We start from the raw sequence: 62,965 nt of genomic DNA on the forward strand, positions 1-62,965 counted from the left end.
TTGCCAGTCACTTGCTTTTAGGTGTTTGATTTACAAGAGGACCCCACACTTCACTACTATATAGTAAAATTGGTTCAATTATAGATTTGAGATATTTTGAGCCAGATTCTTCCTCCCTTGTGTCTTAGATCATTAATGGCCAGATTGAACTTTCCAGCAGAGGTAATTTTTAGTCCTAAATATGTGTAGCTGTGTGTGCGTTCTATATCAGCAGAGCCCAGTAAGAGCCTATTTGAGTTTCCCTGATACCTGGGTTGTTTCTGGAAGACCATAATTCTAGTCTTCTGGTCTATTTGCAGATGACCCAGTTGCTGTTGTAATACCTTCTTAGATGGAGCTAGCAATATTAGATCATCTGCAAATTTTATTGTTTGTATACATTGTTTTAATTATATCATAGATTCCCCTCCATGCACACACCTTTTTCAATTAATTTCAGGAACAGATCATTATGCCAAATTGAGTCAAATACTTTTTTGATATCTACAAAACAAGAGAAAATGTTGTTCTTGTTTTGGTGGACATGTTTTATTATTTAGTTTGATGTAGTGGTGTAAATGCAATCTGACTCTTGCTCAGGAAATTATGTTCACTGAGGGAGTCTGTTTAGGATGCTGCAGAATAATTTCCCGAAGTTGCTGCTGACTCATATGCCTCGGTAATTGTTTGAGACAAATATATTTCCATTTTTAAAGATTGGTGTGATAAATTCTTTGCTCCAGATGTCAGTGAAATGTCCAATGCTCAAAACAAGGTTGAATAGTTTCAATATAGCAACGTTGGACTTATGGTTGCTAAATTTCAGCTTTTCATTTAAAATACCATCAGGACCACTGGCCTCCCTTGGTTGAGGGGCCTGGATTTTAGCCAGTAGCTCCTCTTCAGTAATTTGATAGTCTAAAGGGTTCTGACTTTTGGTAGTTTGTTGAGATCATTTTGGGACAAATTCAGTGTAATAGTACTATACAGGTTTTCAAAGTGTTTTTTCCATATTTCACCATTTTGAATAGCCAATTCTTCCATGTGTGGTTCGCTGAAAGAGTGCCATTTATTCCAGAAATTATTTTTAGTCAATGGACTCTTCAATTACATCAATTTGGTGCTGCACATACTGCTCCCTTTTAGTTCTGTATAATTTCAGTGTTTCCCAATATTGGAGGCAGAGCTCAGGGTTGTCAGGTCATCTGTGTTTTTGATTTGATAAACTTCCCTGTGTTTTTCTCAGGTGTCTGCTGTCTGTATCAAACCACTTTTCATTGGCTGACTTTTTCAATCCGTGATGCTGAGACTTCTCTAGATTAGATAAATCTGCCACATTGTCAAATATGTTGTAAATATTATGTACAGCCTGATTCAGGCCATCATTACTGTGGGGATATAAGGTGGAAAGAAAATGGTCTAATTGAGATTGAATTGTTTGATGTCTTATTGCTTTCTGGTAGTCGTCCTCACTGTTGTTTATCCATCAATAAGGCTGTTTTGTATAGTTCAGTTTACTGGGCTCTGCTGCATGAGGTTCTGTTACTGCCTTTATAATGTACAGTAGAGTGTAATTGTTCTAGGATCAGATAAGGGTGTGAACGCTGTGAACGCTCTCAGACAGAAGGGCTCTAGGTTTGTGATGCTATAATCTACTGTGCTATTGCCAAGAGGAGAGCTGTATGTGTAGTGACCAAAGGAGTACCCTCGAAGCCGACTGTTGATGATGTACAGACTCAGTGTTTGACATAGCTGCAGTAGTTGGTGCCTGCTTTTGTTGACAGTTTTGTGAAGTTGTCCCTGTGGGGAAGTGAAGGGAGGGGGCTGCTGATTTGACCTGTCCTGGCATTTACGTTCCCCACAGATCAATACGCTTCCCTGGGCCTGGTAGTGACTGATCTCATCTTCAAGAATGGATAAATTTTCATTATAATAAGGGGATTCTGATAGGGAGCTATATGCTGCACACATGAATATGTCTTTATCTGTGGTGACAACCTCTCTTTTTTTATTTTGAGCCATTGAGCTATTGACTGTACAAGGTTTATGAATTTGCCATTGGAGTCAATGAGGATGACGATGCCTGGCTTCTCTCTCTGCTGTGCTGGTTTGGAGGGATGAGGGGGTGGTGTTGATCTGTGGGCTAGAGGTGGAGCTGGGGGTACAAGGAGGCTGTAGAGTCAGTGGGTCCTGGTTTCAGTGGGGCTGATGGGGTCCTTTTTGTAGTCTGGATGTGAGTCCAGCTGCTCTTTCAGGGCCTGTGTAGCTCTCTCGCTCTCCTTAAGCTCCTCTGACAGAATCGTCAGTTCTCTCTCTTCTTCTGTAGTTCTCTCTCTCTCCTCTCAGCTCCCTCACCTCCTCTGTCAGAGCTGTCAGCTGTGCCATGTGGCTCTCTCTGTCTTGTTGCAGCTCTCTTACCTCAGTCCTCAGGGTGTTCAGCTCTCTCCTGTAGCTGTCTCTCTCCTGCCTCAGCTTGGTCAGCTGATGGTAGACATGTCTTGCTGCACTGTGGTGTCCTGGGTTGGCTGTTGGCTCATCAGCTCTCTCAATTGTACAAGCTCTCTCTCCAACTCTGTGAATTTCACCTTCATGCCAGTGATGGTGTGGTTCAGCTGGGGGTCCTGGGCCTGTTCTGGGCTGGTGGGCTCATTCTCCTCAGGGGGCTGGTCAGTGCTAGGAAGGCATACCAGCTGGGAGTGGGGTTCGTGTCTGTGTCCGGCAGGGTGTGGGTGTTGTCAGTGGGGGCAGACTTCTCCTGTTGGGCCCTTTCCTTAATAATAAGAAAGTCCAGCTCAAATTGCTTGAGGTTCCCCTGCAACGTGACAGTACTGTTCTTATATATATTGACTGATGGTATGACAGTCGCTGAGTCTTCTACCTCTTTGATTTTGAGTTTCCAGCCATTACAGATGCACTCTTTCCTCACATAGCGGTAGTGGGCACTTGTGGTGGACTGCCATGCTAGTGGCTGGTCTGTGAGGAAGATCAGATTGCTGACATCTTCACTCTTGTATAGGTTAGAAAAGAGTGTTTCTGGTCTTCCCTTCAAGAGTTTCTGTTGGTATGTCTTCCTGGCACAATTTAATGACACAGAGCAAAAATAAATGTCAGTTTAAGCAAGTAAAGAAGCATAACAAAAGCATATGTAAATAAGAATGAGTATAAGCAGTAAGTAGTAAAAGTAATAAAAGTAAGCATAAGTATAAATGGGTAAAGCAGTGGTAAGGCAGCTATGACAAAGTCAGCCACCAGTTAGTCCGACCAGTGGTAAGATGTCGCTGTTGAGTAGATTTGGTTTAGTTAAGCTAACTGTCAGTTTGGCAGTTGGTTAGGTTTTCTGCTGGTATTTTCTGGTGAGTAGTATTTTCCCAAGTTGTTTGCTGTTTTTTTGTTTCCAGGGGGATAGTTCCTCTAAACAATGGCTTCTTCCTCTAATTTTTCTCATTTTAAAACAAAAAGGTGAACATCTTCCGGAGCTCATTTCTGCTGCTGTCTCTCTTTGTGTCTTTCCCGCTCTGTCACTCAGCATAAAATAGCCAGGCGTTTGTAGAAAACATACAAATGCAGCAACTCACATAGACCTTGCAGGTTACTGTTATATTGTTTGAGATTGTGAAAAATATTGGTAGGGACAATTCAGTAACTCTTTAACTTTGATAGGGACATGTCCCTACAGTCCATATCCAAATCTACGCCCACAAGCAGTAGTTTTCATTGTTTTTGCACTGGTCAGCTGGTTACTTTTACACTTGCTGTACCAGTTAATTGTTTCTCTACTAAATCTCATACTTGCTGCCATGCTTCTTCAGTTACTCACTGAACACAGCCAAGTTACTGACAGCCATGAAAAGACTCACTTTTACTACTAACTGCTTTCATCCTGTCCCTCATCTTGTTTTTATTCAGAGAATAAATGTTCATGATCTCTTGATGAAACGTGTTTTCACTTGGTGTTCCAACAGCAAGAGGAACAACAGGTTCCCCTTTCTAAAAAGGTGTACTTTATAATTTCAGAATAACAGTCCTGGATGGTTATTGAGCAATGTGATGCATTATATAACCATCCTGCAGGGCTAAATATACACAGGTGGCATGGGGGCATAGTGATTAGCACACAGCAAGAAGATGTGTGGAGTGCAGGTCAGGTGAACTGGAGAATCTAAATAATCTGCAGAGACAACGCTAACTTACTAACAGGGCAATGGCAAAGGGCCTAAGCTTGGTAGCTCCAGGTTCGCTTTGTAACAATAAAGTACATTAAAGCACATTATAAACTTCAGTGGTAAAGGAAACATTATTATCCCATTTTGTAGAGAGGCTCTGTGAAAAAAAATCTAGTTTTAAGGCTGTTATTATTTTCATATGTAAGGGGCCCACTGTTCATTTTTGCCCAATGGCCCCCTGGGAAGGTTAAACTGGCCCTGAATGGAGCTGACAAATAATTGGAGGTTAACAGGATAAGGTGGGACATCTGAGATGGCAGGAAACTGAACAATAAAAACTAGAGTGTGTACACAAGTGTTTTCAATTGTTGCCTAATCAGGGCTTCTTTTCTGATGCAATTCTTTGCTGATGACTTCAACAAACTGCCAGCATCGCTCCACCCATATGCAACCCAAGAACAGATCTGTCAGTCGGTCGGTTGGTTCACCACATTTTTTTAAACATTTATTTATTATACTTTAAATATACAGTATATGTGAAACATACAGAACTCAATAATAAAAAACTGATGATGAATGAATTGAAAAATCCTCCATGGGGCTCATTTTCAGGAAATGGTGCCCATATATTTAACAAGTCCTTGGATTTTCCCTTTACGCAAATGTCAATTTTTTAATAGATAACAAGCTTGAAAGTCCTTTTAGCCATTTATTCAAAGATGGCTTTAGTGCTGTTTTCTAGCACACACTAATTGTATATTTGGCATGAAGATAACAAAAATATACCATCTTTTTCTTCTCACAACTTAAGTTCTATATGGTAGGGGAAAAAAAGTAAAAATAACTTGGGGCACAAAGGAAGTTCATAATTAACAATGTGGGATACATGATCCACCACGGTTGTCGGGACAAAATGATTAAAATAATAATAATAATGATAATAATAATAACAATAATAATTTGTCCAACAACAAGTTTCAATAACATTCACATTTATGGTTCTGAAATATTGGATGGATTACCATGAACTTTGGTACACACATTCATGTCCCCCTCAGGATGAAGTGTAATAACTTTGGTGATCTCCGGATTTTTCATCTAGCACCATCAACTCAAAATTTCAATGTGTCCAATATTTTGGTTTATGACCAAACACTTCCAAAACTGACAATCCCATTAGCCTCAGCTGCACTTTGTGTTTTGTGATAAGTACTATATGTTAGCATGCTAAACTAAGATGGTGAACATGGTAAATGTTATACCTACTAAACTCAGTATGTCAGCATTGTCACTGCTCAAACCGACACTGTGCTAAAGTACAGCCTCACAGAACTGCTAGCATTTCTGTAGAGTCTTAGTCTAAATTAATGATTGCATTAGATGTGCAGTTAATTCTGTTAATATAATGGGATGAAAGGATCTTTGTGAATTCTCAACCTTGTACATTCCACATTTATCATAGCGAGGGTAAGAGGATTGCTTATTGCATGCTTCTATTGCATTTAGCAGACTGCTTACACAGGAAATTGTGAATGTGTTTGGATAGAATCTGATACTCACTGTAATGATAAAATATAATGATTTTTACAATATAACATAATATGTCAAAATTGCACAACAGTTCATGTAATGCGAGTCAAAGTCATAGGCATAAGTAGCATTATGAGTCAGAGATTCAAAGCAGAATCTAAAGTGCAAAAAGATCAAGGATCTCCTTTACATTGAGATCACAAGGTAGTTGCATGATTCATCCAAGTTAATAATCCGTTTTTATTACCATGTAATATTAAACCATCAATTTCAAATTTAGTTTGCAACTCAGTCTAAGCAGCATAATATTAACATGAGATATTATGAGTGTAATCTGAGGAGAATATTTTCGTATTTATATTTACAGACTGTAGAATTATAAAGCCATATCTCCAGTGAGATTATTGAGTTCAAACCATATTTGAATCACAAGACAGCAACATAGTCACTGAACAAAGGCGGTGACTTCCATTTAATGCAAGATGGAAACAAAAAGAATACACTTTGGAAACAATAAACTCAAGTGTGCCATATTTTATATGGTTAACTAATTGTTTTGTAGGAGGATGTGACTTGTTAATAGGTTTCTCTCTCTGCTCGTTTTCCTTGTTTCCAATTAAGAACATCAGTCAATGCATGCAGTTAAACATCTGTTGTGCCTGATTCTTGATATTGATTCCTACTACTTAAAGCAACATCAGCAGCTATCTGACATACAAGCTGTTTCCCCTTTGTTTCCAGTCTTTGTGCTAAACTAAGCTAACTGACTGCTAACAGTAGCTTCAGAGTGTCTCATCAAATGTTAAACTATTCCTTTAAAGCAGATCCACCAAACTAAAGAATGAAGACACAAATGCTGCAGAAAACAGGACAGTGTTTGTTTTTTACTCTGTCGTCTGGTTTATTGAAACGGATCAAAATGAAATACAGTGCAGGGGAGTATTTATGCCCTCACACATGCAGCTTCACACCAAGACTGACACATTAGCTGAGTTTTATCAGAAAAGGTAATTCTTTAATAAGCCACAAATTGGCATGCACATTTAAATACTCAATTTAAGATTAATTTATTCCTGCATCTGCCCTTGAACATGGCTTAGAATTAGAGCACAATAAGAACTGTAATCTGTGTTGTGGCTCCAAGGTGCGACAGTGTGTGAATCACACACAGTATAATCTTCTTGTCAGTTTACCTTGCGAGGCAGCTGCATTTGCGAGATCACACGAGAATCCATTGTGTCAGGCTTCAAGCCCGAACCACCAGCGGTTCGGACCAATCAGCGTCCTATGAGGATTCTTCTGTGACAGTGATAGACAGATGGTTCATCCAATTACCTGCCAGGTATTTTTTGAGCGTGCCTGTTCTTTTCCAAATGGTTTCCAAGGACGACTTCTCAGATGGTTCTGTGTAACAAACCATCTGGTGCTTCAGGTTACCTGTCAGTACCTTTGGGTTTCAACTCAAACAAACCAATTAGACCAGAGCATGCAAATGCCAGTCAAGTAATAATAATAATAATTTCTTTAAAGGTCATGACATTTCAGGACTTCTCTTGGTGGAAATGGTGGACCAAAGGGAGCTTTCTCCAAAGCTTTCAGGAGACACATCATGTAAGTTACTGAATCAGCTTTGTTGAAACAAACTCTGTGCTTTGACCTCAAAGTGCCTTAATAATTAATTATGACAAAGCTGCAAAAGTCTTGTCCTTCCATTGATTCAAGAAACATTAAGCTTGCCCATTGAGCTCCACTGTTTGTTCTTAATTGGTGGTAATAAGGAAAAGTTGTACATTAAAGAGGAGAGAGATTAGTGTAGGAGGATGACATGGGTGGGGATGACGACTCCCTGGAATTATCGATGCACTCCATTTGTTGCTGCTCACACTCTCAAACACATCAGATTTCAACAACAAAGCTGTGATTTCAATAACAAAGCTGTGCTTCAGTCGTTCATTTGTACAGTTATAAAAACAAATATACAATACTGTACTCCCATGCCAGTTAATGAAGGTGATGAATCAAGATGGAATATTTACATGAATACAATATATCATCAAAATCTTTCTAGTGACATCTATTTATCCTCCTAGTTTCTCACCCTGCCTGTCCCACATGTCCTCTTCATAATACTGGAATAAATCCAAAGTCCCTTCTTGTAAAGCCAATACAACAACAATAAAGCCAATTACAACCAAAGCAAATCCACCTTACTTTGTAATGACTTATTTTTTATTCATTGTGGGTTTTGCTGAAGAAAACAGGAGAGTGGTTGTTTTTTTTACTGTGTCATATGGTTTATTGAAACAGATCAAAATGAAATATAGTGCTGGGGAGTATTAATGCCCTCGCACACACAGCCTCACACAAAGACCGACACATTACCTGAGTTTTATCAGAAAAGGTAATTCTGTAATGAGCTGTAATGAGTCACTATGATAAAGAAATAGATTCAAATTTACGTAATGCTGTCAATGCATGAATATTGTAATGCTGTGCTATCAAAAGTTGAACAAAAGTTGAAAATGAAGACACGCTATTTCATACAATTATAGTCATTATTTTATGCACTTTACTTATGATGTATGATTTTGTTGGATTGGCATTACGGAGCAAACCGCAGTTTCCAAAGCCTTGAGTTGTACACTCTGACACAAAATAATGCTGAAATGAGAACATGAATCCTGTTTAAAAAAAATTGAGCTGAACTGATGTCATATTAAATTTATCATGGCTGATTTCTCCGCAGCTGTAACGTGTGTCACATCAATGACACCATGAAGCCTAATTATTTGGCTTTCAGTTTACAGATTCTTATTCATAAAAACAAATACTGTATGCCGCTGTGGTGGGTGACAGTCTAAGAGAAATCATGTTGAAACCCAGATAGCCTACAGAAGTGAGCCACTTCAGGCGATGATGTGGCACTGTTTGTGTTCTTCTGGCCCAGACAAAATGGACGTGAGCCTGAAATGGCCCACATGTAAAATAGCAAATATGGCCCAAAAATCCCAAATCAAATGTGGGCCTTTTTTGGTAAAGATGTGATGCTCTCAGGTATGTATATTCTGGATGTGGGCCAGTTCTGGTTGATCTGGTTTGTTCTTGGTTGATATACTACTAAATCTGGGAAAAAGGAGCGAACCGCCCATGTGCCATCATTCCACGTAGTATGTGGGCCGGATGAAAATGCCGTAAGTGTCGGGTGTGGGCTGGATCTGGGCCACAACAATTTTGATATCCGGGAATGCTGTGTAAAATATCACATTGCTTTGCCACTGATCATCACAATGTGGGTCAAGCATGATGTCAAGATATTATGCAGGGATGTTTTCCTGATGAAGGAAAAAAAAATTGGAGCCAACTAATTGGCTTTGATAAAAAAAAAAAACACATTTAAAGATGCCCTCCACAGATGTGTTAGGACAAATAAAAACACGCTGCTTGAAATAATCATTTGTGTCCATGGTTTTTCCACAAAAAAGTTCCTCATTAAGATCCTCAGAATGACATGTACTCCTTCACCCTAACTTAAAAAATATAAATACAATTATATATTTTCAAAAGATTATCCACTGGAAATAAAATGTCTCCTTACTGAAAAGTCCATTCTCTGTATTTGTACACTGGAGGCTTCAAGTGTCCCATCACACTTGTATAATCTCAACCACAATTTACTCCAGACTAGTTGCAATGTCACAAATTATGCTTGCAGGTGCACGCCTTAAACTCAGATTTAAAGTGAGCAGAGAGGAACTTCCCCCTTTCAGCAGATGAATGTGAAAACAGGCTTCCAGTGTCAAACATCCAAGTGAGGGAACAAGAGGAAAAACTAATTTTTGACTGGAGGGGGGCTTTATGAGATTTATATAGACAAGAGACACAAAATTAAAGTCCTGAAGTTTGGTTTTGATTGGTGTGTGAACATGCTTTGCCACGTTTTTGCTTCTAACTTTAACAAAAATCACAAAAGTATCATACAGGCTACATCAGGACAACAGGTGAATGTAAGGTAATCTTGATTCTTTGAAGAAGAAGAAGAAGAAGAAGAGGAAGAGAAGTTGGCTGTTAACACCTTGGTGTAAGGTTGCTGCTGTCCTTATATTCACTCACCATTATCACAACAGCATAGACAGAGGACTATAGTGCATTGTTGAGTGATAAAAGCGGTGGTTTTTATGAGGTCCAATAGCAACAGATAAATATAGGATAAATATAGAGGTGAGTGCACGTGCCTGTACCAAACTGGCCTCTCAGAAAACTAAAGCTGACTTCCTGGCATTAAGCTGTTGAAGAATTGGTGCACTGAAAATGAAATCAGGAGGATTTTCTCGGAAGGAATAGCCTAGAAGTATAAACATATGATAATATAATGCAATGCATCACAACAAACTGCACCCTAAAAATAATAATAGACATGAATCAAATATCTCAGACACAGACTGAACAACAACAACACAAAAGCAACATGTGTTGGATTGAATTATACTTTGTGCTCCACTAAAACATGAAAACAGGGTGGAAAAGAATTTTTAATTTTCTGATGGTCAACAGCTGGACTTCAATCTTTAATCTTTACTCACCTTAAATATTTTATCATTTCATCACTGCTCTCCTCGAAGTATCACGTTCAGCCAACCTGTTGATCAATTCTCATAACTTTTCTCTCTTTTCTTTTTTTCCCCTTTCATTTCTTTCTTTCTTTCCTTTTTTTTACGCGCGGAGCTGCTAATGACGCAGTCAAGTGTCAGCGCGCGAGGAGGGTGTGTGACACCAGCCTTCATATTTCTCTGACGTGAGACGGAAACTGTCAGAAGAGCAAGAAGTCAAGCGAACAGAACCAAAAAAGAAAGAAAGAAAGGCCAACGAGAGGGAGATGAGGTCCATCCAGTGCCAAAGCCAGCCTGCGCAGCGCGGAGCCTCCAGCAGCCTGTCCAGCCTCAGCAGCAGCGCTATGAGTCCACTCAGCACGGCCAGCATCACTCTCGCAGCCCTTCTCATCCTAACCATCCCAGTCTGCAAAAGTAAGTTTGGCACCATTTTATTTGATCTTATTTATTGCATTCCTAGCTTTTTTTTTAGCCAGTAAATTATTGCAAATCTTGCACTTGTGACTGCTAATATGACCTTTTAACATCAGAGGGATATAAAACTTTATTCATTTTTTTCTTTCAGTTTTTCCCTCTCTGTGTAATCTATCTATCTATCTATCTATCTATCTATCTATCTATCTATCTATCTATCTATCTATCTATCTACCTAATTTAAGATGGAAAATCTGGAAGAATTTTAATGAAGATTGTTTAGAAGATTAGTGTTTACTTTTTAAAAAAGAAATAAATACAATATCCCAAATAATATTTTCACTCATATCACAATTTCAATAGCAAATAAGTGGCATTTGACTGTGTATGAATGGACAAATAGAAATATTATATTTATTTGACTATTAGTGAAGAATTTTGATAAACCATATCCATCCATCCATCCATCAATTCATGACATGTTAAGTAACTGATGTGATGTTTAATTAGCAGAGACAGTTTGGCAGAAACCTGCAGCCATAAATTCCATTCCGGTCTTGCAACCTCTGACTTTATGTGTCAACTGACATAAAGTCACAAATGATTGAGATGTGCGATTGACAGGCACTCGTGCAGTATTCTCATGATGTCAAAGTGATCTTTGCATAGGCTGTGGGGATTCAACATCAGTGTTGGCACAGTGACGCAGCATGCTGTTGACTCGTTTACTTGTAGATGATGAGTACACAGATAATGAAACGTGGAAAAGTTTATGAAAATCTAGTTTTGATGGTTTAGATTCATTGTAGTTTTGATTCAAGAACATTTTCAAAACCAGATATCTGCCCGGCAGTAATCACACATCAACATGATGCACAACAAATCTATGTTCCACAGTAAAGCTTTTATCCTTGCTAATGGACATTTACTGCAATCATGCTGAAGGAGAGCATCCAGAAAACAGTCATACAGGAGATGCTATTCATCATCACAACACAGAGGCATTACTGACTTGTAGCTTCTCCAATATCATAATTGCATTTTTATTGTTCTGTCAATATAAGTGTACTTTTCGTCAGGATGTTATTAAAATAGAAGCATCTATCTCAAGTTTCCGCTTGAGTATTAACTGTGTATTTCTGTGCTGTATGAAACCAAAGGTGCTCCAGCAGAACTTCAGCAAGCCACAACAGATCAGAGGCAGCTACTCAGCCAGGTACGCAGCGCAGTTTTATTCTCTCCTTTCGACTTCATTGCTCCTGTCTGTGTAACTGTCCATCATCCTCTGTGCTGCTCCACAGATAGACGCTATGTGCTCATCCTACCTCCCTGCAGACCTGAAGTTTTTGGTGAGTGCTGTGTCATACTAAAACAAGAATTGAGAAGAGTCTGAGTAAAGCGTGCTGCTCTTTGTTTCTTTAAATACATGTTACAAGTTTAATTTATTAGTTTAAACAGACACTTTTCTCTCTAATTTCTTTTCCAGGCATCTGATGTCTTAGGAGAACTCTGTGTCTTGATGCTGGTTCAGAAGTTAAAGGTACCTTATACTTTGTACTCTCTTCAAACCCAGAAGTAAAGTTTAATAGCAGAATATGTTACTAATTGCAAAAAAACAACATTTTGTTGTTTTCTCAGGAGATGACAGTGCAAGAAAATAGTAAAAGGGTAAGTACAAGTTTCTTTATTATATGAATTAGTTAAAAAACAACGACAACAATAGACTAGACCTATAGAGACATAACAAAGGATTTAACCTAATGACAAATTTGTGTTGGCTTGTATGTATTATGTGTTTGTATGTGAGTGGTTGTTTTTTTTTTTTTTGTTTTTTTGGTTCATGTCATACACTGTATGCACAGTTTTTATTTCATTACTCTAGACCACAAAGTTCTGCCTTGTCAGAGGGGACGGTAAGTTATGAGGTAAATCTACAGTTTGTTGCTTGACCTAAGAAAGCACCTCACATCGTTCGATAACTATTTTTAACTGGCACTTTTTGCACAAGTGTGCTACTTTTCAATGTGTGCAGTGCAACAGACGACTAAATACAGCCCTCTGTTGGAGCTATTATGTCACATAACAAAACCAGTTGTGTAAAGTATCCACAACTTGATTCCCCAAACCAAAATGCATGCAGGTACACATTTACCATAACAAGTCAACACTAATGCATGCAGACAAATACAGACACAGACACAAACAAAATGAAAAAAATCAAATGAATTCTTCTTCAAGTGCTCCTCTAACATGTTGCGTGCTTTGCATATCAGATGCTTATTCTCAACATTTTGTGCAGGGAGGTGACAGCATGGCTTCACAGCCAGCTTTATTTCTTGGTTGCATGAGAACTTGGATTATGTATGCCTCCTCTGTCAGTCCTTCACACTGCCAGTGGTTGTTCTGGAGTGCATGGTCAAACGACTTGTGTGGTCGTTTTATTTGGAGGACTTGGTGCTTAATATTGCTGAATATAAAACAGGGAATTAGTTGCAATCAGTGATTGCAAAAAAGGTCTACTATATTTTGAAACATAAAGTACATTTTCATAATTAAATATGGTCCAATTTGGACATTTTTATGCATCTGATGAAGCTCTCTGCACTTGTGATTAAATCAGTTATGACCATTTACATGTATTCTGTTTATTTTCCTCCATGTGCATTTATACTCACTGAAACCTGCATACCATACAAAGCACCCCAGGATACACATTCACTTGCAACATGTTATACGTTGTATGTGTAAGAACAAAACATATTTCTTACATGAAATATGAAGCCACTTTGTTTTCCAGTCCTCCATCACTGGTATGTGAATAATGCAAAATGCCAGGTGTTTGTCAAAATACTGACACTAAGGCTGCAATGAATAAATCGCTGCACTGAGGAAGCATTTGTATTATGTTTGCATTTTTGTTTCGCATGCTGTTGTGTGTTAAAGGGAGAGAAGTGATGTTTCTCTCTTTGCCACTGTACACTTCATATTCTCTAATGTTCTCTCTCGCTGGAGCTGTTATTCATGTTTGTTTGTCTGGCTCTACCTGTGTCTTTGTGTGTGTGTGTTGGTCAGACCCCTCTGTCGCACCCCCTCCTGCATCTAGCTTCTCAACTCCATACCAGAAGAGAGAGAGGACTCTCAATGCGCGTATGTACCACCCACATCAGTTCTCCTTTCAATCTCTTTTTCTTTTTCTTTTTTTTTTTTGAGGACTGATTGGTAAAACAAAGATACTGAAAACCAAGATGCTTTGTTTTTCCGAATACAAACTGTATGCAATCAGTGGTGCAAACTGACATGAAATGCCATTTTGTGTGACTTATTTTATTTTCTGATGATAAACATACATAGTTAACGCTTACAGAATGTATTCTGATCTCTCAACTGCGGTAGAAACCTTGGTTGAAAATATAGAAAAGAGCTGATGAAAAGAAAATGTTCTAATTGCAGCTGGCGCAGTGGAAAAAGTGCATTTTTGTGGCAAACACTGAAGCATGTGCGCTACATTCTGTAGTTGATTTCAATGTATGTTTTCCCCTTCCTGAGCTTACATGTCAGTAATGCTGTTTCATATCAGGCAACTACCCTCACTCCCTGTACGAGCTCAGTCTACATTAGCTGTTCTTTCGCAAGCTGAGAGTAATTATGGTCTAAAATTAGCGCAGCTGATAGGTGAACTTATCCCTCAATGCTATCAAGTGCTGACATTCACAAAGTGGACACAGAGGAATTGTGAGCGAGAAGCGTTGGAAAGTGTTTGTTTTGGAAAATCCAGATGTGACTGTTTGAGTGTGTGCTGCTGACGTTGCCGGTGAGTCATGGAAGAAAAGGTGAAACAATGAAGACCACCAGGCAACCTCTGCTTTAAACTGAATAATAAATGTCTCATCAATATATTTGAACACTGAGAAAATGGGAAATAATAACAGAGACAGTGTTTGCTGTGGTTGTTGTGTCTGTACAGGCTGAACTCCAGGGACCTGGGGGAATCCAGAGCAGAGGTTACTTCCTCTATCGAGTATGAACATGTTTATGTCAAGAAATAAAAGAGAAAAATATCCTAGATAATAGGATGATAATTCAATAACACCTTGTTTGCACTTGCAGCCACGAAATGGAAGAAGATCCTTAGAATATGAGTAAATTAAAGGTAATACTCCAGATATTGTTTTGTCTGTTTCCTGCCACCTCAACATCCATGTTTGCAGTCTTATTAGACATTGACATTTACAAGCTTAATTGCAAACCCTCTCATTAATATGGAGTTACAGTGTCAGGCATGTACATGTGTGTGTGTTCTTGTAGTCATCATCTAATCATGTATATCAATGTGTGCTAGTCTCCACCTCTGAAGCTTAGTGTACAGAGACGACACAGACCCCCGAGCCGCTGCACTACGACTGAGTGATCCAGACGTCAACCACAGTCCTCTGCCACTGCTGTATAGTGATGTTTGAATGTACACAAAGAATATAATTAAAATACTGTTCATTTGTCCAGATTTTATTTTGTGTTATATGTGTGTCATTTGCATTAAAACTGCTATAATGTGATTAGGTGTGGCCGTGTACGTTTGATTCTATACGCAATGTGTCTTATGAATATCAATCTTTCATTATATTTGGAAGCATAAGCATTAAAAAAGTACTGTATGTACATGAATGAATGCATACACACAGTCTTAAAAACCTTATATTTAAACAATAAAATCATTTATTTGACATAAAATGTTGTGTTTAGAGGAAATTCTTATATATATTATTAAATATAAACACTTGGAATATGTCCTAAGTGCTTTTTTTAATCTAATTAATCTGAACTATGATAAAGTAAGTGCTGCATCTGTTATCATAATTCATTTTAATGGTTTAAATTAGACAAAGAAAGAATGTTTTGTGTCCTGCCACCATTTTGAATGAAATGAGGAATCCATAACACACTGGAAAAACATACTGGAAACCTGGCAGCAGAGAAAGTCATAGACTCATGAAAGAACAGCATGAATGTTTTGATTAGTTTCACATGAGAGATAATGATGTTGGACTCATGAGTAAACTGCAGTTCCCACTGAGACCACCACTCCAACAAGCAATCAAATTAATAAAACAGAGCACTGACATCTTTTTAATGAAAGAAGTTGCTCTGGAATAATCATAAGCTAGTTTTTTTTCAGAATTTTCTCATTTGTTTTCTTCTTGCAATAAAATTATTTGCAGAAATGCTTTTTTTTGGTCAGAAGTTATTTAACAGACCTGAAAACCTGAATGTGTTTCTACTGTTATTGACAGTAGATGTCGCCATTATCAACCAATTGAATTGGGATCTCTTCCTACCACATAAATAATCACTGATATGTAGCTAAAGATTGTATAACTGAAGGAAGATGCAAATAAGTCATCCTATATATGCATTTTATATTCATAAGTCTGACCTCATGACACCTTAATTAAACTCTGACTTATGCATTTTGCCTTCAAAGACGAGAGATGTAAACACAATTCAAAACAGATACAGAAAGGTTAAAGACAGTTTTTAGTATTCTATGATACTCTCAGTATTAGTAGACAATGACAGTAGTTCATTTAAAGATTAAACTGCACCACAATAAAGAACACACTCCTTTGAATGTGAACATTTCAGACACAATGTTTTTGGCTGTGTTCTCCATGTCCTCATCAAGATGGAGCCCTTGCATTTCCAGCCAATGATGATTTCACCACAAACAACAATAAATATGTGTTTTTCACAGTAATGTTTTAAAACGCTGCTGCAACATCTTATGTTGGACTCCAGCCAATACTGTAAAGCTGTCTTTCAAACTGTGTCCCGTGAGCACTCAATGTAGCTCATATTACCTGGGAACAAAAGTATGATTGTTGATGGAAGAATACTGTGTCACATCTGTAGGGATAGAATAGTAAATATACTATTATAAATTTGCCCATTTGGCATTATTCCAAGTAAACGTGGGTATTAAATCAAATAATAATCACTCTCAAGCCTAAAAGTTTAAGACAGTTTTCATCACTATACCCAAAGGAAATATGTGGGACATTGTGTAATTTTCTCTTTTCTCCCCTCTATAATTTTTTTGTGGACTTGCTACCACTCCAATGCATGACACAAAATCAGCATGTTGAAGTGGACATTCATACACTGGATGCATGCAAATCATTTTACATGATGAGTGAATACAGCGGTGGGTATGCAAAGGAGTTTAGATGATACAATGTGTCATACTCTGTCCCTGCCTCTTCACTATGGGAAAAATAAATGGGCTAATTGTGGAAGATGTGCTATCTAACAGCTAACAATGGCAAAAAAGGAAGGTACATTATACCTATTCATACACTGGCTATGCAAATTCATCCTTTTAATCTCTGTCCCCGTCTAAAGGTCGAAACAGCGCCACTAGCTCATTCACTCCTCCGCTGTGGCTCCAAAATGGTGCTGCAGTTTTTGCTATTTAGGCTGTTGCCATGGTGATCAGCACCACGCCGAAGATGGGGATTCACTAAAATCAATCAGATTAAATTATACCGTATTTCTCTGTTTAAAAGAACAATTTACATTGACTGGTGCGTCTATAGTCTTTGCTAAAAGTTGGTCTTGCTCGTGTTGTTTTTCCTGAAACGAAGTGTGGCATTCACAATATACATATGTTAGAAAATTGATAAAAAATCTTACTCAGGTGATGTTTTTGTGATCAAAACTAACTAAAATAAGGTTTTGAAAAAGAAGTAATGGACTAGTTTTAAATTTGGCTTAAGATTCATTTTTAATATGATACATTTTAGCTACTTTAACAACAAAATAAACAACAAAAAACAACTAGTCAGCACACACGGATACCTGTGGAGAGTGGGTGTCCAATCCAGCTAATCTAACTAAACCTGGGTGTTGATCAGTTCTCTGTAAGCAGGCGTGTGCGTTATCTGGAGTAGTGTGGGGCCTTTTGGCTCCAGCTCCGGTCCGGCTCCAGTCAGCCTGCCTCAGCCCTGCGCAGTCCACCGTCAGCAGCGCCACCGGGTGCAGGGATATCCCGATGAAAGGGCAGTCTGCTCGGGGTAAGTGTGACATCTCTACCGCTCCGCGTTTGTGTGTTTTTACAGTCTGTTTGTCTGACTATTGACACGCGTAAAGCTGCAAACGGAACAGTTTTGCTTCGGCTTGTTTGGTGACAGAGACTGGCCAAAGGCCCGGTGACCCACATTATTATCTAATGCTGCACGTTAGCTAGCTAGCTCCGGCTAAAAGTAGGTTGACATACATACAGTACATTGTTGCAGACGACTTCAGTGCTCGTATTACATTATAAAGTCGCTCGCCACCTGGAAAAATAACGGATATTTAATTGTTCACGGATAAAGGTGCCTTGAGAGTGTGTGTCATATGTCGCAGTAAGTGTGTCAAACTATAAAAAAAGCTGTTGTTTTGTTGCTGTAATTGACGTTAGCACGCAAGCTAGGTGGCGTTAGCAATCACTGCCCGGTTTGCCGGCCGGCATCACCGGCAGCACGGAGACAGGCTGACAGACGAGCTGTACCTTCAAGACTGACTTCAGTTCAGGTGACTTTACATACTTGACAACCGTAAACATCTCACTGACATGTCACTTGCCACATTTCCTGCTTCTTTATTAAGGTTATGTCTGTTTTGTTTTGTTTTGTTTTTTTCCACCCCGGTGTTAATTAGTAGATCTGTGGCAGCTGCGTTTCACTCCAGATTTCCAGTCTTGTTCCGCTGCTCCTCATTCAACAAATATGAAATCGATCACAGAGTCACTTCATGGTCTCATGTGATGTCCCACCTGTCATCCAGAACTGTTTCAACAACACTGTACGGCTTATCTGAAAGGTGCATTTGGATCAGGATCCTATGGGCTACATGTGAATATGACACAGACTATGTAATGATAATGTTGTACTCTGCTTTGGGGATCAAATATGTCTTATTTTCTCACCTGCTACATATATGTCAAGGTTCATGTTGTGACACCTCAGATCTTAGGTACTTTGTCTTTCTCTAAAAAAAAAAAAAACCCCACAAAGGAAGAGTATCTTACCTTCAGACGGCAGTTTGATACACATTTCACTGTCGCCTCACTAAGTCTTTTGATTCCTTGGGATTTTATTCAGACTTAATGCAACAACAGTGTAATGAGATACAGCGCTTAATGCGATGATAAGATGAAGTTTAGTCATGCAAACAGTTCCATTTACTTTCTACTGTAGCTTGCCGCTGGTTGCAAAAATGAATCTTTATGTAGCCTTATTTTTAAAAGAGCATTAAAATGATTTCACATTTTGATGATCGCTCTCGTTTTGAGTGACATTTGATAACTGAGCTGAACAGTACATCAGTGATTAGGATCTAATCATATGTTCCTGTAATTGTTTTGACTATTGTAACACAGTTTTATACTCTAAAAGACTACAAACCCGTTACTAATCCGCTTTCGAAATGATTTTTTTAAATCACTGACAATGCCAGCTGAAAACGGTAGTTTGGTGTTTTAATTCCCCTTAGACTGCAGTCTGATGAGATGTGCAACTTCCAACATATCCAATATGATATTTCCTTACCTAAACATGTCTATAAGAAATTCTTTTACAGTATTTCATGATTTTGTTTACCCATTACCTCCTCCTAGTTGATTGTAAACACGAAAAACAATCAAATCGGAGAGTGATACTCTCAGAGAGGCCATTGTTAATAGGTAATACCTTGCAGCTGTGTTTACATACAATACAGATTCAGTAATCAATTTTGGCTACGCAGAGTTGTTAGAGCTGTTAGTGGAGCGTGGAAAAATACTCTGACACCTCTTTGGTTGCATGCGCTCTGGCTGGCTGCAGGTGAAGAGAGTAAACAGGGACGCTCGCTCTCTGTCTTCCTCTGAGAGTCCACTGCTGTCTCTGCTTTGTGTCTCGTCGTCGCCTGGCATATTTTACATATCACAACACGTTTATCAAGTTTTACAAGTTTCTCCAAGTTTATTACCCCACATTAATTGCAGATACATTTCAGTTGTGTATTATATATTATGTAGTTGTGGCACACTGGGCAGCAGAGCACTGACAAGATTGTTTTCTTTGAACAGACGAGGAGGTGCGGCTAACAACACTGTCAAATTCTCACGCACAGATTACATTATTATTTGCTACGCCTAATAATGTAATTATCATACGCCTGTCATATCAGGCTTTTGTGATACAGAGGAGGCTGTGTTGTGTCAGATGTGACGATTCTCCGGCTTTGGACTAATGCAGGCAGCTTGAATCAGTCAGTGGACTGATAACAAGTCACGATACTTCATCTCCATCTGAGAATTAATCTGCAACTGTTTTGATAATCAATGAATCATTTCTCAAGCAAAAACGCCAAACATCCTGTGGTTCCAGCTTGTGAGAATTTTCTCCTTTTCGCTTTTTTAGATAATTGTAAACTGAATATATTTGGGTTTTAAACTGTTGATAAGACAAAACAAGACATTTAAAGATGTCACCTTGGACTCTGGGAGATGACCATTTTTTACTGTCTTATGACCTTTCATAGGCTGGCGGATCAGCAGATTAATCAATAATGAACATAAATGTTAGTTGTAGCCCTGCTGTATTGCAGATTGCCTGTTTTCTTCTGTGGTTTTAGAGGACTACACAGCTGACTCAGTGACTGTGTAATCGCCAAGGCCCTGGGCTTAGTACGGTTGCTTCATGCGAACTGTACATTCACAGTGTCTCAAGTATAACTTCTATAACGTTGGTACCTCAGGGTAATCTTCCTACTGACATCAGTGAGAAATGTCACATCCTGCAGCAACCAAAGTAGCACACAGTTCAAGCACCAGCACCAACAGTTGAACAGATTAACAAGCAAGAAGTTTTCCTTGGTCACAATCCTTGAAATGTTTTTTTCTAACATATAGAACTAATTTCATTAGTCAGGGTCGACCATGTGTTTGCTATCATACGGTCAGAGACTCGACTCTTTATTTTGACTCTCGCTTTGCCAGAGGTGACCCTGAATTTGACGTCATGTGAGTTATTCACTTTAAAAGGCAACGGTATAGTAGAAGGGTTTTTAAATCTAGTTCAGTATAGGAGACTTGACCTTTAGATCATACACCGGAGGTTGTTATTGACTGCAGGGTTTGATGATTTGACACTATCTCAACTTTAGCTGACTTTACTATACTTTCGTCTTCATCTTGCAACGTGAAACATAAGCTTAAGTGCACAAGGTAAGAAGAGTTTTAGTTCATTTTCCCAGTAATTTAGTATTTGATATGGTTTTGTGTAGAATATCAGATTTACTACATTTAGCTTTTTCTTCCTCTTAATGTTATTGCTTGCAGATTTAAGAGCTGGCATGTGACTTTGTCATCTCAGCCATTTAATATGCAGACCTCACCAGCAGAGCCTTGTTATGGCTGACGTTTCAAACTCATGGCCCTGCCGCAGATAATTTGATGCCACCAATATTTGGTCTGCAGTTTGCTTCACACTCAATAATTAATGCTGTTTGTTGGAATGAATGTTTCTTGTTGTAAAAGTTGGATAGACTCATATAGCTAGCTTTATTAGATGACTCTGTTATATTTTCCTGTTTGGCTTTAATAACCGTTGCAGAGTTTAATATCATCTGTCAAAATGGTCTTTGACGTGATAAACAACCAGACCAACTGGTACCAGCAGCTGCACTGGCAGTGATCATTCTAATGAAGCAATATGGCACTCAGTGTATCAGTATGGCTGTTTTTATGTGGTTTGAATGTGTTTCTTGGACACAACTGAACAGTTCTACGTTATAATCTATATCAGGTTTTACACAGGCAATATTTTTTAGTTGGATAAATTAATTGTTGGTATTGGTCTTTTAATGGGATCTGTTAATAAAGAAAATAATCTTGCTACTGAATGTTTGATGCAAAAAAAAAAAAAATCTGTAGCAATGAGATGTAAAATGGTAATTTCCAAACCAATTAATTAGCATAACATGTACTGCTTTTAATTATTAACATGTAGTTAATGTAGTATGAACAGACACCAGACATTTAAATGAGAGAAATATTAAACTCCTCTCTCTACTGTTTGGCTTCCTCGTGCTCTGAGAAGAGGATGACCACTGACAGCAACAGTAGCTGCAGAGAAATCTTTAAGCCACACAGGATTGTTTCTGTCAGACTGACCTTTCTCTGAGAGCGGAGAGGCTTCTTCCTTCTGAAGACATGAATCAGATTCACAGACTTTGTCAGTAGTTATTCCTTTGCATGGCCTAACACTTTATCACCAAAAATAATGTTTCATTACATGACAAACTACACGTCTCTGTGGAGTTTTGTCTCAGTATGTGCAGGGATTGTACAGTAATGCTAGCTGATGAGGCTAAGAGGGAGTGCACTGTTAAACTTGTGAAAATGGGTTACTGATCTGATGGCTGACAATCTCTAACATTACATACTGTGGATACTCGTCTATAACTGAAAAGCTGTGACATTTAAGAGACTTGAACAGGTTTGTACAACCAGAAATTAGTTGCATAGTTGTTAAAAGTCAGTGAATATGATTGAATGATCACAATTTGACTCAAAACCAGACGTAGCAACCTCTGTGTAGACGTCTGTATGTAATAGCGCTGCAACTAACTATTGTTTTCATCATCTATTAATCTGTCGGATTATTTTTCTCAATCAATCAATGTGTTGTTTGGTCTATAAAATGTCAGAAAATGGTGAAACATCCTCAAGTGTCTTGTTTTGTCCTGACCAGCAGTCCATGACCCAAAGATTTTCAGTTTACTGTCATAGAAGAAAATATTCACATTCGAGAAGCTGGAATCAGAGAATCTGGACTTTTTTTTTTCTTAAAAAATAACTACAAACATCAACAAATCGATTACCAAAATAGCTGGTGATTAATTTAATACTTGGCAACTAATCCATTTATCGACTAATCATTGCAGCTTTAGTATGTAACACACAGAGGGAACCAGCCCTCCAGTCTATATCACATCCTGTAGTAGGAATTATGTGTATTGTTTTCACTTTATCCCACAACTAGTGAAAATGGTAGCAAGATATGAGTAAGTCTCGCTTTGAAATATACGATACAGGAGACAGCAAATGTAACATTTTTTTCAGAGAGCAGTTGTTTCTTGTAAAAACGGAAAAAAGTTGACCTACATGCAGATCAGGGGCAATCAAAAACTGTCTTAGAATGACGCTATCTGATTTTACTACGATTAAGAAAAAAATGGGTCAAGTCTGTTGGGTTTTCCCTAAAAACCGATGGGGGTTGTTGGTGCATCAGTGTTATCTGTAGCAGCAGTGTCATCGTTAATAATGACTTTGGTGCAATTAGAAATCAGAAACTATTGCCTGGTGTAGAAGAACATGCTGCAGAGATTTCACTGAGCAGATGAGATCAGCTATCAGATGGTAAAGCTAAAGCTACTGGAGATAATGATAAAGCAAACTTTCAAAATACATAGAACAGAAAGTTTTTGGTTTTGGAATATATGAGACATGACGACTCATCATCATCATCACTAGTACATGAGTCATTAGTCCGGTTTTAGCTTTTCATATCTGCGACTTTGCCTTTATTTCTTTGTTTTATATAATTGCAAATGGGATAATTTCAGGTTATGGATTGTTCGACTATTTAGTTTTTTGAGGACGTCATCTCGAGTTCTGGGAAACGATTTTCTTACTTCTTTTATAGACAGAACATGTAATAATTTAATTGAAGAAATAATAGATGAACTGATCATGAAATAATAAAATAATAGTTAGATGGTTGCAGCTCTACATTCATTCAATGGCGGCATTTCATGCTACTGACTAGAGCATGACTGAGTAATAAATACTGAGACTGGTATCTGATCCACTTAGTGAAGTACTTGGTTTTGAGAAATCAAAGTGAGAATTCCTCTTCTTTGATATTCAAGATCCCAGTAAATAAAAAAGATGGTATGTTGAAAGTATATGACAGAACTCCTTCAAGGAAATAATAAAGCGTCATCAGGTCATTTTATTACAATGAGTAGCGTAGTACAACATTTCATGACGCTGTTTGTATGCCCTAGTGTAACAAAGTCCTCGATTATGAGGGGTCATAAAATATATTGGTTCCGGTTGCTTATCGACACACTCACATGCAAACTCATTCACGTAAACTCAGGTTTATATGAATGGATTTCTAAGAACAGATGCACATGTTTACATTGCCTGGAAGAAGACCCCCCCCCCCCCCCCCCCCTCCTTCCCAGCTGATGGCCAGGGGCTCGCTTGTGAATGGACTTGTGAATGTGTGTGTGTGTGTGTGTGTGTGTGTGTGTGTGTGTGTGTGTGTGAGTTCAGAGCTGCTCTTATTTCTGCAGTGCTGTGGGAGGTTCACACGATGACCCAGATGTTTTAGTTCTGATTCAGTAATGTGAGTTTCTTAGCTCTAAGCCACTCGTTTTGTAAATTTAAGCCTCTGTCTTTTCTTTTCAACAGGTGAAGAATTCAGGGTTTGACTACAGAGTCTCCAGTCATGAGGTGAAGCAGTTTGCTAATTAATCATCACTCAAAGACAAAAGGTAAGACACCTTGGACTGGGTCTGCTGAATTTTGCTCTTAGCTGCCTGCAGTGGATGTTTCAGCCTTATTTAGATAAGGAGACAGACAGTTTGGGCTATTTAAGACATTTGAAGCCTTATTCATCAGGAGCTATTATTGATTATTTGCTGTCTGTTGCTGTTTCTTCTGAATATAATAAATATGGAATTTAAATGGTGTTGACTGAGTCACCAGATTTCACATAATTGTCTCATGATATGATGCTGCTATAGAAATGGTTTAGTATCCTTTAGTTGTATCTGCTGATACTGATTAGCCTGTAATGTCATTTTGCTGTGTCTGCTCAAACTGTGTGTGTATGTGCAAGTTGCATATAGCTACGTTCTCTGAAGGTTTAGTCTTGATCAGTAAATATTTATTGTTAAAATATCTCTTTCAGCACAATATCTAAACCTAAACTGAACATCATAAGTCTTAACAGTTGACCAGATTACCTAAACTAGGTTTAAGCTATAGATTAAACTCAGTCTTGAATATCATTTTAATAATAATAGCTCCCTTTTGTGAGTATATTTACCCACAGGGTGACACTTCATCAAATTATTTATATTTTGGGGGAATTTATTCCAAATTGTGTATTTTAGAGTGGAAAGAGACAGGAGGGAGTTGAGGAGTCTGTGTGTGTGTTTGTTTAATGTTTGTTAATGTTGTAAGGGTACATCAACAGGTTTTTGGCTTTAGTAGAGAGTTACTCATGTTGAACTTTAAAAGAAAGACTGCCAAAAATAGAAAACTTTATCAAGGATCTTGTGTACCTATTTATGTCTCCACACCGGCGACAGCTGTGGCCGGAGGCATTGTGTTTTTGGGTTGTCCCTCCATCCATCCATCCGTGTGTCCGTACGTCCCGTGCTCGTGAACTCTGTCTCAGGGACACTGTTAGGAAATTTCTTCAAATTTGGCACAAACATCCACTTGGACTCAGTGATGAACTGATTAGAATTTGGTGGTCAAAGGTCGAGGTCTCTGTGACCTCACAAAACATGTTTTTGGCCATAACTCAAGAATCCATTACTTAATAATGACAAAGTTTCAAACAAATGTCTAATAGGATAAAATGATGTGATGACATTTTATATCTAAAAGGTCAAAGGTAAACTTCACTTTCCTGGCTATTATTCAAAGCCATAACTCAGGAACAGAAGGGGAGATTGTGACTATATTTCACATTTGGTCAGATACTGAATTGGTGACACTAATCTTGGGTGATTGTAGATCTTTCGTGCTGCTGGGTTGAAGATGTGTGTGAAGCATCCACGTTTTAGAATTTGTGGTTTCTTTGCAGCAACATTCATATCTGAAGCATCGTCTACTGTCATGACTGCAACTTTATGTTCTATCAGAATCAGCTTTATTGGCAAAGCATGTGAATACATACAAAGAAAATACACTTAATACACTAAATTCCTTCAAAGTCTTCACTACAAATATTAAATGAGTCTGGACGGACATGGATGTAAACTGCAACTTGACTGGTTGGCAGAGGCATACAACTGTGTGGCGGTATTTCTGGTCGTAACATTTTTTGTGATGCCAAATCACATTGCTAGGTGTAATTGTATTTATTTCATTATAGTCCCTTTCAGACGCATTGCTGGTTTTATCTTGTTAAACTAATGGCTTTATGGCTCACACACATTTGTCTCTGTTGTGGAAAATTTTGTTCAAACATGACAGGATCATTACAATTAGAGCTGTAATCCCTGCAAGATATTCAGCATCTTTCACACAAGACTTGGCTAAGCAGGAGATGCATATAATACAAGGTTTAGAGATTGTTTCCTGCCAAACCAATTTCCAGTCATTCTTATAAAAGTAGCTCCAAAAAGTATTTTTATATTTGCAGCTTAAAAATTGTCTCAAGGCTCAGAAGGTCAAGATTTTTCCAGCTTTATTTCTCATCTCTCTATGATAGGTGGACATGCTTTACAGGAAAATGTTGTAAATAAGAATGTAAGAATGTTATCTTCTGTGTGCCTTTACTGGCAATACTCCTACTTTTGTTGATACTTGAGCAGAGCAGAAAATATTCTGAACATTTTACAAGGTTCCAAGTAGGCAGCGTAATGAAAATAGTTTAAAATTGATACCAACTACGACTGTAACTAACATTTTTTTCTCACAACAACAATGCATTTAGTCTGGAAAAGAGGATCGTGAAAAACGGCTGCTCACAATTTCATAATCTTTAAAGCACTTGTTTTTTCAATCAACAGTTGAAAACTTGTTTTTTTTTCTTGATTTTATGAAAAATCAATAATTAAAATTGACTACTTGTTCAGCACCAAGCAAGTAAAAGAATTTATTACAGTGCACATCTGGGCCTTGTGAGGTTATAAGATCCCATATCAGTTGAGCTCTGCGTGATGAATGATGTTTGATTTAAGATTGTGCAGTGGCCGAATATGAAGAGTGCTCTGTTTATCTGAGATAAATTGCAGTCAATAAAGTGTGATTTTGTCCTGGGTGAAGTAGGTTAAGAGTATAATATAATGCGCTGCAAAGTCTTTAGCTTGCTCAGAGCACTGCTGCTGTATATCATTACACCAGTGACAACCGAATGTTGACTCTTCTAATCGAGTGTTTGGCTAGTTAGCGTGAGCAGCATTATTTACTAGATGAAATGTTGGTGGTCACATCAGTCATACATTTATCATAGTCCCTGGTCTTAGCAGGGCTCGGGTCTACGGTCATTCTCGATCGCTTCTCTTGTGCTGCCAGTCATCCTTCTGAACTCCAGTGACCCACTTGGCATCAGTACGAGGCCCCTGGCTTAGTTCCTGCTCCGCTGGGACAAGAGGCCAGCAGCCGTCGAGGGGCCCCTGCCAACCACTGCTGCTCGCCTCTCAAACATTCCTGTCTGTGGGCTGTGGAGTGAAAATGCTAAACAAAGACTCCTTTTGTGCTGCTGCGGCTGTGGATGTGTGTGCATCGAGTGGAAACACAGCTGGCTGCCCAGCGTTAAGGGTTTGATTCGGTGGTGGGCAATGTTGACAAGCTTGTGTTGTGGGTTTTATTCTTTCAAGGCTAGATGACCGTGACATTATTAAAACCATCCTCAGATGTATATCGTCTATGCCAGTCATCAGGAAACTTCTGTTGAAATGAGTGAATCATACGTGGATTCCACAAAGATTTACAAGCCTTGATACTGTTTAAGACAGGATGTGTGACTGAGTAATTTATCCGGTGATGTGTTTTTGTAGATTTGTGTGGCCTCCTTGGCAGTGAGTCTGTTGCTTGCTGGCTATTAAAAACTGCATAGATAATTCCCAGCACTGAGCGCAGAATGAACACCCCCTCCTCCTTATTCGCTCCTAATGTGAGTACCGAGTTGCATGTCTTATTTGTTGTTGTCTACCAGAACCAGTAGGTTGTTAAGTTATTGGTATGATTTTTGTCAGTCTTTCTTCAAATCCTGTAAAAGCTGTGGTCTGTGTTGTGACACCTGGGATCCTTAAGAGTTCACAAATCCCCCGCTCTCGGGTGTCAGGGTGTGACGTGGATGATGAAGAAAACACAAGGGTTGCTATGACACCAGAGTTTACCTAATCATGTGATACAAGAACTACCAAACAGTACTGTCTGCGGTTGGGGTTTAAAGGTCTAGGAAGATGACCCTTAATGAGAAATCCAGCAATCATAGTGGAAGTTTAAAGGACAATTGTGCTAAAACGATCAGTTATTCAACTAGTTCGTGTCTATTTTGATGAGCTCCATTAAACAATATTTTTGATGCAGTGCAAAACACTGCAAATCATTCAGGCCTCTGTAGCTCTATCAGCAACTCTCTTAATCTTAGGTGTTTGGAAAAAGCAGCAGTAAGGTCTGTGCACCACCTGATTGTTTCATTCACAAATTATAAACCTTGTTTGGGAACTACAGTAACTGTCCAGGTGTTTAGAGCTGCAACAATTAGTCGATTAAATCAATCAGTCGATTGACAGAAAATTTAAAAAAAAAAAAAAAAAAACGGCAACTATTTTAATTTATGAATAATCGTTTAAGTAATTCTTCAAGCAAAAATGCCGAATACACGCTGGTTCAAGGCTTTCAAATGTGAGATTACGTTGTGTTTCTTGGTCGTAAATTAGATGATACATTTGATGATGTCATCTTGTGCCCTAGGAAACTGGTGAGTGTTTTTCACCTCTTTTCTTTCTCACATGTTTTATTGACGAAATGATTAATAGTGAAAATAAACAGCAGAAAATGAAATAATTGTTAGTCGCAGCCCTAGTTACCTCAGTATTTGTATTTTTTTCCAGTCTCAAGAATGAAACGGGAAGTGATTTTGCCTGAATCACCGATTACTGAAAGACAGAATGATACCATTCCATACCAAGTGACGCTACCACTTACTGTAACAGTACATGTTGGTGTAAAAACAAATGTGCTCTTGAATTACTAGTCAGTTGTATGAATGTTTTGAACCCAGTAGACAAATGGCACAAATCTCTTCTTTTGTCCTCAACATAGTAGAAAAGCTTTTTTTTTTTTGGAGGCATAGTGGATTAAAAAAAGATGCATCCTGGCATTTAAATGATAAAGAACTATGGTAAGACGAGCTGGTTTTAGTCTGGCTGCATCGAGTAGTGTCTGCCCTCATTAGACTGGTATGCTTATACTGTATGCTACAGTATGTTATCCTGTCTGGTAGAGCATAAAAATACTAAAGCTGTGTGGACATTGACTACTGGTCTTTACTGGTCTTTGGTTTACACTTGGATACTCACTGGGTGCACTTAATATGTCATCTATTATTTAAATTTCTGAGCTCACTCATTCATAAGAAGAAACTATTTAACTCTGCTGTGTCCATTCTTTCTTTCCTTCTTTGCCTAATCCTTTTTTTTTTTTTGCTCGGTATAGTCTGTCCTCAAATTGAATCAGAAAAGCACTCTCCATGATGAAGAGAATCCGTCATAATAGAATAAGGGTGGGAGGGATCGCTTGTGATTGGTTCCTTCTTAACAATGTGGAATGACAGCCACTGCATGAAAGAACAGCACAGTAATGTTTACATGACACACCTGTAACTGCTGCGGCGCACATGTGGACCCGTCACAGTGTTTTACATCCGCACAAGTTAAGACTTAAGTACACGACAAAGGGAGTCGCTCTCTATAGTCTCATAGTTCTCCGTGTGTGATGGAGGGAGTATCAGCTGTGGAGGAATTCAGCCAGGCTATTTTTACTCTGCACGGTGAGGCCGGTTGCTATGGTGTTGCCCATTGGCACTGTTGCTGCGCTGGCATCTCAGCGTGGGGTGTGGTGGGGTGCGTGACGAGCGGCGCCACAGATCCACTTCAGAGTGACTCATATCCTCAGAGCTCTGCTGCCCTACATCTGAGTATGCTGGCACACACCCACACACACACACACACACTCAGTAACATTCAACAATGCTGTGTGAGCAATAGCAAAATGATGATAAGAGAGTGTTTTCATCCTGTGACTTGATGTGTTTCAGGGTGAAAAAACACTCGTGCATGTGTGAGGCTTGTTAATTTGAATATATCCCCTTTTCTACATGGTTGACATTATCAAAAACTGATAATTGTCTGTCAAAATTCAGCACCTTTACACGCCTGTGTTGCTTTTTTTCCTTTACGTCTCCGCCTGCTTTAGCTTAAGAGACACCAGGGTGCCTTTGTACATCGTGTGATTAAGTGAGGTAATGTGTTCGCACCTTTTGTGAGGGTCTTTTTCTGTAAAATGGTTGGCTTTTACGGGATTTATGTTGACAGGGAGTGTAGTGTTATTGGTAAGAACAGGAAGGTGTAGCCTGTGGAGCTGTGATTAAGTTAGATCGGAGGAGGAGGAAAGTAGGTCATTGGGCCAGCAGGTCAGTGAAGCACAGATGACATCACAGTTATACAACCCCTGCTCTCCGGTTACACAACGCTCACTCTGCGCTGCAGCCTCTGCTGATACACCAGTGTCAGTGACTAACCTTTTCCTTCTCTTTTTTTTTTTTTTTTGTTCTCATATCACTAATGTCTTTATTGAATTTTCTAGCATCCAATGTTTCTTTTGGCCTTTTTTCCATTTTGTTCTGTTTTCCACAAGACAACAGCTTTACTGTTTTCAAGATGCTGTGTAGAGAAATGCAAATGCTCTGTTTTTCAGTAGCTACTAGGTCTGTAGATAAAGCTCTTCACCACCCCTCTCCACTGCCTTTATAGTGCTGCTGCCAAGTGTAGTTTCCTCGTGTTGACAGAACTGTAATCTTAGATAAGGAACTCATTCTCTTATTTGTGTCAAAAGAGTCACATGCAGTGAGCAGTAAAATAACACAGCATAGCTGGAAGTCAATTGCCCGTGAGAAAACCCACTCCTCCTCACGCTTCCATTTTTTTCCCTCCATTTTTTCCTGCCTGTCTTAACATGATAGTGTAAATACTCACCGTGATGACTTCCTTTCCCTGTTTTGATTAATATGACAGTAAGTTGATTTAAGCCTCAACACAAATTTCTTTTTTTTTTACAGTGAGAGCAACAGCACATGTGCTGACTGGGGTTTCCCTCACATGTGCTGTGTGTTGCCACTAAATACACTGTGATTCTTGGTCAGTTGTTCATAATGAATTCAAACATGTATTAACATGTCATCAAAGTCTGTTGTGATGTATTTTATTCTATTAGTTTATTATCTTTATGTAGGCAGTGATGCTGTGTGTTGAAAACATGTTTATTGCTTCTAAATCTGGAACAGTAGGTGCTATTAAATCTGAAAAAACTCCAAAACTAAACAAAGCAGAGATAATTAAATCACATCCAGGAACAGAGCTCCATTTTCACAGTATGTGGTGGCTTGTTTGGTATTTTAGACACTGAAATGTGAATGTGGGATGATGCCAGTTATATCAGTAAGTGCAGTTGTGTTTTATGCTGTTGGCAAATGTTGCTTATAATAACAGAGCTCATTTAAAACTCAGAGTACATATTAGCTAATGCGACTTTTGTATGAATCCCTCAAATAGGAAAAACAAAAATGAATTCTCAGTCAAAATATAGAAATGTTTATAGTATGAATGGAAATGTCAGTGTTTACCATGATGCAGGAAAAGAAACTTCAAAGGGATTTTCTCACCAGCACAAAAAGTCCATTATGGTGAGAAAAACTCCCACACAGGTTCTGACGGTAATTGGTTCATCAGATAAATGGGTCAAATATTTAGGCTAGAGACCCAGCGGGCCTTCTCATTTTAATTTGACAATCTATTGTAGGCCTACCTGTGCGAGGAGAATAGTAGAGTTGGGCAATAGGACGAATGCATGGGCAATGAGTGGCTGAATATATGAATTGTTGATGTTTTTTCTGGTCAATTTACAGTGAGTCAGGATAGGCGTTTTTATGTACCTGCTTCGTCAGCATTCAAGGTGTCAAACATCAGGCAATAATTTACCTTTAAAAACATTTGTGCACCATCGGTAGTTTAAATAGAACACACAGTATTGGGCTACATTCACATATAGTCTGACTGTGCAATGTCTGACCCTGGTTGCACACCCAATTTGTATCTGTTTTTTATGGATGTTACCTATTAGTATTGGATGGATGTTACCTATTAGTATTTTCCAAATATTCATGTTTTACCAACCCAAGCCAGTGTCTTCTGCCTCTGGCATGTTTGTCTTCAAGCTCCACTGCAATCACATCATGTTAGAGTTCCCCACATTGTTTTTTTTGGTGCAGACATTAGCTAACGTTGGATAATTAGACAGATAAAATCTGACATCTGCCAGCTTGAGATGCGGCAATAAAGACTAACTGCTGCATCACTTTGAGTTTCGCATGGCTGGTAAGGCAAAGGTCTGCCCCAGTACAGCAGGCGTTAGTTGGCCATCTGGAGTTATAGGAGAACATGCAGGACATTAAAAATGTCCCACGCTGACTCCCATATTAGACTGGCCTGTCAGTGTGTGGCAGGGTGTTAATTAATCACATGAGTACATCTTTGGTCCTTTAGTTAACCTCACTTTTGTTTGCTACATTCTACCTTTCACATGCTGAGTTGACAGGGACATGCTAATGGTGTTGTCTGACCTAACAGCTGTATTTTATGCTGCTTTGAGTAGATGTCAGAAATGTCAGAATTTACAAGTTGAGCGTGTATGAACATTATAAAGAAGGTTCAAACATTATGTGGGACCACTATATTCTTAATTATTTTGTTTGTTGACAGAGGTCACAGAGACAAAAATGATATTTCTGTTTCTTATGTCTGCATATTTTAAATTAAAATGCCACTCGATTACATAATTCCCCTTCAAAGACCTGATTGGATGAATGGTCCACTTGCCGGACTGTCATTAGCTTTGTTTCTAAGAATGTAAGCATAATGAATTATAGAGAAAGGTACCTGCCAAAGTATTATTTAAACCACCCCTCTATGTTTAAATTAATTTTGTTATTACAATCATATATTGCAAAACTTAATTGTAAATTAGGTGCCTTTTTGAAGAATGTCTTTCCATTGTTGAAGTAACATTTGTTGTACTTTATCCATGTAGTGTGCTATTGTTTTGATATTATTATGTTGTTCTGTTTGTGGTCTATACCATGTGATCACGGTCTTGAATCAAAATAAATAAATAAATGATTTTCAAACATGGCAGCTGCTCTGACACAATGTCAGTTTTAATCATAAACTGAAATCAGTTGTTGAATAAATTTGAGGCAAGAAATAGACCGTTCAGCTGCAGATTCGTGTTGATTGTGTATCCGTGGTGTCTAGTTTTAATTTTGTTGAAGTGGTTTGGAGAGTCTGAATAGAGGCTGAGTTGACTTATCATGTAAACTCTTGCTGATTGGCCTGATACAAATCTGATGAGGCTGAATCAGTTCTTAAGTGGATGTTTTTGAGACTTAAATCTCACTAAAAACTGATCTAGGAAGACATAGTCTTGCAGTGCAAAGTTGTATCACTGTTGTGTCAGCCTGTGCTGGCTATTAATCATTGTGACTTAACACACAGTACATGTTTTGAATGGGATTTCAGAATGTCAGATCACATTCGGTCATGTTCGCTAATGTTGCTACGAGGGCAAATAGATAACATTGCATACTGAGATACCTAAAGCATCTACGTCTGTTTGGACTTCTCCAATGACCACATGTGTGTTATTCTCTAACCTCTTGTAGACTCAGATGTTGCTGCCATGTGCCACACTCATACTCGAAGTAGAAGAAAAACTCAGCTCATTGAAGACCTTTTGGCAGCTTTCTACCCTCTGATTGAGGACACCTTCAGTGACTCTCCTCCAAGACTCACAGAACTCAACCACCTCCGCAGTGTGCCCACCCAGACCCTGCCTTCATCCAGCAGAACTTTCCTCATCCTCTCACAGGACTGGCTGAACTGTCAGTAAGGTGAGATTCAGATGAGGTTAGATTTGAGTTTATCAGTAGTTTTGAATTACTGCGTGGCGATGAAGCTGTCACAAGTTATCATTTTTATGTGTTTTTTTTCCCCTCAAAGGTTCATTCACAAATGTCTACCTCACGATTAAAAGACCCCGCTCCAACACTGCGACCCTGAACAGGATACAAAATGACCTCGAGCATTGACCGGTGAGTCAAACATTTTGCTGCGTTTGGCTTATTTTCATTATTGATTTTTATGAATGATGTCTGACCCACAGTCCAAAAACCACAAGGTATTCAGTTTAAAATGATACAGAAAATGGTATCAAATCATCCCATTTGAGATGCTGTCAACAGCATTTTTATGCCTCTGTGCTGGCGACAGCCGTGACTGGAGGCGTTATGTTTTCAGGGTGTCCGTCTGACCTATTCTTGTGAACACGATATTCTTAGGAACACCTTGAGGGAATTTCTTCACATTTGGCACAAGCGTCCACTTGGACTCAAGGATGAACTGATTAGATTTTGGTGGTCTAAGGTCAAAGGTCACTGTGGCCTCATGTCCGTCCCATTCTCGTGAACATGATATCTCAGGAACGCCTGGAGAGAATTTCATTACATCTGGCACAAACATCCACTTGGACTCAAGGATGAACTATTCAGATTTGGTGGTCAAAGGTCATAGGTCATTGTGACCTCACAAAACACATTTTAACTCAAGAATTCATACGCTAATTGTGACAAAGTTTCACACAAATGTCCAATAGGATGAAGTGATGACATTTTATATCCAAAAGGTTAAAGGTCAACTTCACTGTGGCGTCATAATGTTTTGCAAAAACACTTTTCTGGCAACTATTCAACACCATAACTCGGGAACAGAAGGGGAGATTGTGACCATATTTTGCATTTAGTCAGTTACTGAACTGGTGACACTAATCTTGGGTCTCCACCATGAAACTGTGAGAGATCTTCTGTGCTGCGTGGTTGAAGATGTGTGTGAAGCATCCATGTTTTAGAATGTGTAGCTTCTTTCCAGCAGCATCCATATCTGAAGTTTTGTCGCTGTCGTGGCTACAACTTTGTGTTGTATTAGAATCAGCTTTATTGGCCAAACATGTGAACACATACAAGGAAAATACACTTAATACCTTTTATTAAATTCCTTCAAAGTCTTCATTACAAGTATTATATGAATCTGGACAGACATAGATGTAAACTGCAACTTGACTGGTTGGTGGAGGCATACAACAACGAAGCGGTATTTCTGGTTTTTACCAGATACTAGATTTCAATCAGTTGGTTTATATGTATAAATGACCACTGTCCTTGTAAAATAAACTAATAAAACAGATAATGGAATAAAATTATTTCTATATGTTCATTTTTATTCTTTCCTGCTATTATCTCAAGATAAAAATGTAGGAACAGGGAGAAATTGTGTATAAAGGGTTGCTAGAGAGTGAATTTTGGAAGACCTTCTCCAACTGTTGGTTTGTTTGCTCTGCAGGGATGACAGCAGTATCTTTGATGGGTTAATGGAGGAAGATGAAAAGGACAAAGCAAAACGGTAAGAAACCTGTGGTTTGCATTCAAATCAAAGACTTTCAATGACATAAACATCCTCCTTGATATTACAGTTGTAGCTTTTATGAGACTTGATTTTCTTTGTTTGATAAATAAAGTTTCACTAACCAAGAGATCATGTAAAAATGCACCTGCCTCACCTGTCTTAGTTGAAGTAAGGGTACATCAGATTGTCTCATGTTGTAATTGCCCAAATTAAATGCAGCTGAAGTCTATCGGAACTCACATTAATACAAGATAGCTGATGTAGCTTTAACCAATGACCAAACCATGTAATCAAGAGATAATGTGTTGTTATTTTTAATGGGTTTCACCCCACAGAGTGTCCCGTAACAAGTCTGAGAAGAAACGCAGAGACCAGTTCAATGTCCTCATCAAGGAGCTGGGTACCATGTTGCCGGGCAACACCCGGAAGATGGACAAGTCTACTATTTTGCAGAAAAGCATCGACTTTCTGCACAAACACAAAGGTGAGGAACTCTGACAAGTGACAGAAATCAAGTGGTCAGAAAGATTCAGAGAGTTGTGTATTACACATTCCTCAGCTGACCCTGTTTGTTGGCATGTTTTATGTCTCCTTTATCAGAAATCGCTGCTCAGTCAGAGTCAACTGAGATCAGACAAGACTGGAAGCCTCCTTTTCTTAGTAATGAAGAGTTCACTCAGCTGATGTTGGAGGTGAGGTGGTGAGACTGCTTAACACGGAGTGCAGTTGTCTTTCTATGTTCTTTTCTTTTGTTCACATTCAAGAATATGAGTGAAATTAAAATAGTTTACTTTTATCTGTTGCTATCAGGCGTTAGATGGATTCTTCCTTGCAATTATGACTGATGGGAATATAATCTACGCCTCTGAGAGTGTGACGTCCCTACTAGAACACTTACCTGTGAGTATAATGTGTTAAGTTCTGATTAATAATAATATATTACACTTTTAGAATAATTCAAGTGATGGAAGGAGAGTTGAATTTGCATCACTCGCTCATATAATTGATCATCTACAACAATTCCAACATGTCAGTTCAGTGTTATAAAGCTACACATGCTCATAGGTTTAGTAGTATTGAATATATTTTTTGTGTTTCAGTCTGATCTTGTGGATCAGAATCTGTTGAACTTCCTGCCCATGGGGGAGCATTCAGATGTCTACAAGGCTCTGTCCTCTCATATCATGGAGGGGGAGACGCTCACGCCAGAATATCTGAAAAGTAAGTGCTACAGCTTTTTCATTGGAATCTTATTTGTATCTTGGCATTTCCGTTTGTGTTATTACATTATTTTACTGTTATATTTAGGTTGCTAAGTGCAAATTCTTTCACTGAGGTCCTCGTTTCTTTAACGTTGCAACTTCTTTTTCCAGCAAAAAATCAGCTAGAGTTCTGTTGCCACATGCTCCGAGGGACGATTGACCCCAAAGAGCCTCCTGTGTACGAATATGTCAAGTTCATTGGAAACTTCAAGTCCCTGAATAATGGTGAGTTACACTAAAAAAAGGCTTCTGAGCCTTAAGGATGAGTTTTTCTGGCCGTAAGGTTTAATTTTTCTTTTGCTCTGTCTTTCACAAGTGCCTAACTGTACCCGAAACGGTTTTGAAGGAGTGATCCCGCGATCGCTTCACTCTGCCTTTGAAGACAGAGTGTGTCTCATAGCAACTGTGAGGCTAGCCAAACCACAGTTTATCAAGGTAAGAATCATTAGAAGCTCTTCCACTTCTCCCTTCTCCTTTTTATCTGGTTGACACACGTTCAGTTTCTTGCTTCAGGGTTTTAAAAAGGTAAGTTTTTAATTAGGACACGGCTCAACAGTAATGGTTGCCCAGCACCCCGAGGCAAACACATTTGGGCTCCTGTTAACCATTATGTGCAGTCCCCTGTTGCCCCTGTTGGTAACCACTCAAAACAAAAAGCACTTTTTCCCTTTGTCTCTTGCCCACAGTGTGAAGTCTTTCTCTTAGTGGATTGAAAGTGCTGCTGTTGATTTGACTTACTTGACTTTATGGAAATTGTGAAATTAGGTGTGGAATAAAAACTCAAAAGATAACAGTTTTGTATTTAATGTTAATAATATTATAAAAAATGCAAATACATTCTTCATCTCCACCCCTTTCCTCCGCAGGAGATGTGCACTGTAGAAGAGCCTAATGAGGAATTCACCTCCAGACATAGTTTAGAGTGGAAATTTCTCTTCTTGGACCACAGGTACAGTTTCTTCTGCATTTGTCATTGACCCTTCAAAAGAACAGTCTCCATTTCAGTGTCTGTTTTTCATTTTGTAAAGACATGTCTGCTGTTTGTGTTATATGTTTTTGTATAGTAACCCTTCACCAATGAGAGGATACTTTATCAAGCGTCCTTTCATTCCTAACCTGTTTAGTTTAGTTCAAACTAACTCTGTGTGTGTAAGCCCGGCTGCCTGCTTGCTCCACAACATACTTTTTACTTGTGACCAGTAACTAGTCAAGACACACTGCAGGATGAGTGTTAAAACTTGCATGTGCCAGTGAGGGAGCGCTCTGAGCTTGATTGTTTAGCTTGATTGGTAAAGAATAGTTTTGCCGTGGCAGCGGTGGTGAATGGTCACCTGGAAGTGGAAGTCAATGGAAGCAGAATATAGACATGTCCAATCCTGTGATGTTGAGGTTGATGGGATCAAATCACGTGGTGACAAATGATCCCAAATCACATGATTTTTTTTGACAGTGCTCTTTATTCAGTTCTGCTGTAGTCAACAGAGCTGTGAAAGTATATCGCTCTGAGGCATTTAGGAACAATGCTGTAGCACCTTTTCCTACCACTGTGGAAACTTGATGATTATTTAGCCCCTAAATGATGGTGTGTGAATATGACTTATCTACAGGAGTGTTTGTGTTCTTGAACATTTACTCAGAGGTCTTCCAGTGATTCATCTCACGAACATTTATTGTGTTTGTCCAGAGCTCCACCCATCATAGGTTACCTCCCATTTGAGGTCCTGGGCACATCAGGATATGACTACTACCATGTAGATGACCTGGACACTCTGGCCAAATGCCATGAACACTGTGAGTACAGTCATTCCAGCTATTAAGAAAACTGAGTTTATCTTAGATCCTGAGCTTCCTCTTGAGTTTTCAAACAGTGAATGTCAGTCCAATCCTTCTTCCTGTGTCTCTGTAGTAATGCAGTATGGCAAAGGAAAGTCCTGCTACTACAGATTCCTCACCAAAGGGCAGCAGTGGATTTGGCTTCAGACCCACTACTACATCACTTACCACCAGTGGAACTCAAGACCCGAGTTTATTGTCTGCACACACACTGTAGTAAGGTATGAGTGGAAGATTTACCCTCTGATATTTACATTCCTAGATACAAAAATAGAAATGCATCTGTAAACAGTGCAAGATAAAAAAAATAGAAGCATAAAAATGACCTAAAACAAATGTCACAGTTGATCAGAATATCATATAAATGTTTTTCATTCACTGTCTGTGCTCTACAGTTACGGAGAAGTAAGAGCAGAACAGCGCAGAGAGCTTGGAATAGAAGAGTCACCGCCTGAGATCACAGCAGACAAGGTAAGACTTTTGTCTAACGTGAGTACGTTTCTTTTAATGTCATGGATGGAGCACTAATCTGAAGCAATCCTGAGCTTTTCCCACACTGACAACAGCTACTTCCTCCCTCACCTCTCAGCAATCCCAGGATTCTGGCTCCGAGTCCCAGCTCAACACTTCCAGCCTAAAGGAGGTTCTAGAGCGCTTCAACCACAGCCGGACACCCTCTGCCTCGTCCCGCAGCTCTCGCAAATCCTCACACACTGCTGTGTCTGACCCAGCCTGTAAGCAGTAAACATTAACGAGCAATGTGACACCCCAACATATTTCTATGACTGACACAATTTTATATTAAGTGTTCCTGTTTTTTTTTTGTTTTTTTTATCTGAGCATCATGTTAATATTTTTCCCTCAGCATCACAGATGAAGCTTCAGGGAGATAGGAGTACACCAGGTCGCCAGTCCGTCTCTGCAGTGGAGATGACATCACAACGAAGATCATCTATCAGCAGTCAGGTCAGTCAAGGGACAAGAACAGAGTCTGGTAGTCATTTTGTGAATAATTGTGCCCTGGGTCATGAGGGATTTAATAAGGAATGAAAAGTACTCTTAGCTCATCTTCTCTCTGTTCTTCATCCTGATATTTTTTTTTTGTTTTTTTTTGTCCGTATTGTTTCCATTAGCAGTCGATGAGCTCCCAAAACACAGGACAGAACATGGCTTCATCCATGGTTTCACAGCAACAACAACAACAGCAGCAGCAGCCTCAACAGCAACAAGTTCAGACCAGCGGCCAAGTAAGATATTCATCTCATTCATGTTAAGGTCAAATTCAAAAACAAGCATGTTTTCTGTGCAAGCAAATCCTGCTAATTTAGCCACTGCAGCTCAATTTACAAAAGTAATCCTGATTTTATTCTTTAACATGTTGTGTGAGATTGTTTTACAAAAGGTAATCATGTCTTGAGCTTCTCTGATAAATAGGGATATCCACTAAAAGGATGTTTCCAATTCTATTACGAATTCTGTTCATCAGTCCAACCCCTAATAAAGTATTTTATTAATTCCCAAAATGAAAAGATTACATACATACTATGTATTGTTTGTTATATTGCTTAATCACTGCGGAGCCCAAACCAAATTGTCTTTTTGAAAAGACCATAAATTAGAAAATACATATCAACAATATGAGCACAAATGCTAAAAACGTGACATAAGTGACATAGTAAAATGAGTAATTACATTTCTAATGTCCTGAAACTAGCTCACAATTTGCAGCTCAAATGTAAGTAAAAGTATCTAAAATAGATGTAATAAGGGGAAAAAATTTATAATTATATTGTTAGCATAGGCATTTGCAGGTAACATGATAACCCTTGAGATTTTTTAAACATGTAAACATGTCCTGGATGAACCTGTACCTCCATGTCAGTTAGGATTGGACCCCTGTGGTCTTGAATCTTTGTTGGCTAATGGAAGAAGTGATAAATACACACATACACACAAACATGCTAATGTATGTTTTGTGTTAGAGAAATGTAGCATTAGCTTAAATCACTTATGATTTTGTTAATTATTCATTCTGAATAGAAACATTACAAATATACAGCTTTCAGTCTACATTAGTCATCAAAAGTGCCAGTTTTATGCGACACCACATACAAGCATTCACATATGAACTGCCTCAGCAACTGCCATGTCACTTTCTGCCATGTTTCCATGTCACTGTTCTTTGATAGTCAATAGTGCAGTTTTCCAACCAGTTAGATGCCATGCAACACCTGAAAGACCAGCTCGAGCAGAGGACCAGGATGATTGAGGCCAACATTCAGCGGCAGCAGGACGAGCTGCGGCAGATTCAGGACGAACTGCAGAGGGTGCAGGGACAGAGTCTGCAGGTGTGTGGCTAAAGGCCTCATAATGAACAAATAGGACACTAAATATATCACTGCATGGAATTTTTCATTGTTTTTATTTCATTCACTCTTTTCTGTACTGTATGTTGCAGATGTTCTTGCAGAAAGGAGCCGGAGGATTAAATCTCAGCACTGTTCCGATGGCCCAGGGCAATGCCGTGCAGCAGGGGGGGACGCTCAACATGCAGGGCCAGGTGGTCTCTGCAGGGCCTCTACAGAACAGCATACAGCAACAACATGCTGTCCAGCCACAATCCCAACAACAAACACTCCTGCGGGAACAGAGCACAGCACTCTCACAGGTCTCCTTCTCTCTGTGCTGTCCATTAAACACATCTCATTCGTGGCTTGTTTAAGATTCTTCCAGCCACTATGTTTTAGATGTAGTCACTTACTCTGCTTCTGTGTATTTCAGTCTCAGCGGTCGTCTCTCACTCTGCAGCCTCAACAAAATCCACTGCCGGCGTCTCTCTACAACACAATGATGATCCCTCAGCAAAGTCCCACTAACGTTGTCCAGATTGCCACTAGCCTGGCCCAGAACACTGGCCCCAACACTCCTGCTGTGGCAACATTTGCACAGGATCGTGCTGCTCAGATTAGGTTTGTATCTCCATTTGAAAACTGTCATAGTTACATTTTATTTCCTTCACACAGCAATTTTGCTATTAAAGGATAGGTTTTGTACTTCATCATTTACATTGAAACTGCTTTAAGGGGGCAGGAGGATCAGTTACAGCCACCGATGACCCTTTCAGTGTACATATGGGCATATGAGTGTTGTATAAAGATACACTTGGAAAAAATGTGAGCCCATCCTTGAAATTGTACAAGTTACTTGGGACCACAAATAAGCTTAAAGAATTATTTTTTACTTAACCTACTGTTGCTATATTAATAAGAAAATACACATAGCAAACAAGAGGTATTATTGCAGTTTTTCTACAGTCTGTAAGCAGCATGTGAGAAACAAATACTGCAAAACATTTGTTCCCTCAGGGCAAATAAACAGAAGTTGAAGTAGTCTAGTTGGTCAAAACAAACATTTTGCTTCTGACCTCAGATAACTTGTTGATTTGATTAATTTTGTTGTTGATTTGCTCAATTAGATCTTATTTGATTTATACTAGCGTTTCTACAATGCAATTCCATTTGTGCACGAGTGAAGACTAATAGGAATCTCCTGACCTTATTTCCACGTGCTTTCGTTAAACCTACCTGACCTTTGCCTGCTTCCCGTGTCCGACAGGTTTCCTGCCGCTCCTCAGCTGCTTACCAAGCTAGTGACAGGACAGATGGCATGTGGGGCGGTCATGGTCCCCACGACCATGTTTATGGGCCAAGTGGTGACGGCCTTCGCTCCTCAGCAGGGCCAGACCCAGACCATCAGCATTTCCCAGCAGCCACCACAGCAGCAGCAGCAGCAGCAACAACAACAACAGCAGCAACAGCAGCAGCAGCAGCAGCAGCAGCAGCAACAAGAGCAGCAGGCACAGACGCAGTCACAAGTCACAGCCATGCAGCCAGGGCAGGCTCCACTGGCCCAGCAGCAAACACAGTTCCTACAGGTAACACTAGCATTTAAATGCACACGATAACTTACAGAAACAGAAAGTTTTTACCTGAGCAACATCAGTAAAATTAAGGTATGCTCATGTTTACTGGAGCACAGGTAGCTGTTAATTTGACATTTATAATTTCAATTTATTTATACATGTGCTTATAGAGCTGCACCACTACTATAAACTACACAAATATAATCCAAAAGACATTTTGATAGACTTGCAAAGGTTAAAGAGAAGAAAAGTATTGTGAAGCTTCACTTTGGTGCAGTCTTATACTCACAAACTTGCCTACAGACAATGAGAGTATCCTTTTAAGACCTTGTGATTTTGTCACATATTTCTTTAAAGTATGACAAGGCTTCTATTGTATGTGCATTCAGACTTTTAAGGGTAATACTACTTCCCTTGTGTCTAGTTACATACATGTAAATGTCAGGAAGCAATTTTCAACATCCACAGATGTCATCAGTGTTGATGGCTTTAGTTTTTCAAGATATTTGTTTTGTGTTGTTTTTATTTTGTTTTTGTTTGCCTCTCAGTATCACTGTTCTCTCTATTTATAGCAGCCACAGTGATTGTGAGGGGGTTGGTATCATGTGATAAAGTGAACCAACAGGGTCACAATTTTAAATGTCAAAACCAAAATGTTGCCTTGTTAGTTAAAGTTAAATATTGACTTTATGGCTCAACAGGTTAAATATAAAATCCCTCCTGACATCCAGCTAATCCTAATTTTTCACTTGATGCTTAAGGCGCCACGGCTGCTTCATGGAAACCAGTCCACCCAGTTGATCCTGCAGGCAGCGTTCCCTTTGCAGCAGCAGGGTGCCTTCACTGCCACACCCCAACAGCAGCAGCAACAGTTACAACAGCAACAACAGTTACAACAACAACATCAACAACAACAGAAGCAGTTACAACAGCAGAAACAGCAACTTCAGCAACAGCAACTAGCTCCTCACAGGGCAGATAGTCTGTCTGATCGCTCTGCTGCGCAGCCACAGTAGCTGGCTGAAGCCAATCAGAAGTGGAGTGAGCCAAACCCAGGTGTGGTTGTCTTTATGACAGGGGGGGTCTCATGAGGAGTTCTGCTGAAAGTGCAGTACTGACACCATGCCTCAGAGGCTGAGGAGTGGTTGGATGGTCCCTCACAAGGACCTTTTGCTGGTTGCACTGAACTCCTGAGCACAGACTGCTGCAGAGAACCCAAGACTGGGCTCTCTGTGGTTCTGGCAGTCGGCTTTGGCTCTGGGTTGAAACCTTTTTCTCCATGAAAACAGGGAGCTACATTCCCTGTAATGGACTCCCCCTCACACCCCTTGTGTGTTTAGTGTGTGTGTGCGTGCGTGTGCGTGTGTGCGTGTGTGTGCGTGCGCTCTAGTCACCCTCACAGGACTATTTTATGCAGAGCTCTCCAGTTAATTCAGTGGGGCTTCTCTCCGAGTTTCAAGGACGTCCTGCAACAGCCAACGGGTTGTTTGTTTTGGATGTTTTCTCCTATTCTTGTTTTTCATGTAAAAATAATTATGGGTCAGAAAATATTTTTAAGAATGTGGTGTAGATTGAACTTTTACTGTACAGAACATCATGTGTAATATATTCTGTAAATATACTGAAAAAGAAAGAACTAATATTTTATATGATGCATGAAATGAAATGCATAGTCTGTTATTTGCAGCTTTGAATATGCTTTTTTTCTAGTATTCTAAGAAAAAAAGATCTTAAAATGCTCAGTGGCTGATATTTTCACAGACTTCCTTTCTCCTAGGGGATGTGTTTGTTTGTGTGTCTGCATAGCAGACAATGCTGATGCTGCTTGTTGTGTCACAGTTTGTTTAATCCTTGACCCATATTTTCACAAAATTGTCAAAATGATAGACAAATGTTTTAAAGTATTTTTAAGCTTTTTAAGAAGTGCTTAAAATCCGCACACTTAAACACAACATGAGTCAGTTATTGTGAATGAAATGAAGACTACCAAGGTTAAGCTAAATGTATGCAACAGAGTAAGATTTGCCAACACATCTCCCTTTATATCCTTATTTTCTTCACTTTTAGCACTTCTGCCAAGATCCCTTTATTTCACAGCCGTTCACATCACCTGTATGCTCCACCTATAAACATGCATACCTTAAAATATATTGAAATTTTGAAAACCAGACATGTTAACCATTTTTCAAACTAAGCTCGAGTGAAAGGATTTGTGCTAGCATAGGGCCAATCAGATGATTTCTTCACTGGGTCATCAGAGCAACCCAGACGTCCTCTTCCCTCCAGTTCTTTCTGAGGGACTCCCAGCTGCTCCTGTACAAGCTGCAAGAGTTCCAAACCACCTTAAGTAGCTCTTGGAGAAGCAATGGTGCCCCCATATCTTGTGATTTCCATCAGGGAGGGTGAGGCCAGTCAACCAGCAGAGACTTCATTTAATTTTTAATAATCCTTATATCTGCAAACTCATTCTTAGAGTTACTCGCCCGTGCTTGGTGGTCAGAATGAAATTCATCTGGCAAGTGAGAGCTTTGCTTTGTGGTTCTCCATACTGCAATAAAGCAGCCATCTCAATGAAGCTAATAACATCAAAAACTTTTTCATGGATTCACTTACCTTTTTCTGATTGCAAGGAAGTAAAAACCTGCTTTGCTATTTAGTCATCAGAACAGAATCCATCATCCATTAATCTTTTCATTTAAAACAGAGAGTTTCCTGAACAGATCAGGAAACCATTGTCTTAGTTGGAACATACCTCTTCTGTTTTTAACTGGAGACAGTCTCATCCCTGCCGTCTGATGAATAAAAAGTCTGTTCTTAAACTCAAGACAACATTTAGGAGATCACAATCTCACTGCAGACAGAGACCTCCACCGAGTTCCCCGTCAGACCCTCGAGACATTTACCAGGCTCGCCTGGCAGCTTCACCACCATCTGACCTAATTCACCGCCAGATGGTAACAAGCTGACAGCTCAGCCCATTCTTCATCTGTGTGAAGTGACGGGCTGAGCTTGACACACGGCCACAGGTCTGGTGAAATGCCTACAGTAGTCGCTCTTCGACCTTTCGGTGTCTGGTGGTGCACTGTGCATCATGGGAAACCCGTCTAACCCAGAAATCCAGTAACGTCTGACATTTCTGTTCACATTATGGAGGTTATTCCTCTTTATCACACCGTTCTAGGTGTTCAGAGAGCACGTTTAGCTTCATACACACAAAACAACAATGAAGTTTTTCCTTTTTACTGCAGTACGTAGTCATATTGAGACAGTTTGTTCCATCCATCAGTCAGCTGCAAACTTGTGACTACTCCCACACTCACATGGTGTTCCTCATCCTGCAGAACTCTTGAGTAGGAGTACTGTGTGTCGAGGTGCGGCCAACTCAATCTAGTTGGTACCTTGCGCCTTGCGAAGGGGGGGGGTGGGGGGGATGGACGTGTGTGTGTGTGTGGTGAAAATCTCCATTCATGGACATGTTTTCTGTTAATGTGGTCACAAGGGTTTCCTCTTCTGTTGAACTCATTTTAAAACATGCCAACAGGCCCTCCTCATGAAATTTATTTTAAGAAGTGCCAGCAATAGCCCTTCATGCCAAAAACAAGCAGTTGGCAGTATTCACAACCATGCTGTACTATTGAAAATGTTAATGCAGTCTTTCAAAAACCAACCTTAAGAGTGCTTTGTGAATAGAAAGGTGACGTCGCACCTGAATGACATTTGGACACTTTGACAGAAATAGCAGCTGTAAATGATGTCCAGTCACTGCTATAATCAGCCATCAGGTGTTATTTTAGTCTGCTCTTGATCCGTGTCTCATTGAGTTGTCTTTCCCCCCCCCTATGAAGACACTTAGCCAGTCTGCGCAGAATTGTATTCAACTGCAAATCAATCATAATCTTCATGTTCAGTTTGAAGCACTTAAAGAGAAAAACATTATTCATTCACTGTGCAAAATGGGAGTGATGCATCACACGAGTCGCGCTTGGTTTAAGCCAAGTCTTAAGTAGCAGTGGAGAAATGCCAGTTATAACCCTCATTTGCTGCTTACTGATTTGGTTTATTAGACCCATGAGTTGGCACACACAGATACCTCTTCTAACAGTGGCTCAGTTTTTCAGGGAAGAAATTAATTATCTGTCACATGTCATCTTTTAGCCTTAATTACCACCTTTTGTTTATAATGTTTCATTTTAACGCCGAGGTTGTCGCTTCTTAATTGACTTCCACTCGGCTGGCTGCTTGCAGGCCAATAACCTCCCTAATGAGACAAGTAGGAAAAAAACTGCACTTGTTTTATGTTGAATGTGGTTTTACTGGATGTCGCACTTAAAATGTCATCTCAAATGATTAGTAAGTGGGGCGGATACTTAATTAGGAGATTGTTCCCAATATGTAATATTAAGATTCATTAATTCTTGTTTGGCTGGCAGCGTATTTATGTAATTGGTGTTATTTTTATAAAAATTGGTTGTGACGTTGCCTTTGAGTTTTGTGGACTGGATTTGTCATTTTATATCTAACTGGTCATGTTATGATACAGGCCTATGTGAAGTGTGCAGTTCCTATTGGAGCTGTTGTCAACCTACATTATAGTCGGATGCGTGCTATAACCAGCATCAGTGTTACATCATGTTGTGGTACATCCACAACCATATTCATTCATTCTCTCATTCATTTTTTCAAATTACAGTAACGACCTTTTACGACACACTCGAGGAGGTGGAGCGTGTCGTCCACTAATTGGAAGATCGATGGTTTGATTCCGGGCTCCTCCGGTCCGCATTTGGAAGTGTCATTGGGCAAGATACTGAACCCCAAATTGCTCCTGATGGCTGTGCTATCAGTGTGTGAATGTGTGTGAATGATTAGATTCCCTCTGATGGTATGAATGGGTGAAAATGACTCGTAGTGTAAAATGCACTTTGAGTGGTCGGAAGACTAGAAAGGCGCTATACAAGTACAGTCCATTTACCATTTACTCCCCTCAATCCCTCCCTCTCCTATAAAATATGTTGTGGTGCTACAGCACATATCAATATTTGAATATGACACTCAACAATTTTGATCCTGTCCCACAAACTGGTAGAGTGGACCTGGCCCTGTGTCATATAAGTGGTGCAATATACCTAAAAGAATGTAATTAAATATCATAAACACGAGTACTTTGCTTGATGGCTGTGGGAGACTTTGCACAATGTATGATAGGATGTGCAGTAAATAAGAGAAATGAATTATTTTTCTATTGCCAGAATAGACCTCATTGAGCTCACACACGACATCAAACTGAAGACATAAAAGTTCCAAATCAAGGTTTTAACTACATATGGAGGATCTAAACTAACTGTGACATACACACAAAGACTGTTGAACTTATTTCCCCCAGAAAGAGCTGGTTACATGTGAGTTTATGGTTATGCAAAGACTTGGTATCAAATTTTTATTTTCTCTTTTCACAAGCTGTGATTCAGTGTTAATATTGAATCTATACCTGCCAGTCAAGTTTTCCCTTCATGTTGGAAATTGACATCAACTTTTTAAAAAGCGACACAATGCTCAGTTTTGTTAACTGAATGCACAAAGTTCAATGACATCTTTGGCTCTTCAAGTTGTTGTATTTCCAAGTCACATGAGGGGAAATGTTTTGCATCCAAATAGACGGACACAGTGCATTGTGTTAAATGTTGTGTAGTTCTGATGTACACACTAGAAACTGAATGTCAGTGTGATCAGTGTTCTCTCTCCGCTTTCAGTTCATATTTGTGTGGCATTATTGTTTGGCTCGAGAAATTCACTGCCGCGGTGCACTTGACGGCAAAGCACACCTGATGTGATTAAAAGGCTTAGTTGCGTCCCGTCAGTGATGTCACAGCAGGTGTTTAGGTGGACATAACACCAGCTATGACCATCCCCGATTCAGTTATGGCCAGAAGTGCAAGATGCTTTAACTGCCCAGATAATACGGCTGGGTATTGTTAGAAATTTTTGGTACTACTTTCTAATTATTATTAAGTCAATAAATAATTTACTAACACTTTATAAATCATTAATAAGCCATTAATGAGAACGACTTTTGGGTTGCCAGGCTGTGAAAACAGACTAAAAAAGTGCTGCAGAGAAGTCTGGACCAAAAAAACCATCTTATTAACACTTAAACCTGCAGACTTGATTTAAACCCTTTTTCAATGACTTACTAACATTTATATCTGCAAACCTGATACCTTATTAAACAAAAAATACAAATATATTAATAAATTACTAACATTAGTAACTGCATTATTATTAAATTGAAGGGTAAACATCATTTTTCACAACCTGGTGCCTCCACTTTCTCTCATAGGGCTACGACTAATGATTATTTTCATTGTTGATTAATCTGATGCTTATTTTCTCATAAATCACATAAAATATACAATATAAAACAAAGGAGAAAAGCAGTAAATCCTCATGTTTGAGAAGCTGGAATCAGTGAGTGCTTTGCATTGCTATTTCAGAAATTACTGTTTATCAATAATCAAAATAGTTACATTAATTTTCTGTCGATTAACTACTTGTTTCCACATTAGTAAATCAGTTATTAATAAAGCCATTAGTTGTAACTTAAAACTCCTTTATAAAGCACGCCTTAATAGAAAGTGGTACCACATTTTTAATACCATTGCCAGTACAATCAGTGATCTTCAATATCAAAACCAGAATATTCTGCTCCAACATATTAAGATGTTTACTTTCTTAATATGAAGAAGAAGAATTGAGGATTAATTTTGAATTCTTCACTACTGCCACCTGCTGTTCCATTTTACATCAAACACCATTTTTAGGCTCTTTGACCACAAATAAACTTGGATCTGACATTCGCTTCTTAGAAATGATGTGAAATAGCCTCACTGAGGCGTGTCTGGCACAGTAAATCATGAATTATGCCATTATAAACTCATGCACATGTGTGAGCCTACAAGTGTGCTGCCCTGCATTGAATTTCTTGAGCTAAATCATTCATAAATTTAAACATAACATTACCTTTTAAGGCAAATGTATCAATCGTTTGCTCCCCTTAAATTTCAAAATAAAACTGTATGAAATGTCTGTGGTGTTATGTTGAATATAGCTGCCATTTGTGTTCGATATCCAAGATGTGACCATTATTGCTGAAGTACAAAATGATTACGTTAGAAATCAAACAACACATGATTTTTTTTTTATTGAGCATTTTAGATTTATAGGCATTTCAACTGATCTGTATCACAAACAGAATTCTGATGTATTTCACAGCTGGGCACAGCCTGTCAAATATTGACAATGCGGCTTTAGCCTGTTCACTTAAAAAAATATTTCCATTCCGTGTTTATATTGACCTCTCCCCCCCCCCCCTTCTGTGTTTAAAGTACATACGCTTAAAAAGGAAAGAGAAATGAAGCTAAATAAATAGATACTGCTTAAATAAAAGATGAAAGTGTTGAGGTGTCACTGCTGTAGCTACACCAGAGCTGCTTACGGCAAAAAGGAGTGACATATGTGATTCTGTACCGGATGTAGTCAAGTTTACATTCTGTCACATTGATTTAGTGATTTGGCGCCAGTAACAAATGGAGAAACGAGGTTTATACTGGAAATGGCTTAGGTAGATCACTGAGGAAGATTTAACCTGTGTGGGAGAATCTGTGAGGTGATTTACTGGCCTTTTTTTCAACCTGATCCATGCTGTGTTCACAATCGGCACCGAAAGGGAGGAAATTTAATGAGCCACAGCTTTGGCAGTGACTGAATATCTCCCATATATGACTAGCATTTTGAAGAGATGCACATAAGCTATGGATAAGCTGTGGTATAGCTCTCTGCTCAAGTATAGCAACACCTGGACAGATGTTGTAGTGGTTCAGGTCTCTATCGCCTTTAAATAAACAAACTTCTATGTATCGCCAGTGGAACAGAGGAATAACTAAGGGAAATATTTTGATTATGTCTCTGCCTCAAATAAAATCTCAACTTAAATCAGATCACAAAAAAATATCAATTATGTGCTGTTGGTTTGTTTTCAGTTACAAATACGGGTTTTTTTTCTATTGGGAAAATCACATCTTAAGTAAAGTAGGCCCACTTCTTAAGATTTTTATGTGCTGTAACAAAAAGTGTCATCAGAGAGGAAGGTGGAATAAACAGCTGTGTACTACCAGACTCAACAGCTGTATGCTGGAGGAAACTGGCAGCTCCGTCTACTGTTAGTATTCTGTCAAGTCAAGTCACCTGACAGCACCTGGGTTCATGTTAAATAAGCAAAAATCAACAGCTCAACATTTAAAAAGAAAAATAAAAAAAAGGCAAAGAAAGGACATTTGAAACTGACTCAGTGTGTGGGAAGTACTGCATGTCAGGAGGTTTTGTTTCTGAGAAACAGAGCTTCTAAGTTGTGTCGGAGGGCAGCGATCAGAAACAATCCAGGTCCTCTTTCTCTCACACACCTTGTGATGAGATTACAGCTCTTCTAGAGTCACGATCCTGCCCCCCCCCCCCCCCCCTCCTCCTCTCCTAACTAGCCTCTGCTCCACTAGTCGATGTGATTCAACAGATTTTTCTCAGAGGATTTCTGAAAAGTTGAAACATGTTCCTGGGGTTTTCTGGTCCAAGCTAAATGTTTATCTTGATAGTACAATTTAAAGACATTTCACTAAATATAAAACATTGATTATTTTGTTAGCATTCAACAGCTACACCTCCCATGAGTCTCTGACTGTGTGCTATAGGTTAAGACTCCTGGGAAAGGTTGTTGAACGCTATGAAGATAATTTATATGAGTGTTCACCCTCAGGCTTACAGGCTGTAGTGGAACCGAGGCTTTCTGGGAAAAGAGGATAGGACTTAAGCTGTATGTTAAGCAGGTCACACTTTCTGTTGGACACACACAGAGTCAAAACTACAGTCTCTCTACAGCAACTAAATCAAATTTTACACTTATGTACAGCGTGAACCTGAAAGTCTTTCATCCCATTATAATCCAGCGTCTGGTTTGATGAAGAGGGCAGAGAAGGCAAACGCCAGAAAAACAATCCCTCCAATGATTGTAACTAAGGAAGCAAAAGGAAAAAAAGTTGTTTAGTTATGCTGTGGTTTTTAAGATGAAAAAAAAACAAAACAATGTATATGTACTTTGTTAGAGAGATAAAGGAAAGATTAAATGTACATTCTTTTACATTTGTTCCTAAAATCCAGTAAAGAAAACAAGAAAAACCCACATCTGATTCACACATCTCACACCACTGATTTGTTCTAATTCATGTGATAAATCTTTGTCAATCGTGACTGATCCTCAACTCAATGTGGTTTCCAGACTATCTGTCTCACTAAATATAAACACTCCAACAATCTTAATAATGCTGGAACAGATTTATATTAATAACATGTTGGAGGGGTTACATCTCCAGTAGGAGCTGGAGGAAATTACATTAAAATGAGCTGCTCTGGTCGCCCTGTTTCTGCCACGACACGCACCAGGATACGTGATGTGAGAATGAATGAATGGATGGATAATAATATCAAGTGCAGGCAAATTAAATTATTAGCTTTAAAGGTTGTAATGATGAAAATAGATGTATTAGAAGAAGAAAAACATCATCTCACCTGTTCTGACAGAAATTTTCTGGGCGATCATTCTCCCTCCTATCACAGCCAGTCCTGTGCACAAACAGTGTCCAAGTGTACCACCCACAGCAACTCCAAATGGATCCTGGAAATTTTTATAAAAGTACATTTTATGTTAATGCTAAAGAATATTAAACACTGCTACTCAATATTTAGTTTTAGAGAGAGAGAATAAATGTCTAACAAACCTCCCGGGCAGCTAGAATAATGGTGGTCAGCTGAGAGCGGTCCCCCCACTCTGCCAGGAAGGTGAGTGTGAAGGCCTGGATGAAGATGGGTGAGATGAAGCTGTGCCACTTTCTCTGAGGCAGAGCAGTACCTGATCCAGCCTCCACATCTGGAGCCCCGTTAACCAGCTTCGCCCGCTGGAGCTGCACACATACAACAAGAGATGTAAACGATTTTTTATTGAAACACCATCTTAGATTTGACCACAGGTTTGACTAGTCATGATATTTGATATTTTTGATCCAATCTACAGTATAGTATGTGCTTCAACAGCTGCTCTTCTCTCACTGCTTGTAATGGTGCCATTTCAGATAAGCATAAGGTAGAGAGATATGGCCCCCTGTAACAGGTAGAATTCCCAAGATAATGAGAAGCATTTATGACTGCGGATCAGTCGGTCAGGTCGAGTGACGTAAGGCAGATTCCCTGGGAAACCATGATAATAATCTGGCAGCATGTAAAACAGTAAAACCTCCATGCTTCCACGTAAACAAAATGGCTTTAACATGACTCCAATCTTCAAAAAGTCACCATTCTTCTCAAAAGTCCACCACTCACAAATGTTTTTCTTATTGTTCCTTCAGTTGGATGTTTGAGCTTCACTGTGTAGAATGATGTCTGCGCAGAGTTTGACACTAGAAGACTGTTTTCTCATTCATCTGCTGAAAGTGGAAAGTTTCTCTGTGCTCGCTGAAAATCCGATTTTAAAGGGTGAGCCTATGAGCATGATTTGTGACATCACAACTAGTTTGGAGCCAATCCTGGTTCAGTATGCAACTTACACAAGTGTGATGTGAAAACTTGAAACCTTAACCCCCCAAAACTGAGAATGGACTTTACAGTGAAGTAGGAGACATCTTGTGTCCAGCAGCTAAACTTCTGAAATGAAAATATATTTGCATATTCATTGATTCTGGAAATTTGTATTGAGGAAGGAGTAGATGTCATTTTAAGGATTTTAACGACATCTTTGAACAACAATTTGTGTCTGATATGGTTTTTACCCAAAAAAGTGTTTCATATAAATCTTAAAGATTTATATGAAACACTGTACTTTGAACTTGCGAAATTCTTCTTGCCAGTATTTCCTCCTTGCCCATGCAGGTATCACCTTATCTTCCTCTGAGAAGAACCAACACATCTTTCCTGGTAGTAAAGTAATATGAACCATTTGTGTGTCGGTTGAGCATAAAAAAAGAAACAGTGCTACTTGTCAGAAACCGTACCCACATTGATGAATTCTCTATACATGCTTCAAATTATGTATGTTTAATCATCCATTAGGCATGATTAAACAACTTGTAGTCACACTGTAGTCATACCTGTTCTTCTCTAGGTTTTAAAAAAGTAAAAATTTAATGTTTGAACACTGAACTGTACCTCTTCATCCTTCTTCTTGATCTCTGCCTGCACCTCCTCCAGCTCCTCCTGGCCCTCATCTGGACTCATTCTCAGCCCCTCTCTCAGCATTCGTACACCAAAGATGGCAAACAGAGCGGTGGACACATAGTATGTGTAGATTCTAGGAATGATGGTGGTGGCGTAGCCAAACAGCACTGTGGGGTGAATGTGATGATTTCTTAATTATTCATAAGAAAAGTATGGAGGAATAACTCTTCATTACATGTATGTGCAAAAACCACTATATATATGTCCACCTCTACTAACCAGAAAGACATGTCATGACTCCCAGGGCCAGCATGGCGCCTACCAGCACGGTGAGGCGGTTGTAACGCATGGCCATGATAGCTGCAATGAAAAATGTCTTGTCTCCCAACTCAGATACAATGATAACGGAGAAAGAAGCCACAAAGGCATGGATGAAGCCCAGGTTCCCTTTGCTGGGGTCATCTTCAGAAACTGCTGGACCTACAGGATGGGGACTTGAGGCTTTCTGCTAAGAAAAGCAACATAGTAACAGTCAGGTAAGTCATACTGAGTTCATAATAACATTTAAACATGCACGTCTGTCCTGGCTGGTTCATTTTGTGGCTGCATGCTTGTGAAACATCACTGTAAATGTAATCACAACATTATGTCAGTATGACCCGGCAAAGCTGCCTCATGCTCTACATCCAATACATCCGCCATCTGATGCCACGTTTCCACCAAATATTTGCTTGGTCTGCGTTATCTTTTAAATGAAAGAGTAACTTTACAGTTGCCCGGAACACAATGTGATACGCCTCAGTTAGCATGTAGCGGCTAGCTCGGCGGCGCTAAAAGAGGAAGCGGCACCGCTAGCATTAAAAACTGCTTCCTATCGACGACGATAAAAAGTTTAATTGGTAATAAAATAAAGTATATGCTTGTACCTCTTGCGGAGGCTGCTCTTGGACAGGTTTCTGTTCCTCTGGAGAAGCAGCAACTCCGACCGACAACAACAACACGGCGGCGAGCGGAAGAAGGACGCACATCACATTTCTGTCAGTCCGTCCTTCTCCTCCGCCGACCATGACAGGCATTATTGCTTCTAAAACACCGACTAAAGACAGTATACGCGTTAATCTCTCTACAGCGAATCACTTTATATCATCGGCAACAAAGGTGGCTAACTTCATATTAGCAACCTGTGCAATTTGAGTGACTCCTCGCTAGCACACGTCACTATCACACCGACCGAGCCAACTCAACAGAAGAGGAAGTTAGAGGTCCAAACCAGAGTCGTGATTGGTCCGTCGAAAGAGTGACATAACATTGAAGGTTGACGTAGCACTGGACAGCTCGGTGATTGGTCAGTTTCATTGTCTATAACAATCCCATGCAAATGTGATGGAAAATGTGTTCAATGCCTGAAAGACATACGGGGAAAAAAAACTATGAAGTCCACATTACAGGTTGCCTCTCACCACTACAAGTTCGAAAATACACTAAATCAAAAGAACTTACGCTTCAAATGTATCAATAACCTTTAAAATGCAAACTGTACTAAGCTACTGACTGCATGTTTATTGACTGGTTGCAAAAAACTGACCACTTTACGTCTGAGTAATCTGTGTTGATTATTTCACAATATAGATTTAAATGCAGAAATGAATATGCTGGGCACACTCTTACAATGTACTTTTTTAAATTCAGTTTTCAGTTTGAGGTTATCAAATCAAATCAAAATCAATAACGTCGCCATCTAGTGGATTTTCCAAATCCTAATGTAGACTGCACATGTACAAAAAATACACAAAGCTTAAATAAATAGGTATACAGACAGTAATTAAAAATTACAGGCATTCTACCCCCTTACTCTGTTATGTTTTTATTGGTTACAATTGTAGTATTTATGTTATGTTACTTCATAGTCATATGTATCACAAAACAACTTCTCAATGTTTGTTCTATAGCAGGGCATTACTGCCATTATGAGAAATAAATATGTTTCTAACAATAATGAGAGAATTTTGTTGTTATAACAAAATAAATTGTGTGTCACAATATACTATTTATCTTATTATTATTATTATTATTATTATTAATTGCAAAATAACTTCATTTTAACAAAAAACTTCGAATTCTCTGATTTCTCTGTGTATTTAAAAGGACCTGGTTTATTAAAGCAACATTTCAAAGTTTCTGTTATAACAACATAATACTTATGAGTTATAACATAGATTGATATCTTATAAGAATAATAAATAATTTTTACACCTTGTACCTTGTACATGTAATGAACAAGTGATTTATATTGGCACTGCCTTACTTTACATTCATGCAAATACACATTCACATCAGGGAGTCATCTACAGCCAGTGTTGTGCTGTTGGCCTCTGTGCAGCTCCATTTGGTCAAGAGCACCTTATCAGTGAGTGACAATGACAGAAAGGTGAGTTTTACTGCCGTACTTCCTTTAGTTAACAGACATTCACAGCACAAAAGGTATAAATGCTTTTCTATGCCTTGGGTATGACTCATATTTGCTAGTGTAAAGGTCATGACAAAGCTGAGCTGCCAGCGCCTGGTTGAAGAGCACATAAAGGACAACAAGCCACCAGGTAAGAGAGAGGCCTCCAAAAACTAAGCTCAGTGAGACGTAGATCAGCAGCTCTGCAAAGTAATGCGGGCATGACACCAGCTCGAACCCGCCTCCCTCTGGCACTCTGTGAGCCAGTGTCTCCACTGCTCCTGCAAGATGTCACAAAAGACAACAAGACAAAATCACATCAGTTGTAACATAAACCGTCACTGGTTTAGAGTTAATACTAGACTTACATTCATCAGGTGACCAGAAACATGATTCCAAATGAATGCTAGAGTTGTTCAGTGTCTGTTGGATGTGTAAATAGTAACCGTTTCCTAACATTCTCACCATAATAAGTTTATAAAATAATGTCAATGTTTTCAGCTTGTTCTACTAACCCCAAGAACACCCCCCTACCCATCCCCCTTTGAAAAAAAATCAATGAATGCAGCTTCAATGGACCATGCTGTTTGTTCATTTCAGATTGAATGTCATGTATGCTCCTACTTCAGCCAAAGTTACTTCATTGTTGTGTGTTACAATGCAATTGTTTTTAAAAATCAATGTGCACTTTAAAAAGCTATCACCATGCAACAATAACACAACAATAAAAGCAAGACAAGATGTTCACTATGGATCACCTACAGTATTACAAGCACACTTGAATTCTCTGTAGTCTGTTTTGTATACCATCCTGAAAAGAATAGAAAGCAGTAGCAGTCTGGAAGGTAGAAAAACACCTACAGATACCCAATAATTAGAGTATACTTTGAAGAAATGGTTGGCAGTAATGTAGTATATGCAGAAACACTGGTATGGTCCTTTAAAGGACCAGTGTGTGGGATTTAGTGGCATCTAGCGGTGAGGTTGCAGACTGCAACCAACTGAATACACCTCCACTCATACTCCCCTTCCAAGCATGTAGGAGAACCTACAGTGGCTGCAAAAAATGTGAAAGGCCGTCTCTAGAGCCAGTGTTTGGTTTGTACATTCTGGGCTACTGTAGAAACATGGCGGTGCAACATGGTGGTCGCTGTGGAAGTATGTAGATATAAAGGGCTCATTCTAAGGCAACGAAAACATCACAATTCTTATTTTCAAGGGATTATACACTAACTTAAACAAACTTATGAATCTTATATTCCATTTCTGCCAAGTCTGTTCCACTAGATGCCACTAAATTAACACAATGATCCTTTAAGCTGAGAAAACTGCACATGTTTACCTGACTTTCCAGTGCGCAGTCTTGCCAGCAGGACCATAGACTGATGCTGCAGCAGTGAGGCCAAAATGAAAAGTGTGCCTCCAGCTACATGCAACCAGTTCAGCTGTGAGAGGAGAGGGCCAGTCCCTAGAAATAACAACACAAGCATCAATACCCCACAGTAGAATAAGTGGATATCAAATATAGAAAGGACTAGTATCAGTTTAACCTTTTCCCAGGCGATCTGAGCAGAGCACCGTCAACCCCAGTACGACATAATACCCCAGACCGAACACATATTGCACCAAATGCATGGCTCCATCAGAGAAAACACTGATGAACAGGCACTCCAGCAGCCTCCTGAGGGAGTGGACCCAGAGCAGCAGCAGCACCAGTAGAGTGGACAGCTGAGGGACTATAGACAGGACGAACATCACATACCAGTGTGCAGCAAACAGGAAAACACACGCTTTTAAGGCCACAGCTATTTAGTCATTCGGTCTATAAAAAGTCTAAAAATTGTGAAAAATGTTGATCACTGTTTCTCAAAGCCAAAGGTGACGTCCTCAAAAGACCAACTGTCCACAACCCAAAGATATTTAGTTCATAATCATAGATAAACCAGAAAATATTCGTATTTGAGAAGCTGAAATCAAAGAATTTGGACATTATTTCTTTAAAAATGACTCTAAACAATGAACTGGTTGTCAAAATAGTTGGTGATTCATTTTCTGTCGATCGACTAATCGTTGCATCTCTACAAGCTTTAGCAGAGCAGAGGGATGTTAGCCTACCTTGACTGTCTTCGTGTGGTACACCTGTCAACATGTCTAACATCCCAGTCAGCCATACTGGGTATGACTGATGCTGTAATATGAAGTTCAGGGATAAAGCCAGAAGAAGACCATTCCACCCAGTAGAGATGGCATAGAAGTGCCAGAACCATCTGAAAGAGGAAAAAGCTCAAGTTATGTCTGTGAAAATGCAGCTAAATTAGCACATATACGTTTAAGTTTTTCAGAGGTTAACAATGAAACTGAACCCTAAAATATATTAAGAATATATAAATGATATACAAGGGTTGCTATGTATATAAGGTACTAAGCAACAGTTACCTTTTGGGGACGTCAAACACTAACAATAAGTCGTCTCGTTTGAGGTTTTGTTTGGTTTTTCCGTACCGAATAAGATCCTGAAATAACACATAAAGACGAGATGTTTCATATTTCCTCGGCAGGTGTGTTGAGATCTTGTGTGCGACAAAAGCTACAAGGAAACATACAGACAGAAATGACCACAAAACATCAATAAAGCTAAAGCCCACTGAGCTCCAAATCATGTTTTAAGCTCAGCGCTGCAGTTTGTGTTCATTGTTTTGTGTCACACGGAAAAGAGACCGTCGGGTAAAAGGTGCAGAAGAGTTCCGGATGAAACTTCATGACAATGAATGTCAAGAAATTATTTAATTCTACTAATGTTATAAGTTGCAAGCTATTTGTGCAAAAAATATAGAATACACAGCATTCACGAGAAGAGCTTTTCACTCTGCATTCAGACAGTTAACAATCTGGCAAAATGGTGCAGCAGGTGGCAGCACTTGAATCTCATCTCAGGACAAGAGAAGCTGAGTTACAAACCAAGCAAACATGAAAACACGGACCATGTGGATGCGGTCAATTTCTAATAGGTGATGTACTTCTAAATATTCTGACATTTTCAATTGTTTCTTGGTAACCAACAATGAGAGATGCTTTATGTCCATGTGCAATGACCCATATGCCTTAATTCCATCAGTTTGATTTTGAACTTACAAAATCAAAGGTAGTAATGAAATAAATATTCAGATTAAGGCTGCAACTAATGATTATCTTCATTATCGCTTAATCTGTGCATTATTTTATCAGAAATTCTCAAAGCCCAAGTTAACATATTCAAACGGTTTGTTCTGTCCAACCGAGAGTCCAAAACCCAAAACCCACCCAAAAAAGAAATCGGGTCTTGACACAATAAAAGAACAAGAAAACCAGCTAACAGTCTCATCTGAAAAGCGGGAACCAGTGAATTCTTTGCACTTTTGCTTTAAAAATCGACTGTAACAATTTATCGATTATCAAAATGAGATGCTTGTTAATTTTCTTTCATTAATTGACTAATTGTTTAATCATCTAATTCAGATTCTTTATAAACAATAAACAGTATCACAATGTAAAAATACTCTGCAACAACTAAAAGGTCTGACTTCCTAATTTTATTTCAGTGAGAGAACATAAGTATTGCCAGCAAAATATGCTAATTATACACAATAAGAGTGGTATATTATTATTTACATTATATTGTTGGATTAATGATTAACATGAAAGCATCATTTAAATGCTGAAGCATGTAAAAGTGGATCTTTTTTAAACTATTTTAGTTAAATCTATCTACAATGTATCTCATGAATTCATCGTGTTTTATATGTAAAATGTTTTTTCTGCAAAATAACTTGTTTACTACATCTGTCAGATAAATGTAGTGGAGTAAAAACTCCCTCAGATGTAATGTAGTAGAAGTAGAAAGTAGTAAAAAAAATGTTTAAAAAACTCAAGCTTTACCTTACTGTGCTTCCCAGCACTGGTTAAATACATGTTTTAAACTTTTAAACAAACTAAAAGCTTAAAACAAACTGTCTGAGGTTTGGTTTAGAGGACAATGACAGTGTTGGTGTGTGTGTTTGTGTGCACTGTGTATAATGTGAAAAGTGATCAAAGCACTTCTCTGGATTCAGTATCTGCATCAGTTCGTCACACTTTGATCTTCAGGACAGCGTTACCAAACACGATGAACTGACCTTCTGGCCTCCATACTTCACTCATGTTCAGTTTCTGCTGAGCTTTCTACTCACAGCTTCACAAGTGTGTGTTCCCGTCCTCTACAATGCAGTAATATGTCAAAGGAAAAGAAGTGTTTTTGTGTGAAAGACTTAGTAAGGCCTTTGAGGCCTTAGATTCCAGGATGCCTCTTAGAGGAGCGCAGTATCCTGTCTGAGGAAGTGGGGACTGTTTCCTGCTTCCCTCCCTTCCCTGTCCTCAGAGTGTCCTCATCTTTTTTATCGTGCCAAGAGCTGGACCCTCATAGGCCCCCAAAGAGTGCAGAAACTTCTCTCCTTGCAATCAAGCTGGTGCTCCATGAACACTCTGTACCATAACATGTGTAAAGCAGAAAATCCAAATCAGTACATACAGATTCAAGCACAATGTGAGGGAAAATAATCCAAAATATCAGAGTGAAGAAGAAGGTTTTGATATTGCATAAATGAATGAGACACACAGCAGAGAGACTGTTACTCTCTGCCCTTTGTTTATTAGTGGAAGGCTTTGGGAGCCTTTTCAAAAATGAATGCCAACTGCTTATTAGTGCTTATTAAAACAATTCTCTGTCTCTGATGTGGAGGAAGTCATCTGTGCCTTGATATCCACACATCTTTAATAGAGGACACTCAGACTTTTTTTATCCCGTCTCAAACTAGTTCATTTTAACAGTGTCAAAAGAGAGGCACCATATTACTCCCATTCTCTCCTCCGTACACTGGCTTCCTGTTAGAGTAGAGTTTAAATCCTGCTGTTTGTCTACAAAGCATTAAATATCTCTGCGATTTTTTTGTCACTCTTTAATGCTGTCAAGAGTCAACTTTAAATACACGTTTACTCATCGCCCTTATTAATGTATTCATAACCTCACCTGCTCCCGTGTTTCTTCTGAAGTGTCCACTGGCTCTCGTACTGTTTGGTGTTTGTGTGTCTTGTGTGTGTAGTCATGAATATGTGACTTTTTTTTTTTCTTTTCCCCTTCCTTTCTTTTGCTCTGCAGATCCCTTTTGATCAGCTGTGTTGTATTAAAAAATGCAATACAAATAGAGTTGAGTTGAGTAGTGCACCCAAAAGACTCATTATTCAAATTGGAATGATGTGAAATAAAAATGTGACAAAAAGCAAATTTGTCACATTTATGAGTATTAACAAGGAAATGTTTGGTCATTTAAATGAATCATTAAAGGATGAATCGGTTTTCAAACTTGAAATTGATTTTAATCAACCAGTAATTTCAGAAATACTTCAAACATTTCCTTAATACATTTCTTCTTTTGTAATCACTGATTTCTTCATCAGTCATGTTTTTCCTTGTTTCAGTCTAGTTGTTTATCGTACTCCCCTCTGATGCCATCTGTACTGTGCCCTCTTTTTTGCCTCAATCTCAACAATGCAAAATGAACTCACAAACACTCACCCCCTCCCTCTGTCTTTCTCTCTCAGTGCACAAACGCTGCGTGGCGTGCCCATTCTTTCTCCGTTCAATTGTGGGACACTGACCTTTGAAATCCCTCTTGTGATCCCAGAGGCATAAACACAAACGTTGCCAAGACAATTCACAGCTTTTTACTTGCAAAGACTGTTGCACAGGGGTTGTTTTTATAGGTGATTTAATGCAAACACTGTTTTTGACCTGAACAAATACCTTATAAATACAATGTATTATGCTCTACAACATTCCTCCTCTTTCTATTGCTCAAGTACTGTAATAATCATCATTTATGTTTCTCTTTGTCTTTGAGTGAACCTTAGTTCAAAGCCATCACCTCATGTTGAGTTTGGAAAACAGAAGCAGACAGAAAAATGGAAAATATTTTATGTTTCCAGCTTTACCAGAGGTGCATGTGATGAGGAGTGCCCTCCAGGAAGTGTTGGTTTGGAGGCGGGTGGGCGGTTTAGTAGGCAGAGGGTCCCTGTAGAAGTGACCAGGCCAGGAAACATGTGGATGTAGCACATTAACAGACAACCCCATCATCTCCCTAAACCCTCCTGAATCCATGCCAGCAACAAAACACAAGTCTCCACCTTCTCGTCAGGTGAAATGCCACACTCATCATGTTGAGGGCAGTTTTGAATTCCGCTGAAAAACATGATCATTAGACATGGACTAGTGTAATTCAAGGTACTGCTTTCCTTTTATTTTTCCCAAGCTGAACTAACCATTATGTACTCTAATGTAGATGTCATCTGTGACCGAGGCACTGTGTGGCTTGTCCCTCCCTTCCTGTGCAAAATGACATAACTATTTGAGTTCTAATTTCCAAACCTTATCAGAAATCTGTGGATATATGGTGAAACCTGATTAGTTGATAGATTTGAGTCTGTAAAATTAGTTCAGTATATGACTCCTTAAACTGGAAAAGTTAACAAATTCCCCTTCTGACATTGTAGTTGAGAGAGCAGATGGAGCACCTTAAAGGACAGGTTCACAGTTTTTCAAGTCTGTCTTTGAGCAATAGTCACAAGCCCAAATGAAAACTGAAACATGTTTTTCTTGCTGTAATCATTCCTCTTGTTCATACTGACCATTAGAAGATCCTTCATAATGCACTTATAATGTAAGTGATGGGGACCAAAATCCACAGTCCTCGTACTGCACAAAAATGTATTTAAAAGTTTGTCTGAAGCTAATATGAAGCTTCAGACGTCCAAATTAGTCAAATCAAGTAGATATCTTTCAATGTTACAGTCTTTTTAGTGCCAAAGTTCTTCTTTTTGTTATTAACAGCTCAACAGGGAAACACTGTCTGAGGAAACACAAAGAGGGAATTTGATGCTAAAAAGACTATAAATGTGGCAGATATCAACTTGATATGACT

General features: G+C 39.0%; 4 protein-coding genes across 11 annotated transcripts; 2 read left to right on the forward strand and 2 right to left on the reverse strand.

The window, feature by feature from the left end:
* The first annotated feature begins 9,455 nt into the window (after nucleotides 1–9,455).
* Nucleotides 9,456–15,290, forward strand: nmu (neuromedin U). Of its 2 annotated transcripts, XM_044361751.1 has the most exons (9): nucleotides 9,456–10,693; nucleotides 11,854–11,909; nucleotides 11,995–12,042; nucleotides 12,180–12,233; nucleotides 12,332–12,361; nucleotides 13,766–13,840; nucleotides 14,658–14,711; nucleotides 14,801–14,843; nucleotides 15,033–15,290. In XM_044361751.1, exons 1-8 carry the CDS (start codon nucleotides 10,546–10,548, stop codon nucleotides 14,834–14,836), a joined length of 501 nt encoding a protein of 166 aa, XP_044217686.1. In that variant the 5' UTR covers nucleotides 9,456–10,545; the 3' UTR covers nucleotides 14,837–14,843; nucleotides 15,033–15,290. The 2 variants fall into 2 exon arrangements, with proteins under 2 accessions (XP_044217686.1, XP_044217687.1); XM_044361752.1 differs by lacking the exon at nucleotides 13,766–13,840.
* Nucleotides 15,291–17,495: 2,205 nt separating this feature from the next.
* clocka (clock circadian regulator a) lies at nucleotides 17,496–50,175 on the forward strand. 5 transcript variants are annotated; one of them, XM_044362738.1, is made up of 23 exons: nucleotides 17,496–17,760; nucleotides 24,195–24,277; nucleotides 33,469–33,696; nucleotides 33,806–33,897; nucleotides 35,201–35,260; nucleotides 35,599–35,747; nucleotides 35,864–35,955; nucleotides 36,074–36,163; nucleotides 36,364–36,484; nucleotides 36,637–36,750; nucleotides 36,842–36,960; nucleotides 37,392–37,474; nucleotides 38,210–38,316; nucleotides 38,432–38,579; nucleotides 38,754–38,829; nucleotides 38,948–39,092; nucleotides 39,224–39,324; nucleotides 39,492–39,605; nucleotides 40,572–40,706; nucleotides 40,817–41,026; nucleotides 41,140–41,327; nucleotides 41,974–42,292; nucleotides 43,042–50,175. In XM_044362738.1, exons 4-23 carry the CDS (start codon nucleotides 33,878–33,880, stop codon nucleotides 43,294–43,296), a joined length of 2,646 nt encoding a protein of 881 aa, XP_044218673.1. In that variant the 5' UTR covers nucleotides 17,496–17,760; nucleotides 24,195–24,277; nucleotides 33,469–33,696; nucleotides 33,806–33,877; the 3' UTR covers nucleotides 43,297–50,175. The 5 variants fall into 5 exon arrangements, with proteins under 5 accessions (XP_044218673.1, XP_044218672.1, XP_044218669.1 ...); XM_044362737.1 differs by having other exon boundaries at nucleotides 39,495–39,605; nucleotides 40,548–40,706; XM_044362734.1 differs by having other exon boundaries at nucleotides 17,498–17,760; nucleotides 40,548–40,706.
* tmem165 (transmembrane protein 165) lies at nucleotides 49,454–54,803 on the reverse strand. 2 transcript variants are annotated; one of them, XM_044362743.1, is made up of 6 exons: nucleotides 54,457–54,803; nucleotides 53,810–54,035; nucleotides 53,522–53,697; nucleotides 52,102–52,284; nucleotides 51,893–51,998; nucleotides 49,454–51,339 (listed from the first exon to the last, which is right to left on the reverse strand). In XM_044362743.1, exons 1-6 carry the CDS (start codon nucleotides 54,604–54,606, stop codon nucleotides 51,263–51,265), a joined length of 918 nt encoding a protein of 305 aa, XP_044218678.1. In that variant the 5' UTR covers nucleotides 54,607–54,803; the 3' UTR covers nucleotides 49,454–51,262. The 2 variants fall into 2 exon arrangements, with proteins under 2 accessions (XP_044218678.1, XP_044218677.1); XM_044362742.1 differs by having other exon boundaries at nucleotides 53,810–54,038; nucleotides 54,457–54,802.
* A 1,156-nt stretch (nucleotides 54,804–55,959) lies between these two features.
* srd5a3 (steroid 5 alpha-reductase 3) lies at nucleotides 55,960–58,694 on the reverse strand. 2 transcript variants are annotated; one of them, XM_044362740.1, is made up of 6 exons: nucleotides 58,580–58,692; nucleotides 58,413–58,489; nucleotides 58,092–58,243; nucleotides 57,527–57,712; nucleotides 57,319–57,444; nucleotides 55,960–56,257 (listed from the first exon to the last, which is right to left on the reverse strand). In XM_044362740.1, the coding sequence occupies exons 1-6, from the start codon at nucleotides 58,634–58,636 to the stop codon at nucleotides 55,998–56,000; spliced, it is 858 nt and encodes a 285-aa protein (XP_044218675.1). In that variant the 5' UTR covers nucleotides 58,637–58,692; the 3' UTR covers nucleotides 55,960–55,997. The 2 variants fall into 2 exon arrangements, with proteins under 2 accessions (XP_044218675.1, XP_044218674.1); XM_044362739.1 differs by having other exon boundaries at nucleotides 58,413–58,694.
* Nucleotides 58,695–62,965: the final 4,271 nt, after the last annotated feature.

Source organism: Thunnus albacares, chromosome 9, assembly GCF_914725855.1.
Source record: "Thunnus albacares chromosome 9, fThuAlb1.1, whole genome shotgun sequence".
Lineage (NCBI taxonomy): Eukaryota > Metazoa > Chordata > Actinopteri > Scombriformes > Scombridae > Thunnus > Thunnus albacares.

Excerpts from the sequence above, each read along its gene's own strand:
- nmu (XM_044361751.1), top strand. The coding sequence starts at position 10,546 with ATGAGGTCCATCCAGTGCCAAAGCCAGCCTGCGCAGCGCGGAGCCTCC. Across the intron at positions 12,043-12,179 it reads CTGCAGACCTGAAGTTTTTG|GCATCTGATGTCTTAGGAGA; the intron begins GTGAGTGCTGTG and ends TTTCTTTTCCAG. Across the intron at positions 14,712-14,800 it reads GAGGTTACTTCCTCTATCGA|CCACGAAATGGAAGAAGATC; the intron begins GTATGAACATGT and ends TTGCACTTGCAG.
- clocka (XM_044362734.1), top strand. The coding sequence starts at position 33,878 with ATGACCTCGAGCATTGACCG. Across the intron at positions 35,956-36,073 it reads TCACTCAGCTGATGTTGGAG|GCGTTAGATGGATTCTTCCT; the intron begins GTGAGGTGGTGA and ends TGTTGCTATCAG. Across the intron at positions 36,485-36,636 it reads CACGCCAGAATATCTGAAAA|CAAAAAATCAGCTAGAGTTC; the intron begins GTAAGTGCTACA and ends TTCTTTTTCCAG.
- tmem165 (XM_044362742.1), bottom strand. The coding sequence starts at position 54,606 with ATGCCTGTCATGGTCGGCGGAGGAGAAGGACGGACTGACAGAAATGTG. Across the intron at positions 53,698-53,809 it reads AGTCATGACATGTCTTTCTG|TGCTGTTTGGCTACGCCACC; the intron begins GTTAGTAGAGGT and ends TTCACCCCACAG. Across the intron at positions 51,340-51,892 it reads GAAAATTTCTGTCAGAACAG|TTACAATCATTGGAGGGATT; the intron begins GTGAGATGATGT and ends TTGCTTCCTTAG.
- srd5a3 (XM_044362739.1), bottom strand. The coding sequence starts at position 58,636 with ATGATTTGGAGCTCAGTGGGCTTTAGCTTTATTGATGTTTTGTGGTCA. Across the intron at positions 58,244-58,412 it reads GTGTTTGACGTCCCCAAAAG|ATGGTTCTGGCACTTCTATG; the intron begins GTAACTGTTGCT and ends TTCCTCTTTCAG. Across the intron at positions 57,713-58,091 it reads ACCACACGAAGACAGTCAAG|TCCCTCAGCTGTCCACTCTA; the intron begins GTAGGCTAACAT and ends TCCTGTCTATAG.